The 72,089-nt window shown below is 43.5% G+C and overlaps 2 protein-coding genes across 3 annotated transcripts; one reads left to right on the forward strand and one right to left on the reverse strand.

Moving 5' to 3' along the window:
* Nucleotides 1–9,881: 9,881 nt before the first annotated feature.
* On the forward strand, nt 9,882–13,981 carry LOC543189 (fatty acid desaturase DES3). Its single transcript, XM_044532217.1, has 8 exons — nt 9,882–10,333; nt 10,469–10,558; nt 11,191–11,257; nt 12,380–12,472; nt 12,581–12,766; nt 12,884–12,961; nt 13,225–13,362; nt 13,470–13,981. Exons 1-8 carry the CDS (start codon nt 10,035–10,037, stop codon nt 13,668–13,670), a joined length of 1,152 nt encoding a protein of 383 aa, XP_044388152.1. The 5' UTR covers nt 9,882–10,034; the 3' UTR covers nt 13,671–13,981.
* A 4,420-nt stretch (nt 13,982–18,401) lies between these two features.
* LOC123115999 (jasmonate-induced oxygenase 4) lies at nt 18,402–20,976 on the reverse strand. Of its 2 annotated transcripts, none has more exons than XM_044537024.1 (3): nt 20,256–20,976; nt 19,835–20,090; nt 18,402–18,858 (listed from the first exon to the last, which is right to left on the reverse strand). In XM_044537024.1, the coding sequence occupies exons 1-3, from the start codon at nt 20,750–20,752 to the stop codon at nt 18,589–18,591; spliced, it is 1,023 nt and encodes a 340-aa protein (XP_044392959.1). In that variant the 5' UTR covers nt 20,753–20,976; the 3' UTR covers nt 18,402–18,588. The 2 variants fall into 2 exon arrangements, with proteins under 2 accessions (XP_044392959.1, XP_044392958.1); XM_044537023.1 differs by having other exon boundaries at nt 19,757–20,090.
* Nucleotides 20,977–72,089: the final 51,113 nt, after the last annotated feature.

A 72,089-nucleotide genomic window follows, 5' to 3' on the forward strand; every position in this document is an offset into this window, starting at 1 on the left:
GGCCATATCATATCACTTATATTGATTGCATGTGATGTTTATCCTTTATGCATCTTATCTTGCTTTGATTGACGGTAGCATTTTAAGATGATCTCTCACTAAATTATCAAGAAGTGTTCTCCCTGAGTATGCACCGTTGCGAAAGTTCTTCGTGCTGAGACACCACGTGATGATCGGGTGTGATAGGCTCTACGTTCAAATACAACGGGTGCAAAACAGTTGCACACGCGGAATACTCAGGTTAAACTTGACGAGCCTAGCATATACAGATATGGCCTCGGAACACGGAGACCGAAAGGTCGAACGTGAATCATATAGTAGATATGATCAACATAGTGATGTTCACCATTGAAACTACTCCATCTCACGTGATGATCGGACATGGTTTAGTTGATTTGGATCACGTGATCACTTAGATGACTAGAGAGATGTCTGTCTAAGTGGGAGTTCTTAAGTAATATGATTAATTGAACTTAAATTTATCATGAACTTAGTACCTGATAGTATTTTGCTTGTCTATGTTTGTTGTAGATAGATGGCTCGTGCTGTTGTTCCGTTGAATTTTAATGTGTTCCTTCAGAAAGCTAAGTTGAAAGATGATGGTAGCAATTACACGGACTGGGTCCGTAACTTGAGGATTATCCTCATTGCTGCACAGAAGAATTACGTCCTGGAAGCACCGCTGGGTGCCAGGCCTGCTGCAGATGCAACTGACGACGTTAAGAATGTCTGGCAGAGCAAAGCTGATGACTACTCGATAGTTCAGTGTGCCATGCTTTACGGCTTGGAACCGGGTCTTCAACGACGTTTTGAACGTCATGGAGCATATGAGATGTTCCAGGAGTTGAAGTTAATATTTCAAGCAAATGCCCGGATTGAGAGATATGAAGTCTCCAATAAGTTCTATAGCTGTAAGATGGAGGAGAATAGTTCTGTCAGTGAACACATACTCAAAATGTCTGGGTATAATAATCACTTGATTCAACTGGGAGTTAATCTTCCTGATGATAGTGTCATTGACAGAATTCTTCAATCACTGCCACCAAGCTACAAGAGCTTCGTGATGAACTATAATATGCAAGGGATGGACAAGACTATTCCCGAGCTCTTCGCAATGCTAAAAGCTGCGGAGGTAGAAATCAAGAAGGAGCATCAAGTGTTGATGGTCAATAAGACCACCAGTTTCAAGAAAAAGGGCAAAGGGAAGAAGAAGGGGAACTTCAAGAAGAACAACAAACAAGTTGCTGCTCAAGAGAAGAAACCCAAGTCTGGACCTAAGCCTGAGACTGAGTGCTTCTACTGCAAGCAGACTGGACACTGGAAGCGGAACTGCCCCAAGTATTTGGCGGATAAGAAGGATGGCAAAGTGAACAAAGGTATATGTGATATACATGTTATTGATGTGTACCTTACTAATGCTCGCAGTAGCACCTGGGTATTTGATACTGGTTCTGTTGCTAATATTTGCAACTCGAAACAGGGACTACGGATTAAGCGAAGATTGGCTAAGGACGAGGTGACGATGCGCGTGGGAAATGGTTCCAAAGTCGATGTGATCGCGGTCGGCACGCTACCTCTACATCTACCATCGGGATTAGTTTTAGACCTAAATAATTGTTATTTGGTGCCAGCGTTGAGCATGAACATTATATCTGGATCTTGTTTGATGCGAGACGGTTATTCATTTAAATCAGAGAATAATGGTTGTTCTATTTATATGAGTAATATCTTTTATGGTCATGCACCCTTGAAGAGTGGTCTATTTTTATTGAATCTCGATAGTAGTGATACACATATTCATAATGTTGAAGCCAAAAGATGCAGAGTTGATAATGATAGTGCAACTTATTTGTGGCACTGCCGTTTGGGTCATATTGGTGTAAAGCGCATGAAGAAACTCCATACTGATGGACTTCTGGAATCACTTGATTATGAATCACTTGGTACTTGCGAACCGTGCCTCATGGGCAAGATGACTAAAACGCCGTTCTCCGGAACTATGGAGCGAGCAACTGATTTGTTGGAAATCATACATACTGATGTATGTGGTCCAATGAATATTGAGGCTCGCGGCGGGTATCGTTATTTTCTCACCTTCACAGATGATTTGAGCAGATATGGGTATATCTACTTGATGAAACACAAGTCTGAAACATTTGAAAAGTTCAAAGAATTTCAGAGTGAAGTGGAAAATCATCGTAACAAGAAAATAAAATTTCTACGATCTGATCGTGGAGGAGAATATTTGAGTTACGAGTTTGGTTTACATTTGAAGCAATGCGGAATAGTTTCGCAACTCACGCCACCCGGAACACCACAACGAAATGGTGTGTCCGAACGTCGTAATCGTACTTTACTAGATATGGTGCGATCTATGATGTCTCTTACTGATTTACCGCTATCGTTTTGGGGTTATGCTTTAGAGACGGCCGCATTCACGTTAAATAGGGCACCATCAAAATCCGTTGAGACGACGCCTTATGAACTATGGTTTGGCAAGAAACCAAAGTTGTCGTTTCTTAAAGTTTGGGGCTGCGATGCTTATGTGAAGAAACTTCAACCAGATAAGCTCGAACCCAAATCGGAGAAATGTGTCTTCATAGGAGACCCAAAAGAGACTATTGGGTACACCTTCTATCACAGATCTGAGGGCAAGATTTTCGTTGCTAAATTCGGATCCTTTCTAGAGAAGGAGTTTCTCTCAAAAGAAGTGAGTGGGAGGAAAGTAGAACTTGATGAGGTAACTGTACCTGCTCCCTTATTGGAAAGTAGTTCATCACAAGAACCGGTTCCTGTGACAACTACACCAATCAGTGAGGAAGCTAATGATATTGATCATGAAACTTCAGATCAAGTTACTACCGAACCTCGTAGGTCTACCAGAGTAAGATCCGCACCAGAGTGGTACGGTAATCCTATTCTGGAAGTCATGTTACTTGACCATGGCGAACCTACGAACTATGAGGAAGCGATGATGAGCCCAGATTCCGCAAAATGGCTTGAAGCCATGAAATCTGAGATGGGATCCATGTATGAGAACAAAGTATGGACTTTGGTTGACTTGCCCGATGATCGGCAAGCCATCGAGAATAAATGGATTTTTAAGAAGAAGACTGACGCTGATGGTAATGTAACTGTCTACAAAGCTCGACTTGTTGCGAAAGGTTTTCGACAAGTTCAAGGGGTTGACTACGATGAGACTTTCTCACCCGTAGCGATGCTTAAGTCTGTCCGAATCATGTTAGCAATTGCCGCATTTTATGATTATGAAATTTGGCAAATGGATGTCAAAACTGCATTCCTGAATGGATTTCTGGAAGAAGAGTTGTATATGATGCAACTGGAAGGTTTTGTCGATCCAAAAGGTGCTAACAAAGTGTGCAAGCTCCAGCGATCCATTTATGGACTGGTGCAAGCATCTCGGAGTTGGAATAAACGCTTTGATAGTGTGATCAAAGCATATGGTTTTATACAGACTTTTGGAGAAGCCTGTATTTACAAGAAAGTGAGTGGGAGCTCTGTAGCATTTCTGATATTATATGTAGATGACATATTATTAATTGGAAATGATATAGAATTTCTGGATAGCATAAAGGGATACTTGAATAAAAGTTTTTCAATGAAAGACCTTGGTGAAGCTGCTTACGTATTGGGCATCAAGATCTATAGAGATAGATCAAGACGCTTAATTGGACTTTCACAAAGCACATACCTTGATAAAGTTTTGAAAAAGTTCAAAATGGATCAGGCAAAGAAAGGGTTCTTGCCTGTATTACAAAGTGTGAAGTTGAGTCAGACTCAATGCCCGACCACAGCAGAAGATAGAGAGAAAATGAAAGATGTTCCCTATGCTTCTGCCATAGGCTCTATCATGTATGCAATGCTGTGTACAAGACCTGACGTATGCTTAGCAATAAGCTTGGCAGGGAGGTACCAAAGTAATCCAGTAGTGGATCACTGGACAGCGGTCAAGAATATCCTGAAATACCTGAAAAGGACTAAGGATATGTTTCTCGTTTATGGAGGTGACAAAGAACTAGTCATAAATGGTTACGTCGATGCAAGCTTTGACACTGATCCGGACTATTCTAAATCGCAAACCGGATACGTGTTTACATTGAACGGTGGAGCTGTCAGTTGGTGCAGTTCTAAACAAAGCATCGTGGCGGGATCTACATGTGAAGCGGAGTACATAGCTGCTTCACAAGCAGCAAATGAAGGAGTCTGGATGAAGGAGTTCATTTCTGATCTAGGTGTCATACCTAGTGCATCGGGACCAATGAAGATCTTCTGTGACAATACTGGTGCAATTGCCTTGGCAAAGGAATCCAGATTTCACAAGAGGACCAAGCACATCAAGAGACGCTTCAATTCCATCCGGGACCAAGTCCAGGTGAGAGACATAGAGATTTGCAAGATACATACATATCTGAATGTCGCAAACCCATTGACTAAGCCTCTTCCACGAGCAAAACATGATCAGCACCAAGACTCCATGGGTGTTAGAATCATTACTGTGTAATCTAGATTATTGACTCTAGTGCAAGTGGGAGACTGAAGGAAATATGCCCTAGAGGCAATAATAAAGTTATTATTTATTTCCTCATATCATGATAAATGTTTATTATTCATGCTATAATTGTATTAACCGGAAACATGATACATGTGTGAATACATAGACAAACTTAATGTCACTAGTATGCCTCTACTTGACTAGCTCATTAATCAAAGATGGTTATGTTTCCTAACCATAGACATGTGTTGTCATTTGATTAACGGGATCACATCATTAGGAGAATGATGTGATTGACTTGACCCATTCCGTTAGCTTAGCACTTGATCGTTTAGTATGTTGCTATTGCTTTCTTCATGACTTATACAAGTTCCTATAACTATGAGATTATGCAACTCCCGTTTACCGGAGGAACACTTTGTGTGCTACCAAACGTCACAACGTAACTGGGTGATTATAAAGGAGCTCTACAGGTGTCTCCAAAGGTACATGTTGAGTTGGCATATTTTGAGATTAGGTTTTGTCACTCCGATTGTCGGAGAGGTATCTCTGGGCCCTCTCGGTAATGCACATCACTATAAGCCTTGCAAGCAATGTAGCTAATGAGTTAGTTACGGAATGATGCATTACGTAACGAGTAAAGAGACTTGCCGGTAACGAGATTGAACTAGGTATTGGATACCGACGATCGAATCTCGGGCAAGTAACATACCGATGACAAAGGGAACAACGTATGTTGTTATGCGGTTTGACCGATAAAGATCTTCATAGAATATGTAGGAGCCAATATGAGCATCCAGGTTCCGCTATTGGTTATTGACCGGAAACAGTTCTAGGTCATGTCTACATAGTTCTCGAACCCGTAGGGTCCGCACACTTAAGGTTTCGATGACAGTTATATTATGAGTTTATGAGTTTTGATGTACCGAAGTTTGTTCGGAGTCCCGAAGAGATTACGGACATGACGAGGAGTCTCGAAATGGTCGAGACATGAAGATTGATATATTGGAAGCCTATATTTGGATATCGGAATTGTTCCGGGTGAAATCGGGATTTTACCGGAGTTCCGGGAGGTTACCGGAACCCCCCGGGGGCTTAATGGGCCTACATGGGCCCTAGTGGAGAGGAAGAGAGGAGGCAAGGGGTGGGCCATTCCCCCTCCCCCTAGTCCAAATAGGACAAGGAGAGGGGGGCGACGCCCCCCCTTTCCTTCCTCTCTCCCTCCTCCTTCCCCCTTCTCCTTCTCCAACTAGGAAAGAAGGGAGTCCTACTCCCGGTGGGAGTAGGACTCCCCCTTGGCGCGCCCTCCTTGGCCGGCCGCCCCCTCCCCCTTGGCTCCTTTATATACGGGGGCAGGAGGGCACCTCTAGACACAACAATTGATCTCTTGATCTCTTAGCCGTGTGCGGTGCGCCCCTCCACCATAGTCCTCGATAATATTGTAGTGGTGCTTAGGCGAAGCCCTGCGACGGTAGAACATCAATATCGTCACCACGCTGTCGTGCTGACGGAACTCTTCCCCGGCACCCTGCTGGATCGGAGTCCGGGGATCGTCATCGAGCTTAACGTGTGCTAGAACTCGGAGGTGACGTAGTTTCGGTGCTTGATCGGTCGGGCCGTGAAGACGTATGACTACATCAAACGCGTTGTTCTAACGCTTCCGCTTTCGGTCTATGAGGGTACGTGGACAACACTCTCCCCTCTCGTTGCTATGCATCACCATGATCTTGCGTGTGCGTAGGATTTTTTTTGAAATTACTACGTTCCCAAACAGATGGGATGCGGGAGGAAGGCGTTGGATTTTGCGGCGATGGAATTGGTGAAGGAATGCCAGGCCAGGAGGATCTATGATCTGAGGCCTCTCATCGTCCTTTCCTTTCCCTCTCAAAGTCACAAAGGAGAACGGGAGCAGGGGAGAAGATCAGCAGCTATGGAAAGAGAATGGGAGAGGGGAAGGGGATTGATATCTATGCGTGGGTTTCCATCTCTCGATTATTTTCCTTATGAGTGCACACGAGAGAAGAGAGAAGGGGAGGATTTTTTTACCGTTGTGTGGGGATCGAAGCGAGGGGAATTCTTTAATCGATTGAGTCTATGGGAGCGAACGAACGACGTACAGACTACTCCTTTAAGGGTAGTAACAGAGATAATATTCCATTACAAATTAATTAGGTACATACATGATTTAATAATGAGATTTCTTTCTTATGATTTACACATTAATTCTCTTTAAAATGGTTATTTGTTTTACTAATTAATGTGATTGAGCGATTTAAGGTTACGTTAATTAATTTAGATTTGATCTTTAGATATTAACCGTGATTGATTCTTTCACGTAAAGACATTACTAAATAAATTGCCCCAGCATGGAAAGTTCTGATCCGTTCAGATTTTTCCGTTGTCTAAGAGAGTGACGCGAAGATAAACCGGTGGGATGGTAGGAAGGGAGACGAAAAAAACAGACGAAATGGGGAGACGAAAAAAACCGTGCTACCCTACCAAGTGAGACATTAGGAGTAGAGATGCATGCTACATTTTTCTGTACTAAAAACTACACTTTTAGGGCAACTCCAATGCGTGACTTCAAATGGTCCGGCCGCGTCCGTTTGGTGGTAAACAGACAGAAGACGCGACCCAATGCGCGGGAGCAAACGGACCAATGCCCGTTTTTGGTCCGCTATCGACCCATTCCCAGGACAAATTACGACCGCCCTTGCATCGAAACGGACAACGCACGTATGGGCGGGACGCCTGCCCTTGTCCTCCCCTAGCCCGTCCGTCGGGGACACACGAGACCACTTTCTCTCCATTTCACCCAAAACCCTCCCGCGCCCCCTCCCCTCCCTCCTCCATGGCCGGTGCCCCGACGAATCCCGGCGACCCGGCCATGGCAGCGCGCCCCATGTCAAATAAGAAGGCTACCAAGAAGCCACGGTCGAAGCTCACATCGGCGGAGCTCGCCAAGCTCGACGCCGAATTGACCAAGAGGAGGAACTGGCGAACAAAGATGGCGGGAAAAAAGGCCGCTACCGACTATGCCACTGAGGAGGCCGCGCTGCATGCCACACAGCACCAGGCCGACGCCGATGACACAGAGTCCATCATTGCCAAGGCGCACACCCTCCTCATGTTAGGGGTTGTGCCGACCCCCGCCGACCATTCTCTCAGCCGCTGCCATGGTCGCGGCTAGCACATGCTCGTCGGCCATTCGTCCTTCGCAGTACCGGTCCCCGAGCTCATCCGTCTCACCGGAGATGCCCGGGTATTGTGCGACGCCACTGCATGGCCATGGGCATACACGATTCTCCACGTCACTGGACGGTAGCGTGGTCACTCCGGCCACGCCCGCGGCCGTCATCAACCTCAATGTGACACCGGGGTACAATGGCGTTGGTCAGCCGTCCGAGGGATGAAAAGGAAGCAGCCCTGGTCGATCCCTTCGACCAACATGGGCGGCGCCCGCAAGCTATTCGATGAAATGCCAATGCCGACGCCGATGGTCGATGACCCTGACTACACCGCGTTCATAACGTCATCTTCAAGGGCCATGGTGAGGCCTTCCACATCGACATCCCAGGCCAAGCTTTCGATCCCGACGCGACAAGCCAGGACTGCCGCGGCAGTATGGTGAATTGGTGACACCCAATTCATCGGCCATGATGAAGATGAGAACGACCATGGCAACTCATGGCATGAAGATGATGACATGTATTGTGAATATAAGGAAGAAGAGGTCGACATTGCGGAGGAGCCCTTGTTTATCGATGAGCTCACCCAAAGGGCCGACGCACAAAAGAAGAGGCAAAGCATTCACACGGGATCATACACCCAAGAGGAGGACACTTTGATTTGCGAGAGTTGGATGGAGATAGGCCAAGATCCGATGAAAGGTGTCGGGCAAAAATGATCCATCTTTTGGATGACAGTTCACAAAACCTTTCATGAGCGAAGGAAGTTTGCCCCCTACCAATTTGCAAGCACCCGCGACATCAACTCAATCAAAAGAGATGGGGGTTCATTCAACAAGAGTGCAACAAGTATTGTGCCGCGGTTGAGTGTCGAAACCCGTCTCGTGAGTGGCCTAGGCGTTGGTGACTTGGTATGAACCTCTCGTTTTTCCATCTTGTGTCATTTCATCTTGGCATGCCATTTATGTTTCATGCATCTTGTGTCCTTCCATGTTACAATTGCGGTCACACCTTTGATTGTGTATGCATTTCAATCTTTGGAAGCCTTCAAGGCCCGGCACAAGAACAAGCCATTTACTCTCACGCATTGTTGGTCGCTCATCAAAGATTGCCCCAAGTTCAAAGACCAATATGCCGCTCGTAGGAAGAAAGGAGGAAAGGCGGCCGTGGCCGAGGAGGGAGACTTGATCAAGAGGCCGAGGGCAAGACCAGCTCAAAGGCCGACAAGAGGCGTGATGCGTCTTCCATGGCCTTGCAGGAAACTTTGGAATGCATGATGAGCCAAAAGGAAGTGAGAGAGGAGAGAAGGAGCAAGGGGAAGGATGAGCAAATGAAGATATACCTAGAACTCCAAACGAAGAAGCTTGAGATGGAGGAGGCCGCCAAGAGGAAGCTTGACATTGAGGAGGCCGCTCATCTGAAGAAGCTCGAGACCAAGGCCACCAATGCCGATCCCAAAGCAAAAGAGGTGGCACTCGCGATCATGAGCGTCGACAAGAACAACATGTCACCGGAGAGGAAGCTTGGTTCGCGAAGATGTTCGCCTGAGACGGCCTGAACTAGGTGAGACCTCGCTCGTGGACTATGGCCGTTCATTTTGAAGGCTGGCTGGTGTGCCGGCCGCTGGCTTTGTTGTCGGCGTGAAACTGGAGGGTGACCATTCTGTAGGCTGTTGGCTTTGCCGGCCGTCATGAACTGGTGTGAACTATGGCCGCAGCCATTTAGCTACATCTTTTGTTGCTTTTAAAAATTTGCATGCACGTGGATTAGATGCGACCGCGAATTGGGCGCACGCCCGATGCATCCACAAATTCGGCCACCCGCCGCCCTATTGTCACCCTCAAACGGACAAAATCTAAACGTCGCGGACGTGCGTTGGAGTTGCCCTTAAAACAGATTTAGGTGTAGAAAAATTTCAACTCACTTTATAGGCGAATCTTTAATTCATTCTCTCCGTGTATTATGGAGAAAGAAAAAGAGGAGGGCCCACTGGGCATGGTATGGACGGCAAGCAGGGTCGCACGATGGACGTGCACCGGCCAAACTCAATTGGTTTACAGGACTACTACTACGGTACACTACTAGGGCATACCAGCAAAAATTTAGCAGGAGCTCTTGCCCGTAGTTGCAAACCGGCAGGTAATTATAATCTCGGTTTATAAATAGCGGCCCACCCGCACCCCTCCTCCATTGAGACGAGACGAGAGGAGGAGAGGTGTATCTCTGCCCGGCCACCCAAGCCAAGCCCCTCCCGAATCTCTCTCTCCTCCCCTACCATTGCCTTGCCCCCCGCTCCCCCTCCCCCACGCACACGCACAGATCCATCCGCGGCCATGGCCCCCGCAATGAGGCCGGAGCAGGAGGCGAGCTGCAAGGCCACCGAGGACCACCGCTCCGAGTTCGACGCCGCCAAGCCGCCGCCCTTCCGCATCGGCGACGTCCGCGCCGCCGTGCCGGCCCACTGCTGGCGCAAGAGCCCCCTGCGCTCCCTCTCCTACGTCGCCCGCGACGTCGCCGTCGTGGCGGCGCTGGCCGCCGCCGCGTGGCGGGCCGACAGCTGGGCCCTCTGGCCGCTCTACTGGGCCGTCCAGGGCACCATGTTCTGGGCGCTCTTCGTCCTCGGACACGACTGGTGCGTTGTTGTTTCCTCTTTCTCGCTCCCGGCCTGCCCAGATCGATGCGTGCGGCGTGCCACATTTGGTGCTACCTAGTAGCACTGCTATCATACGCCTGTCTATCTGATACATCTACCTATCTACGCTTGCAGTGGTCACGGGAGCTTCTCGGACAGCGGCACGCTCAACAGCGTCGTCGGCCACCTGCTGCACACATTTATTCTCGTCCCGTACAATGGCTGGTAACAATTTTGTACATACATTTTACTAAGTAAACCAGGAGGGAGGTACTACTTGCAGGGCAAGATTATTACTCGTTCCGTCGCAAATGTGTAGTAGTACTATCGGTTTTCTAGTCTAGAAAAGCAATTTGCAATCCTTTGTTTTGTTGACAAATCTCCGAGAGGGAGAGAACCCGCGCCTGAATATGTTACTCGAAAGAAGTTGGAAAGGGCAACACAAACTTTGCTGTTGCGAAGTAGCAATTTCCCTTTTACTTACATGTACAAAGCACTATTGCCTGTGAGGCATGTCTGTTCCACCGCTGTTGACCCATGCAAGCGGCCGCAGAGAATTTCTCTTGGGAAAAACCCATCTTTCTTTAAAGGAAGGAAACACAAAAAAGTTTGATTGAATCACTGCCGACAACGGTTTGTTTACTAGGAGCTAGCGGTGCTGCACAGTCTTCAAGGTCCTTCCAACACCACACACCAATGCTGGAGTACTAGTAGTTCCATTATCATGCATGCATCTGAGTTTCTTTAGCAACAAATAATTAGTTTAGGAGGAGTAATTTATATGGAGTGGTACCAATCTGGCATTAATCAACCTTTTCTGAAGCCGATCTGAATCTGATTTTGCTATGTGTGTGCAGGAGGATCAGCCACAGAACGCACCATCAGAACCATGGCCACATCGAAAAGGACGAGTCATGGCACCCGGTTAGTACCACTACTGCACTCTACTACATGCACATATTTTTTTCCAGCATGTCTCCATCACTGCAATTCCCAAAGGACTTTGCGCACATAAAGAAAAAAAAGGAAGAAACTCAGAGCAGCTCGATGGATGGGCAGATATTTTTCTTGAGAACCCTCTACCTTGTATTTTATACTGACACTCGTTAGTAGTAAAAGTTTAGAGAGTTTGGCATAATAATAATTGAGCAAAAGTTGAACAAATATCGCATCTGGCTGCTGCATGAATCATGGAGGTGATAGCTAGCAGTGGTACTAGAAAGAGAGCAACGATGCACCTGCCTGCTTTTTCAGCCGCTGCAGAGGCACCACATGTTGACATGTTGTGCAGCAGCAGCATCAAAAGAGTCCACATAATTTAAGATCCAACAAACAAGTGATGTGGTCCGTCCGTAGATAATAATGCCAAACACAACTAGCAGCGGCAGCTAGTAGATCTATTCATGTCTGTCACGTGATCAGATCTGCTGCTAAGCTAAGATCTTTTTAGAGAGAGAAAGAAGAGTACACATAAAAAAAGATTATGCCTAGTTGATCAGCAGAGATCAACAAAGATGCGCATCGAATCTTAACTCGGCCGAGCCACCTAACATTCTAATAACATCATTTCCTGGTGCATATATTCCTTTTTATGGCATCTTCATCTTGCTTGTCATTGTAGGCCGGCCTTTGCCCTTTTTTCAGAATAAAAGCATGTGTGTGTTTGTGGCAACCAAAATTCTAATTTGATAGATACTTGCAACCAAAATTTTCTAATTGATTTAAATTGTCTCACAGTCACAGATCTGCTGCTATTAAATTAATCATCACAGATCAAAGATGCACATCGAATCTTAGCCTTTTGGCTAGTGCATCTCAAAATGCCCGGTCCGTTTTTCTTATTGTCGTTCTTGCCCTTTTTGGAATCAAACCACATTTGAGCATCTGCACTATCTGACAAAACAGTCACCCTCGAGGCCAAGTGTGGACTGGAACCACAATTCTAATTGCATAATTTGAATGAAATCCTTAACTGAATATTCATTCGTGTAATTTATGTTCCATCTGCTTAGTTACTCCTAGCTGATGTGCGACTGATTTGCGCAGATCACTGAGAAGGTGTACCAGAAATTGGAACCACGGACAAAGACACTGCGCTTCTCAGTACCGTTCCCACTGCTGGCTTTCCCTGTTTACCTCGTAAGAATCTCTTCTTGTTATTCTGCTGGTCGCTTGTATAGGTCTGCATCTGTATGCATCCTGAACTTAAACCTAAACTGAATCTCCCTTGATTACTGGATGTTCCAGTGGTACAGAAGCCCGGGCAAGGAGGGCTCACACTTCAATCCGAGCAGCGATCTGTTTACTCCCAAGGAGAGGCGTGATGTGATCATCTCCACCACCTGCTGGTTCACGATGATTGCGCTGCTCATCGGCATGGCGTGTGTCTTTGGCCTGGTACCGGTGCTCAAGCTGTACGGGGTTCCATATATTGTAAGCAACCATACAGAATCTACAACTCTTAACTGTTTAGTTGGTCGGACTTGCTTCTAAGCAACTCACACTGAACAACTAACTCAAGTAGCAATGTCTCGATGTAATTTGAAACAGGTGAATGTCATGTGGCTTGATTTGGTGACGTATCTTCACCACCATGGTCACCAGGACCTCCCATGGTACCGCGGCGAGGTACTTGCCTGCTGTATTAATTCATTGCAAAGTATATCATGGTCGATGACACTGCAGGAAAATAGGACTACCAGTTTCTGAACATTAGTGTTTATACCCACTGTTAGTGTTTATACCCACTGGAAGAAAACATTAACTGCGCAATAAACTCACTGGCGACAGTCTGTTTGCCTTATGGATACGTTTTGCACTGCTATGGTATTTACTATTTCATTCAATGTTCATGTCGCCAACAAACCAATGCTCCCCAATGACTTTTGCAGGAATGGAGCTACCTCCGTGGTGGCCTGACGACCGTGGATCGGGACTATGGATGGATCAATAACATCCACCATGACATTGGCACCCATGTCATCCACCACCTCTTCCCCCAAATACCTCACTACCACCTAGTAGAAGCAGTAAGTTCAATACTACTCTGCTGAATATATATATGTACCTCTTCCATATATTGTATTTCTGCATGCTGAAACCGCAACTTTAACCTTGGTTTTATGAACAAATCCAGACCAAGGCAGCAAGGCCAGTACTGGGCAGATACTACCGGGAGCCAGAGAAGTCAGGCCCGCTTCCAATGCACCTCATCACCGTCCTCCTCAAGAGCTTGAGAGTCGATCACTTTGTCAGCGACGTGGGAGATGTCGTCTTCTACCAAACCGACCCCAGCTTGAGCGGCGACAAGTGGACCGGAACCGACAAGCAGAAGTGATGAGAGACTGGAAACTGAAGTTACTACTGTTCAAGGAAGAATGCATGATAGAGATAGAGACATCGATAGCCTGCTGAGAATAAGCAGAGGGTGCTTCCAGCTGAAACCAAAGCATGGAAGCTCCGCAGCCAACAAACAGGATGCGTTGATTGGTTCATCATGAGACGAGATTCAGATCATTTATTAGATCTAGCATTCTCCCATTGCGGTTGTAACTAGCAGATGTTGTTTCAACTTTATTACAAATTTTGAATGGAATGCGGAACAGTGTAACAGATTGATTAATTATTATCCAAATCGATATTCTGGAATCTGTGACCCCTTTTTCTGAACTTTGTGTTTCTCACTGCTGCAGTTATGCAGATCTGTCTAAAGTTTCTCCTGATCTTATCATTGGTGATTTATTGTTTTTGTTTTGAGAAACAGAGGTTATATCGGACAACACAGTTGCAGTAGTTGCAGTCTTGCTGAATACAAGGCGATAAGGCCAAGTATAATGCAATTTTTTACCTTGGTAAGTGTCACACGTGTGGCATTAACGGCAAGTTTAGTCAAGTGGTGATGACAATTTTAGTTGTAAGCATGGCAATTTTTTCTTGGATAGCATGTTTCAGCTTTTCTTTTGGGGTTGTTTTCTTTTTGGATGACAACTTTAGTTGTAAAAAGCATAAAGGCCGATTTGAGAATTTTTTCTTAGAAAAATAAATCAGTTTTTACTACAGCAAAGAAATAAGCATTGATGCTTAAGATTTTCTTTTTACTAAGCACATCTCTTTCTTGGCCGGACGCTACTGTCAGACCATGTACAATGTAGAGAATCTTGGGGATGTTTTTTTTTAGGGATGGATCTTGGAGATGTGCTTATAGTAAAATATACTCGGGATACTACCAGGATCCGGAGATGAGCGGGGATGACAACTTTAGTTGTAAGCACGACAACTTCTTTTTGGATGGCAAAGTTTCAGCTTTTCTTTTGGATTTGTTTTTTTGGATGGCAACTTTAGTTGTAAAAAAGGTCATGGTCGAAGTGCTTCATGCTACATGTGTAACACTTATTATTTAAGAATTTTTTTGCTTGGAAAAATAAACCAATTTTTACTCGAGCAAAGAAATATGCATTAATGCTAAAGAAAAAAAGCAGTTTTTTTAAACACATTTCTTTCTTAGCCAGACGCTGGTGTAAGGCCATGTACAATGTAGATGATTTTGAAGATGTTTTTTTTTATGGATCGATCTTGAAGATGTGCTTATAGTAAAATAAACCTAGGATAGTAATGGGCCGATCCAGATCTGGCTTTGGATCCGGCCCCTATGACCCCATAGACAATTTGAGAGGCCACGAGTCAACCCATATAAAGACTAGTCAGTGATCTCGTTGGTCCGATGGGTATTTCGGATCGACTCAAATTCTTATTTTACATTACCTTGTGGAGAAGTGAGATGTTAAAATTATGCACGGCTTAACAGAATTCGACTAGTGTAAAAGTTAAGATTTCTAATACGTGGTTAATAAAAAAATCAACCCGTCTGCTTGTGATTTTGTAAGTGCTGAGACAAACTTGTTGTTTATATACGCAATCAGGGAAATTATACCACACACTACGTCGCAAAATTCATTTACTTTAATTGATTTACCGTAGAACATTTTGTTCTACGGTGTTGGGTCAAAAAAAAAAGTCGCAAAATTGGGTCCCACGACAATGCCGACGCGACGGATATTGCAACTGCTGTGAGATATAAGACTAAGGTGGGCTGACCCGGCTAGCCCAAACATGTCACCTAGTGCCGGCTCTGTGCACCCAAATCTCGTTTGAGACTGACCCACATGACCAGCAATCCCTATTTGACAGCCGTTAGCGGCAAACAGATGTGCTTTCGCTGATGCCAGCCATCTGCCACGTCCACATGAACCAGCCCACAACTTCAATGTTGTTTTGTTTGCTGAGGGGTCTAGGAACGTTCTGGAAGGTTCCTGTCTGGTTTTGGGAACCTTCTAGAAGGTTATTGAACTGGTTTTCTTTTTTGTTTTTATTTAATGTTTTTTGGTTTTATTTTCTATTTTTTTATTTTTCTATTTTTCTTCACTTTTTGTTTTTTAGTCACACTTTTTTGCTTTTTTTCTTTTCTCTAATTTTACCTATGATTCTGTCTTCCGGTTTTTTTGCTGTTTTTTTTCTCTTTTTCTGTATTAAAGAAATGTTCATCATATATTAAAAAATGTTAACTGTGTATTAATGGAATGTTCAGCGTATCTTAAAAAAATGTTCAATGTGTTTTGAAAATTGTTCAGCCGATATCACAAAAATCTTCAACCTGTATTTAATTTTTTTCGGTGTATATAAAAAAATGCTCAATGTGTATTAATTTTTTTTAGCGCATATTACAAAAATACTCAATTTGTGTTAAAATTTGTTCAGCGTATATATTTGTTTTCCTGTTTTTCAATTTTTGTTCACTTTTTAAAATTTTGTTCCCGCTTTAAAGGTTCTATTTGCATTTTGATTTTTTTTTCACATTTTCAAACATTATCAGCATTTTTTAAGAAAATTTGTTCACTGTTTTTCCAAGAAAGATTGAAAAATTTGAAAAGAAAAACAGATCTGCCACTGTAGCTAGTGAGTAATGCTATACTTACGTAAGAAAGCTACGTCCGTTTATGTAATAGCCACTGTGAAAGATTAGGATTGGTTGTTAGAGGAGGCTGGGGCCCACCCCCCTGAAAATTCGCAGGGGTGGGGGGTGGGGTGGGGTGTGTACTTAAGCTTTAGCGCTGCGTTTAGTAGGAGTTGCCAGCTCGAGTGGCTATCAACCATTCTCTGTAAACTGACGTTCTGAGCTTAACTCCACGCGCCTCCTTTTTTTCGTTAAGATTTACGTCGCCGGCTGCGAATGGGCCGTTTTTTTTTCTTTTCTATGATTCTTTCTTCCGGTTTTTTTGCTGTTTACTTTTTTTTCTCTTTATGTGTATTAAAGAAATGTTCATCATATATTAAAAAATGTTAACTGTATATTAATAGAATGTTCAGCGTATCTTAAAAAATGTTCAATGTGTTTTGGAAATTGTTCAGCCGATATCACAAAAATCTTCAACCTGTATTTAATTTTTTTTGGTGTATATAAAAAATGCTCAATGTGTATTAAAATTGTTTAGTGCATATTACAAAAATACTCAATTTGTGTTAAAAAATTGTTCTGCGTATATATTTGTTTTCATGTTTTTCAAGATTTGTTCACTTTTTAAAAAATTGTTCCCGCTTTAAAGGTTCTATTTGCATTTTGATTTTTTTTCCACATTTTCAAACATTATTCGCATTTTTTAAGAAAATTTGTTCACTGTTTTTCCAAGAAAGGTTGAAAATTTTGAAAAGAAAAACAGATCTGCCACTGTAGCTAGTGAGTAATGCTATACTTACGTAAGAAAGCTACGTCCGTTTACGTAATAGCCATTGTGAAGGATTAGGATTGGTTGTTAGAGCATGCTGGGGCCCACCCCCCTAAAAATCCGCTGGGGGGGGGGATGTTTACTTAAGCTTTAGCGCTGCGTTTAGTAGGAATTGCCAGCTCGAGTGGCTATCAACCATTCCTTTTTTTTCTTTTCTATGATTCTTTCTTCCGGTTTTTTTGCTGTTTACTTTTTTTTTCTCTTTTTATGTATTAAAGAAATGTTCATCATATATTAAAAAAATGCTAACTGTATATTAATAGAATGTTCAGTGTATCTTGAAAAATGTTCAATGTGTTTTGGAAATTGTTCAGCCGATATCACAAAAATCTTCAACATGTATTAATTCTTTTGTGTATATAAAAAAATGCTCAATGTGTATTAGAATTGTTTAGCGCATATTACAAAAATACTCAATTTGTGTTAAAAATTGTTCAGTGTATATATTTGTTTTCATGTTTCTCAATTTTTGTTCACTTTTTAAAAAATTGTTCCCGCTTTAAAGGTTCTATTTGCATTTTGAATTTTTTTGACATTTTCGAACATTATTCGCATTTTTTAAGAAAATTTGTTCACTGTTTTCCGAAGAAAGGTTGAAATTTTTGAAAAGATAAACAGATCTGCCACTGTAGCTAGTACTTAAGCTTTAGCGCTGCGTTTAGCAGGAGTTGCCAGCTCGAGTAGCTATCAACCATTCTCTGTAAACCGACGTTCTGAGCTCGACTCCGCGCGCCTCCCTTTTTTCCGTTAAGATTGTGCCACCTTCAGCGAAAGCTCTCAGTCTCCATCCAAACACGATTTGGTGCGTTAGTATCTCCGCAAAGAGTGGCTCCATCTCTACAGGCCAAAGCTTTCAGCCACAAAGGGATCTGGTACCTCTTCGATCCACCAAAAATAAAATTGCATCCACCATCACAGATAAAGAAGGTTATTTTGGTCAAAAGCAGCACCAACGTTACGGAGCAAATGTTCGCTGCGGTGAGATGCTCCAGAGCCACAGTACCACGCATGGCATCTGTGGGCATCCGGTTTTCAGAAAAAAAAGCATGGCAGTTTTTTTATTTTAGTGCAATTTTCGTCAATAACTGCCATCTTTTGGATCTGGATCCTGTGGCTCTGGAGCATCTCACCCGGCCCAGAGAATGTCAGCCTGTTAACATGACCGAAATTTTAAGATCCCAGAGGAAACCAGAGGAGCGGCCAACGAGTTTTGCCTGATCGCCTTTGATTCAACGATGACGTCACTCGCGGTCTCACCAGATCCAGTGATCATTGCACACACATGACTGAGCATTTGTATAAAATGGAAGGCACACTGATTAAGATACAATAGCAAGGATTCAAATTGTACAAACAAATTACATGCATGATGCCCATACTGTATCTCTCAACCACTGGCAACCTATAACAGATTCAAATGCTGTCCATGCTGATACATTTACGATTTATCCATGCTGACTGAGAAGTGATGGTGGATCAAGCTGCAGGCCCTGGCTGCATGGCGCTGCTGATGGACTGCACCTGCGTCTTGCCGCTGGGGCCCTTGGTGCGCATGTACTTGCGGTAGTCGCTGAAGGTGAGGGCCTCCTGGTACAGCGCCGGCGAGCCCGGGCCGACGAGCTCCCTCGCCGGAGCGATGGGGAGGTCGCCTCGAGGGTTGCAGAAGAAGGAGATGGTGAAGCGCTCCTTGTCGGAGTTGGCCAGCGCACGGTGCTCCACGCTCCTGTAACACCCGTTGCTCAGGATCTGGAAAATCACACCAAGATATTTTAGAAGCTTCAGAATCAAGCAAAGCAGTTTTCGTAGGAGGCTCTGCTGGCTCTTTCATTCAACTTCTCTCTGCATGCATGCATGCACCCATGTCATCATCTTTTTCACGTATCTGGACTGCATGGCATGCTACTGTGTGTGTAACTGTCATCTTCTGGTGCGTGTATATGCAGATCATGCATGTCAACAAACTACTGAACTTAGTGCAGCTGGCAGGGCAAGACAGCATACTAGTATATTGATCAGTGAAGCAGTTCAGTAGTTCAGATATGTTTATGTCGAAACTTCAGAAAGTGTACAGGCTAGCTGGATCTACCTAGAGGGTTTTAAACGTGTTGCCTTTCCTTTTTTTTTTTAGCTCCCCCCGTCTATCATCGCCCCAGCAAGATCAAAGGATGCCATAAATTGCTTTGACGATGAGAGTTAGGCGCATAACAACATGTAAAAGCTGCTACCCATAATTCACTATGATGCTTAAATAGGCACGCATCCAATGTATGTATGCTGGTCAACTTGAATTAAAATTCAAATCTTTTGATTCATTGTACTAAATCAACGACAATTAATATGGATCGGAGGGATTATCATAATTCATAAAAAAAAGGATCTTATCAACTACATGCATAGGGGTTCGCTCCATACTATCCGAATTCTGTATTGTATTTAATCTCTTGCAAAGAAGCCAAGAATATGTGGTACTCTTGACTTCCTTATAGATGCAAACAAATTGACATTAATTTCATACGCTAGCTTCATCAGCACAAATATATAGTGATTGGGTGTAATGAGAACGTTACTACTTTAGACAAGACAATCGAAGATACATATCACATCAGATTGACAGAAAAAAAGGTAAGTAGGCCACAGCGATCACCTGAATCTGATCACCAACGTTTACGAGGAAGGAACCTGGGACTGGTTGCACGGTGACCCATGCGTCTCCCTTGCGTACCTGTGTCCCCTCGACGTTATCATCAGTGAGGAGCAAGGTGATGCCACCGGGGTCAGAGTGAGATGAGAGACCAAGAGTGAGCTCAGGCTGTGGGCATCTTGGATAGTAGTTCACACGCATGGTAGCCGAGATGCCATCACTGCCACCAAAAGCATTATGGAGGTAGTCCTCCTCCAACCCTAAGCTACTGGACATAGCCTTGAGCAAGACTTGACAGAGACTTATTAGTTGGCATGCATACTTCTCAGTGGCTTCCCTGCATAAATACCAAAACAATATCAAATATGGACAAATAAAATAGGAAACTGTGTAACCAAACATATCAGGAAACTCTAAACTGCAAGAACTTATAAAGAATGAGGATAAATTAAAAAAATAAAATGAAGCTGGGTTTTCTCGAGAAAAGAAAAATATCATGTACCTCAGGTCAGTAGGAATCTTTGGCCACTTGTCAAGGTTTCTGATATCACTTGGGAAGAGATTAAGGAAGTAATAGTCACTCCAATCCAAGATTGCCCCTTTCTCAACTCCAAGGCGGCTTCCATAGCCCTCATATGTTACCGGTAAGTTGGCATGTACCTTCTTCTCTTCCATGGGGAGGTCAAAGAACTCCCTCCATGCACTTCTCATCCTCCTCACAGCCTCCGTGTCCACATCATGGTTCACTAACTGGAAGAAACCCCAGTTCTTGCATGCAGAGGCTATTGCTTTTAGCATTTCTTGGTGATGTTCAGGGGCATTAGAGAAGCTAGCAAGATCGATAACTGGGATGCTGAGATTAGGATCATTTGTGACATCACTAGGACGCTCAGATGGAGGCTTGATGTACTGTTGTGGCAAGGAGCTCATACCAGAGTTGGAAAGAGTTTGCACTGGTACAATGGGTTCTGGCCAGTCAAGCAGATTGCTACTTGCCATGGTGGGAGTGATAGGTCTTGGTTTGGTTATGAGAAGAGGGTGTGCGTGTTTATATAGAGAAAGGATATGTGATGTATGAGATTAAATCGCAATGCATTTAGTGCAATTCATGGTGGGATTGGAAGGATATATATGTACAGATTGGACAAGATTATGCTCATTAAGAGATATGCCTCATTTATCGTCTGAATATTGATAAAATCTTTTGGATATATACATATAATTAAAATCTTGGATACAGTTTCGTATGCCATTAATGGAAGGAAGATACAATCTTTGGACACAATTCATATGCCATTAATGGAAGATACAATCTTTTGGATACAGTTTCATATGCCATCAATGGAAGATACAATCTTATGGAGTGAGCTAATTAATAATAACATTCACTTGCTTCTTGTTCGTGCAAGTAATCAACATATGATACATAAGCACACATATAATATATTTCCTTTCGAAACGCTAATGTAAAAGTGGAGAGAATACGATATTATTTCAGTAATTTAACTAGGAGTATGATATATCAATACATAAACTTCAAAAGGTATTAGAGTGCATTTTGTTTTGTTCAGTTGAACTGTAAATTTTTTGCTCGTAGACATGATTTAATAGATATTATACTGTTAACTTATAAAGTTTCTGAACACAGGTATGAGTTAATCGACGTCATTGTTACCCTTTTTAATGAGAGCCGGCCACACAAAATTTACTAAGGCAATAGTAATTGTATTTGCAATTCTAAGTGAACTTCATTTTCGTGATTGACCCTTGAAGAAACAAACTAGAAAAAAGGATGCAGTATTTCTTTGTTTTGATATCACTATAGACATGTGATCAATTGACCATTTCAGATAATGCTTGCACATAGTCAAAACCAAAGAACAACACATATCAATTGATAGGGACAGAATTGGTTGCAGATAGTAGGAGAGAAATTGCATTTTGAAATTAAACTTGCTGAGCTTTAGAGGTTTTAGTTATCCCAGTGGAGCAGTATATATTGCTGACTAGGAGGAATAATTTTTCTAAACTAGAAATGCATGATCTATTTGATGGCATGCATGTTAACATATTTTTGCAGATCATGTATGCACTCTGACTTCTGAGCATATTTTGATGCATGTTCTATTTCATAGTGAAGTAATAACAGCAGACAGTTGATTTACTTGTATGTTCTAGTAAATTAAGGTTATAGTATTTATTTAGAACAAGGAGATGTACCCCAGAAAACCCGGCAAAACATGGGCAGCTACTTGGTTCCCCCAGGTCCATGGGAGGATTGGATAAGGCAATTAAGAAAACAATACACACGTGCTGAAATGAAAGTCAAAAAAATCGGCAAATGACATGGTTATGCATAACATCATGTCATCAATATCAAATTAGGTGTACACACACTACAATTGATGTATATTTAATTATTTATACATATGAATATATGATAAAGATTGCCCGACATGTACACTCATAGTTACAATTAGCTAGGCAGTTTTGGTTGGCACTATGCATGAATATCTCATTGCTGATGTAAACAAAGCATCCAAGAGCAATCTCACCGTTTCACATGCAGTACGTAGGCACATCTATCAATCGATCAATGAGGTGCTGTCAGGAAGGAACTAGTTTGCCAGCAGGAAAGGAATTACGGCTGGACTATTACCTAGTCAAGAAGCACGACAAATTAATGTGTACGTGTGTCAGCTAATACCAGCAAATCAATCAAACACATGTTGCATTGAACATTTGAAACGAGATACCTAGAGCCGACAGCGACGGGCCACACATCCAACAAGCAGTTCTGTGAAGCAAACACTTATCTGCAAGAAAGTGATGCTACATCATGCAGCTTGGCTAACAATAGGTTGGCATTGCTAATATTATTACGATTGCTATCAGTACAATTTCGTAACACTTTGTGAGGCTTATGCATACTTATGAGAGAAAATAAGAGTAATCATAGATTATGGGTACAAAGAGTCCAGTAAGACATTAGTAGCTAGCTCCCCTAGTTGCATGGCAGAATAGATGGTGCAAATTAAGAAAACAGAATGCACATGTGCTGAAATGAAAGTCAAGCAAATCGTCCAATGATATGGTTCCGGTAGCATCGACATCAAAGATGTACACCAGTTCAGCAAAGCGACAGCAAAGCAAAGGATAAAACAGATCTGGAGCAGTATCAAAATTGCCAAACATGCCTAGTCAGAATATACGAAGAACCGTGTGCCATTATTCTTGATCTAAAACAAAGATATGGGGCCTACCTCATCGACCACCACACCGGTGAGGTTGCGGGCGATGGTGAATCAAGGAGATCAGTGGCTGGCCAGGGCGACAGCAAAGCTAGGATGAGAGCGACCTTGGTTAAACAGTCAATTCCCACATGTTAATATGGAGTAGAATAATACTGTGTGCGGCACGTCAGCCAGACCAGCAAATCAATGCAGCACATGTTGTAATTTTAGTCAAGTCGTCGCACGCATTAGCAACAGCAACCGCAGGCTTTGGCTCCTTCTAGTAACATTTGAGCTGGCACGGAGCAGCAAGCAAGCACGGAGCATTCAGAAGCAAACACTGACTGACCAACGCACTATGTGTGATTCAGAAAGAAGGAACACGGAACACATGTGGACTGCCGCGGCCGTCGATCCACCTTCGCCGCCGGCCGGCCGCCCGCCCACATGTGGTCATCTCCGCGTGGCCTCCGTCTCCTCACCCAAGTACCCAGCACGGAAGCGCCGCCCGGACCTCTTGGCCTCCGCGGCCATTGCCGCCGAGCTCTGTGTCCGTATCGTATAATCAGCCCCATCACGCATGCCCAAATCAAAACCCCGGTAAAAGAACGATCAAGGGAACGTACATTCTTGCGCGTACCATCTTTGATTAGGTAGTTGAAGAGAGGTGGTGCCGGCCTTGAGCCCGCGCCGGTTCCCCTGCCGCCGCCATGGATGCCCACAGGCGGCGGCGCTGGAGGAGCTGTGATTTTGGGGCACCCTTATTTCTCGCTTTAAGCGAGCACAGGGGGATGCCTCGCGTCGAGGGGAGCCCAGATGGGCCGGCCCAGTCGCGCGGGAGGCAACGGCTTGTTTTTTTTTGGCTCTTTTTTCTGTTCTCGTTTTTGCTTTTTTCGTACTTTTCTCTATACTTTACAATATTTTACATATATATATATATATATATATATATATATATATATATATGCAAAAAACACTCTTCAAAAACACATTTAAAAATGTTGAATAGTATTAAAAATGTTAAAAAAATATTTAAAAAATGTTGAACAAGTATTCGAAACTTTTGAATAAGTATTTGACAAATGTTGAATAAGTATTGCAGATTGTTGAATGAGTATTTGAAAAATATTGAACGATTATTAGAAAATTTTGAATAAGTATTAAAAATGTTGAAAATGTATTTGAAATTTTTTGAACATGTATTTGAAAAATATTGAATTCGTATTAAAATGTTGACCAAGTATTTAGAAAATGTTGAATAGGCATTCGGACAATGTTGAACGTGTATACAAAATTGTTGATCACTTGTTAAAAAAATGTTTTTGACATATACGAAAATATAAGTGAAAACGAAAACAAACATAAGAAAAAAAGGAAAAAATGGAGAAGAAATGTTGGATGCGTATTTGAAAAATGTTGTTGACATATACAAAAAAATGTAGAATAATAACCAAAAGAGCAAAGAAACCCGAAAATAGAAACAAAATAAACACTGGAAAAATAAACAAAGAAACAAAATGCAAAAAAGAATGAAAAATCGGAGAAGAAAAAAGAAAAGAGAATTAAAATAACAGAAAGAAAAAGGAGAATAAAGAAAGCCAAAGAAAATAGAAGGAAAATTAAAAAAAACTGGAAAAACTGAGAAAGAAAATGAAAAAAGGCTCAACTCACATAAAGCAGGTCGTGTCCCTTGTACACTAATCCGCTTTAGAAGAAGCGGCTATTCTATTGGACTGCTTGGCTGTAAAGCCTATAAGTAAGAACTCTGGGAAAGAAATCCGAACTCCAAGGCGAGCGCACAACGAGGAATTTTCCATACTAGATCGACTCAACATTACCGAGTCTACTCTGAGACTCTCTTCTCTTCATGGTTGGTTGTAAAAAGAGAGTCACTTTAGTCCCCAACCCCTTGTACTAACCACTAGTGGAACGTGGTCGTAGTGGCTAGCAGCGCGCTTGTTATCGCTTGCCAGGGATCAATCCTCTTGTCTTTTACTTTAGTGCATGCGAACGGCGAATGGGCCGGCCCAGTTACTTCAAACCTTCATCAAGACTTCTCTGGCAACTCGCTCAAGGGGATAAATAGTCGTTGCGGTGAATTTGAGCGACATGCCAAATCTTGCTGGGCTGCAATGTAGTCCAAGTTCACACCGTATCCCAAGTTGAAGATAGTCCCCTCGAAAAAAAATTCTAAGATCCGCCCGCTGGCGAATCCTATTTGGCGTTGCATGCGCTCGTTAATGTGTATTCTGCAAACAGGCACCTGCAGCCACGTTTATTGGGCTCGGCCCATTAGTACTTTTTTTTTCTGTTTTCAAAGAAGTAAAAAATGCGCGGGTAGAGGGGATCTAACCCGCGACCCCTTCGCAGCAAGGGTTACATACTAACGATCACGCCACCATACAGCTTGTGCAAGTCTATTTCCCTTCTTTCTTTTATTTACTTCTTCAGTTTGTTTTGTTTTTTTATCCTTTTCTGTTTGCTTTAATGCATGATTTTTTCTCAAATTTCATAAACCTTTTTTCTAAATTGATGAAATTTTTAAATTAGATTATTTTTAAGAAATTTGAGAACATTTTTACAAATTTGATGAACTTTTTTCAATTTTGATGAACTTTTTAAAAAATGTTGAACTTTTATTCAAATTTGATGAACAGTTTTTTCAAATTTGATTATTTTTTTGTTGAAAATCAATGAAGTTTTTACAAAATCAATGAACTTTTTTTGAAATCAATGAACTTCTTTCAAATTTGATGATTTTTTTTCTAATCGATCAAATTTTTTGTTTCAAATTTGATGAACCTTTTTCATTAAAAAATCAACTTTTCGAAAAAATGAATAGTTCAAAAATGCGTAATAAATACCACGACTCTTATGGTTCTTAAAGTGTCCGCGTTTGCCATAAATCACTACTCCCTCTCTCAGTTTTCAGGGCGTGCGCGTACCCCTAGGTCGTTAGTTTGACCAACCTAATACAAATCATATATTACAAAAAATATACCAATATAAACTTCAGATGCTCTATTTTCGAACGATATAATTTTTGTGTTATATAGTTTATATTAGGGTGATCAAATTGGCAACCTAGGTATACACGTAGGACTTGTAAATGGAAACGGAGGTAGTAGTCTTCTGGTGGTGTAGTTATTAGCTGAGTAATCCTGCAATACAGAGGCGCGGGTTCGAGTCGTCGTTCTTACGCATTTATTGCGTTTTTGTCACGAGACGTTTACTGCTCTTCTTTCGTCCGTGGGCCGGTGCAGTAGCATTGCCAGTAGGCGCCGGCTCGCTCCCAGGCACTGAACGCACCAAATAGGAGCTCCCCGCCCGCTCGGGAACATCGCCTGAAGCGTGCGCGACCAGGCCGGCCCATAACTGTAGTAGTGAGTTCATTTTTTTCTCTCCGTGTATTTTTTTCTTTAAACTTTTTCAATGTTAGGGTCGGATTTTTCCTTTGTCGTTTTTTTGTATGCTTTTACTGTTTGGGTTGGGTTTTCTTGTTTTTTTTTCTATACATGGTTTTTCATTTCTTCACCACTTTTATTCCTTTTTTTCTTCATTACATTGTTTTTTCACCGATTTTCTTAGGGTTTTCTTTTTCTTCTTCTTTATATATTCGTTTTCTTCGTTTCTTTCTAGGTTTCTTAGTTCTCTTTGCCTTTATTTTTTTCTTGCCTGTTTTCATTGGTTTTTTCTGTTCTTTCTTATATCTTAATTTTTGGTTTTCTTTTGTTTCTTCCTTGTTTTTCATCGATTTTATTTGTTTCTTTCTTAGTTTTCACAATTTTTCAAACGCATGCCATATTTTTTTCTTCCTAAATACGAGTTTTGAACACTTTTTTGAATACATGGTCAAATACACACTGGATTTTAATGGAGTTAATATTTTATCAAACACAATGTATATTTTTCGTATACATCAACAAGATTTTTATATACATGTTTAACATTTTAAAAACAAAATTATCTTCTTGAAATATATTTTATTTCATGTCTAATTTTACTCAGTGTATGTTGCACATTTTTTATACATTAGTAACATTTTTGTACACGTTTAAAATTTTTAAATACCTGATCGATATTTTTTCATACACAATGTATATTATTTGTATACGTTTTTCATGTATACAAGAAAAATTTTTCAACATAGATTTAACTTTTTCAAATGCTTGATTTTTTAATACATGATAGACATTTTTTCATACATGGTGTATATTATTTGTATAAATTTTTCCTATACGTGAGAAACATTTTTCCCATACAGATTAACTTTTGTCTAATGCTTGATTGACTTTCTCAAATACTTAATTAGCACTTTTCAAATTCTTGATTAAAATTTTCTAAAATACATGACCAACTTTTTCATACACATTGTATATATTTTTGGTACACGTGGGAAATATGTTTATACACATTTAATATTTTATTAGCATTTTTTAAATTTTATGTAAAGTGACATATAGGCTCACACTTTCTTATTCAGCGCCTTATATGCGTGAGAACTATATCTCACTTATATAAATATTTTCCCTGGTCCCACCTGATACCTTTTTTTAGACAACCACGCTAAGCTTTATTCATATCATAACGTTTACAGGTAGAAAAAGAAGTTCCCTAGGTTGGCTTAACCAAACATTGCGATTGTTAGGACCGAGCTTATATCGACCAGAGGGGGGGAGGGGAAATGGGAGATTCAAAAAATTCTTTTGAATGTTTTCAATTGAACCCAATCACAACAGCGGAATAAGTTTAGTAGATCTGAAACTAATCAAGCACCTTACTAAGGAGCAAATCTTTGAAGGAAAGAAGTGATAATTATTCGAGCATAGTATATCATAGGCTTGAAAATAGTGATGGTAATGCAGTAGGCTATCAAATGAAGTAGCATGGGAAGACGTTCAATAGCAGTGTAATGAAAGGAATACCAACAAGGAAAACAAGAGTGACACCGAATGATAAAAGAACTAAACAGATAGTAACGATCAGAGCACGGACAAACAATAATAGATCAGATAATACTATCGTCGCAGAGCACGAAAGATAACCGCTGAATGAAATACAGAAGGATGAAGTGAACCAGCGGTGCTCGATGGCGACAGAAGGATTTGGTAGACCAGTTCGCCCTTTTGCCAAAGGGCTACGTCTGGTTGGAGGGACTTGTGATTGAACACATGAGCAAACCTCTCTCCGTTCTATTCTCCTTCAACTAGGAGCTGATCAGAGTCCAGTCAATTTTACTCATGGTAGATACTTGTCGGCGATCTCCAAACCCTCGGCAGACTTCTTCGCAAACCATAACGTCTCTTGGTTGCTGAAGACTTTGCTTGGTGAAGACAATTACTCTTGCTAGTCAAGCTGACACCTATCCGTCTAGAGAGTGTGCAACTTTCAAGAGTAATAGGTACAAGAACCCTAGCTCATGTTGGGAAACGTAGCATGCAATTTCAAAAAAAATTCCTACGCTCAGGCAAGATCTATTTAGGAGATGCATATCAACGCGAGGGGGAGAGTGTGTCCACGTACCCTCGTAGAACAAAAATGGAAGCGTTTGCTTAACGCGGTTGATGTAGTCGAACGTCTTCTCGTTCCGACTGATCGAGTACCGAACATACGACACCTCCGAGTTCTGCACACGTTCAGTGTGATGACGTCCCTCGAGCTCTTGATCCAGCAGAGGGTCGAAGGAGTAGATGAGTTCCGTCAGCATGACGGCGTGGTGACGGTGATGGTGATGTGATCCGCGCAGGGCTTCGCCTAAGCACCGCGAGAATATGACCGGAGGCGTAAACTGTGGAGGGGGCCTGCACACGGATTGGAGTAATTGGTGTGTCCTCTAGCCCCCCGTATATAAAGGAGGGAGGGAGAGGAGGTCGGCCTAGGCGCGCCCCAAGTGGGAAGGAGTCCCACTTGGACTCCTAGTTGGATTCGCCTCCCTTCCTTTTACCGGAGGGGGAAAGGGGGAAGGAGTGGGAGAGGGAGAAGGAAAGGGGGGCGCCGCCCCTCCCCTAGTCTAATTCGGACTCCTCCCATGGGGGAGGCGCCACACCCACATGGGCTGGTTTACCTCCCTCCTATGGCCCATATCTTTCCCTGGGGGGGTTCCGGTAACCCCTCCGGTACTCCGGTATGTACCCGATGCACTCCAGAACCCTTCCGGTGTCCGAATACTACCTTCCAATATATCAATATTTACCTCTCAACCATTTCGAGACTCCTCGTCATGTCCGTGATCTCATCCGGGACTCCGAACAACCTTCTCTCACCAAAACACATAACTCATATAATACATATCATCATCGAACGTTAAGCGTGCGGACCCTACGAGTTCGAGAACTATGTAGACATGACCGAGACACCTCTCCGGTCAATAACCAATAGCGGAACCTGGATGCAGATATTGGTTCCCACATATTATACGAATCGAACCGCAATGTCAACATACGTTATTCCCTTTGTCATCGGTATGTTACTTGCCCGAGATTCGATCGTCGGTATCTCCATACCTAGTTGAATCTCGTTATCGACAAGTCTCTTTACTCGTTCCGTAATGAATCATCCCGCAACTAACTCATTAGTCACATTGCTCACAAGGCTTCATATGATGTGCATTACCGAGAGGGCCCAGAGATACCTCTCCGATACTCGGAGTGACAAATCCTAATCTCGATCTATGCCAACTCAACAAACACCTTCGGAGATACCTGTAGAGCATCTTTATAATCACCCAGTTACGTTGTGACGTTTGATAGCACACAAGGCATTCCTCTGGTGTCCTGGAGTTGCATAATCTCATAGTCGGAGGAATATATATTTGACATGAAGAAAGCAGTAGCAATAAAACTGAACGATCATTATGCTAAGCTAACGGATGGGTCTTGTCCATCACATCATTCTTCTAATGATGTGATCCCGTTCATCAAATGACAACACATGTCCATGGCTAGGAAACTTAACCATCTTTGATCAACGAGCTAGTCAAGTAGAGGCATACTAGGGACACAATGTTTTGTCTATGTATTCACACATGTATCAAGTTTTTGGTTAATACAATTCTAGCATGAATAATAAACATTTATCATGAATAAGGAAATATAAAATAACAACTTTATTATTGCCTCTAGGGCATATTTCCTTCAGCTCAGAACTACTATGATGCTCAACCCACTATCCAAGTTTCAACTCTTCGTTTTTCTCTTGGTGGATTTTAAACCCAAATCTCTCGGAGGGGAGATCCTCAATCAATCTTCTTAAAAATCTTAAGCGGAGCAGCCAACGGACAACGTTGAAGCGGGGTGGCTATTTATAGTCGCAGGTTTCCCTGATGGGAAATGACCAAATTGGACATGCAGATCAGCCAATGGCCGAACGACACGATTCTAACGGCCGAAAATTTGAGCGCAACGATAACATTCCTTGTGAAGCAAGAAATGCTAACTCCCTAGTCTAAAAGATATCTCCTGCAGCACCGAAGAACAATGTCTTCTAATGGTAGATAATCACTCGAAGCATAAAGAGATTTCTCTCAGTCTTTCATAGGTTTCGGCTATGCATCACAAAGGACCTAGGCTTTGAGAACCTATAACCCTCTTAATAGTACGGAGATCCTATGAATCAAAAGAGAGAAATAAGAACAGCAAAATAAATGCTACATCTTTACTTCGTCTATAACTTCTCGACTGCAGTCAATTCTTTGGACAACACCGAACATGTATTGCTTCACATTAGCAATAATTTTAAGGGGTCAACTCCCAACTCAGTCTTCTCGCAAACACATCTTCAAAAAATGTAGCTTATCCTTCTTTGCAACGCAGATATTCTTCGGTGAAGTTCCTCGAACTTGATACTGGATATAGCATTCTCTTCGGGCTTGCATGGACTATTTCTCTCTGTGTGCACTAGCAAACAAAATAGTCCATGCATGTTTCTAGCAACAATCTCCAAAATAGAAGGGGGCAAGACTTTGCACCAACAATCTCCCCCTTTTTGGAGGATTGTTGACAAAACAGAACACATCAAAAGGTAGATGAAAGGTAATGGAATGTATTGCGAAGGAGAATTAAATAGCGAGAGATAATCACAAAGATGAAACACGTTCCCCCCGAAGGTATGCATCTTACTAAAGATTTTGACTAAAGTCATGCATATGTATGTAAGTAGAAAGAAGGCGATGTGAATCTTCGCTTGTGGGGCATTGATAGTATATATCATTCGTTGACTTCGTCAATGCACTCGATAACGTCTGAGATGTTTCATGCGAAACGAAAAGAAGATTTGTTAAAGAGTATGCATATTTTGAAATGATTTGTCGTAGAAGTAAGCCATGAAGATTTTCTCAAAGCACATTTTGAATCCACACGAGATAAATGACTACCCTACAAAGTTAGACAGACATATAATTTCAGAGCAACGTGTGTATGAGAATATTGCTTGAGATAGATATGCTTTTGAGTGTATTGTCCTGCATGTTAGAGATCGAAGAAAAATCATGACAGGAAATACGTATCAACGAGACAAATTCATTTCGCTTTAGAGAAGCGAGGATTTTAATCCTCTCCTAACTGCCATAGCTTCCTCTACAAGTAATATAATTGATCATAATTATTGCATGAGGATAAAAATCTGATTGCACTTGCAAACAAAGATACGAGGGAAAATATGGCATTGTAGGGGGATTATTAACGTTACATGATGGCAAGATTTTCCAACACCACATGCAGTGCTGTAAGGTTTCATGACCACTTAAGCAAAAAAACTGCAGAAAACCAAACTATTCGAAGAGAAGCAAATGGTGAAAGCAAATCCCCTGCAAATGACATGCACATCTATATTCTCGATGTTCATCTCCCCCTTTTTGTCAACAAGTGGCAAAAAGGAATGAGAGCACACGAGGAACTACTCGTCTGAAGAACCCTTAGAACTCAAACTATTCGGTGAATCAGAATGAGCAATGGTGGAGGCTGAGGCTGGAGCAGGGCTACCATCTTTGGCTTCGGGATCAGCTTCAGGATCTTCAGAGTGAGGAACATCTGAATTGTAAATTAGGGTGCATGAAGTGTCTTCAATCTCATCATCGGGCTCGACAAACAACATATCAGTGGAATCAGACCTCCGAGGCAGAACTGGAGTTTGTCTTCTGATGCGAGGAACATCAAACATCACCAAATAATCATAATTCTTCTCAATGCCCTTGGCAGTGAGCTGCTTGCGAGTATAATGCTTATGCAGAAGAATCCAGGAGCGCTTTTTCTGCAGAAGAGCTTGGCGAGCATAGTTGTGAAGCAAATTAATCTCAGCCATCATCTCAACTTTCACTTTGTGGACGATCTTGATATGGCTCTCAAGTGTGTGCTGAGTGCGAAGACAAACTTCATATAGTGAGGGATTTTCCTCTCAAGGAATTTCAATAGTGGCCTTCTTAACCTTTGGAGCACGAGCTGAAATAGAGGCAGTGGCATCACTTGGTGTTTTTCCTTTGCCTATATCCTTGACAATCCGAAGTGTGTCACGGATTGGTGGAGTGAAAACTTTCGGCACATGAGGGCAAAATAATTTATTCCCGGTAAGTTGCTCAATGGCATGCATAATCCATGGTGCATACAGTTTCAAAGCTTGAGTGCCATTAGCTGCATATGCCAAGTACCGAATAAATAGATCAGGAAGATCAAACCAAATGCCAAGTGAAATTGCACGAAGTGCATTTGCTATGATGCCGCCAATGGTTTTGGGTCGGTTAGTAGGGGTGACTGAGTTGCATGGAATGTAGAACAAGACTTTGGTCTCATATGCAAGATTCATTGGATTACCTTCAGTACAAGCATCTCTAACAAGCTCGGGGTCCATAAGCAGATGAATTTTAGCTTCAGATACTTCCCATCAAATGCAGTCGGTGTTCTCGAGACTCATCAAATTCAAAGCAAGGAAGATTCAACAAAGCCAATAATTGATCTGCGGAGCACATGATCTTTTCTTCTTCCGTCATCCATTCAAGAACCCATGTACTGATGTCTGCAAGGTCTCCTGAGATATACAAGGTTGCATGGAATTCAAGAACAACTTCTCGATTCCAACCATGATTGAAGCACAGTAATCCTTTCAAGAAAGCTTGCTCAATTTTCTCAATGGTTCGGTGAAATCAGGGCAATCTCTCGAGTTCGGCAAAGTCCAGCACCTTATGCTTGAGTATGTGATTCTTGCTATACAGAATTCGCGCATAGTAGACTGCATGTTCCTTGGTCCAGAATCTTGGCGACAAAGTTGTTTGCTCTCCTTCATATGGACTGGTGCCAAAGAATGCAAGTTTTGAATGATGAAATTGCTCATTAAATGCTGGACCATTCGGGCCATCTTCGACAGGAAACATTGGGAATGTTTCCAAAGGATTTCTCAGATAAACTTCTTTGGCATGGGGTTATGTCCAAACATCATCAGGTGCAGGCATGTCTTCTTCGATAGGCTTAAGAGGAGTGTGTGGCTTCCTCGATTTTCCATGGGTCGATGGTTTTGAGGAACTTGAAGAACCATCTTTTTTGCTCGCTGGAACTCCTTCAGCAGCTTTCTACCTTTTGGACACTAGGGTCTTTTCTTTCTTCTGATCGTATGGAGGCACAATGACCTCATGCTCAGAGACTTGTGAGACAATTGGTGGTGCAATCACTTCTTGAGCCATCTACTCGTCATGTTTCTTTTCTTCCCCTTCCATCTAAGAAGCAATGGAATGAGGAGCAGGATCAACATCCATCTTGGTGGGAGAACCAGATGATGTGACCGGGTGTGTTCTCCTTTTGGAAGCATTTGGCTCCCCTCAATCTTGTCATTCTCCTCCTTATTGGGACCGGAGGGCTCAGCCTATGCGGGAGGCACATGGCCGGGTATGCCGGGCGCCCGTTTGGTGTCGCGGAACCCTGCACACATCGTTCGGGGCCGTATGTGGAAACCTCGGCCGGTCTCCCTGCGGATGGAACCTGAATAGGCGATAAACCTAGACTAGAGACTTGAGTGTTTAGGTAGGCCGTGGCCGACACCCTCGTTGGGCTTCCGCTTGAAGGTTGCCGAGTACATGTCGTGTAAACGGCGGTAAGTGGTGAGAGCGTGTGTGAAGAAGTACACCCCTGCAGGGTTAACATCATCTATTCGAATAGCCGCGTCCGTGGTAAAGGATCTCTGGGTTGCCTATACAGTGCATAGACAAGTGAAAGTGGATACTCTAAAATGCGCAAGATAAGCGTGAGTGCTATGGATGGCCTTCTCGTAGGGAGACGGGAACGGATCCATAGTGGTGTACTGATATGGTGAATATGTGGACTCGTGTGCGCCACCTCAAAAGAGTTACTTGCAGTCGTAATTCAGGATAGCCACCGAGTCAAAGCTGGCTTGCTGCAGTTAAACCCCACCAACCCTTTGTTGATAATGATGCATATGTAGTTAGTTCTGATGTAAGTCTTGTTGGGTACATTTGTACTCACGTTTGCTTAATTTATGTTTTTGCAGAGAGATTTCAGTCTCGCTAGTAGTTCCGCTTGGACTTCGACGTTTAGCTTGCTACCTCAGCTACGATCTTGTGCCCTTGGCAGGATCTGGTAGATAGTCAGGCTTCTTAGCCCTTTTCATTTGTAGATGTCTGTACCCATACATGTTAAGCTTCCTCATGTGTTTGACTTGTATATATGCTCTGAATGTTGGGTCTTGGGACCCATGTTTGTAAAATCTCGCTCCTCGGAGCCTATTGAATAAATACTTTATGTCATAGAGTTATGTTGTGATGCCATGTTGTATTTGCACATATCGAGCATATTCTGTGTATGATTTGGAATGCTTGGTATGTGTGGGATCCGACAACCTAGTTGTTTATTCTTGGTAGCCTCTCTTACCGTGAAATGTCTCCTAGTGCTTCCACTGAGCCATGGTAGCTTGTTAATGCTCCGGAACACTTAGGCTGGCCGGCATGTGTCCTTCTTCATTCCTGTGTCTGTCCCTTTCGGGGAAATGTCACACATTGTTCCTTTAAGTCCCTGTAGCTTGCTATGACTTGGGTTCATTCGTTGATGATTGACACATTCGTTGCTGGGTCACGTATGCCTGTCCCTGTAAGTTAGCGCCACCTTGGGTTTATGACTAGAGCGGCACTATCATATACGTGAGCCAAAAGGCGCAAATGGTCCCGTGCATGAGGAATACCGTGCGTGAGGCCACAAAGCGATATGATGTGTTACATGCTAGATCGGTGTGACTTAGAATCAGGGTCCTGATAGCTTTTTGGAGGCGATGAATCTACCTTCTCAATTCCAATTTCTTCATCAGTCTCATCATCTGGGGCTTGCTACTTGGGCGACGCATTTTCCTTGTTAGACTTTGATGTTGCTTGAACTACGTTGGTATTTCCCCAAAGAGGAAGGGATGATGCAACACAACTACGGTAGGTATTTCCCTCAGTTATGAAACCAAGTCCGAACCAGTAGGAGAACCAAGCAACACTATGTAAACAGTACCTATACACAAAGAACAAATATTTGCAACCCGACGTGTAAAGGGGTTGTCAATCCTTCTCGGGTAACAGTGCCAGAAATTGTCAAGTTGACGGGATAAAATTTGTGGTAGATTGATAGATGCAAATAACGGCAAATAAAATTTAGCGATGTATTTTTGCATTATTTATAATATAGATCTGAAAATAAAAGATGCAAATAAAGAAAAAGGCAAATAGCAATATAGATCTACAAATATATGATGGGAAAATAGACCCGGGGGCCGTAGATTTCACTAGTGGCTTCTCTCAAGAAAATAGCACATGGTAGGTAAGCAAATTACTATTGGGCAATTGATAGAACATCGAATAATTATGACGATATCCAGGCAATGATCATTATATAGGCATCACGTCCAAGATTACTAGACCGACTCCTGCCTGCATCTACTACTATTACTCCACACATCGACCGCTATCCAGCATGCATCTAGTGTATTAAGTTCACAGAGAAACGAAGTAATGCAATAAGAACGATGACATGATGTAGACGTGATCTATTCATGTAGGAATAGCCCCATCCTGTTATCCTTAATAGCAACGATACATGCGTGTCTTGCTGCCCCTTCTGTCACTGGGAAAGAACACCACACGACCGAACCCATCACAAAGCACCTCTTCCCATGGCAAGAAAAATCGATCTAGTCGGCCTAAATAAACCAAAGATTCGAAGAAGAAATACGAGGCTATAAGTAATCATGCATGTAAGAGATCAAAGAAGACTCAGATTACTTTCATGGATATAGATCTGATCATAAACTCAAAGTTCATCGGATCCCAACAAACACACCGCAAAAAGAGTTACATCAAATAGATCTCCAAGAGACCATTGTATTGAGAATCAAAAAGAGAGAAGAAGCCATCTAGCTACTACCTACGGACCCATATGTCTTTGATGAACTATTCATGCATCATCGAAGACGCACCAATGAGGATGATGAACCCCTCCATGATGGTGTCTAGATTGGATCTCGTGGTTTTGGAACTTGCAGCGACTGGAATTGTTTTTCGTCGACTCCCCTTGGGTTTCTGGAATATTGGGGTATTTATAGAGCAAAGAGGTGGTGCGGGAGGCCACCGAGGTGGGAACAACCCATCTGGGTGCGCTTGGGCCTCCAGGCGCGCCTTGGTGGGTTGTGCCCCCCTCGGGGCTCCCCTCTGGTTCTTTGGCCCATGTGGTGTCTTCTGGTCCAAAAAAAATCTCCAAAAAGTTTTGTTGCGTTTGGACTTCGTTTGGTACTAATATTTTGCAAAGTAAAAAACAAGCAAAAAATAGCAACTGGCATCGGGCACTATGTCAATAGGTTAGTCCCAAAAATGATATAAAGTTGCTATAAAATGATTGTAAAACATCCAAGAATGGTAATATAACAACATGGAACAATAAAAAGTTATTGATACGTTGGAGACGTATCAACATACCCAAGCTTAATTCCTACTCGTCCTCGAGTAGGTAAATGATAAAAACAGAATTTTGATGTGGAATGCTGCCTAACATGTTCATCATATATTCTTTTCTTTTGTAGCATGGACATTTGGACTTTTATATGGTTCAAAGTAATAGTCTACTTTTGACATGAATATTTCAATACTCAAGCATATCAACAAGCAACCATGTCTTTCAAAATATCAACACTAAAGCAAGTTATCCATAGACCATCATGCTCAATCATTGATCCATTCATGAAACACACTCGCATATTAGCTACATCCAATGGTCAAGTATGATCATAGTGCCCCTTAGTTGGTGCTTTATAAGAGAAGATGGAGACTCAAATAAAAATAAAAATTGCATAAAGTAAATAGATTGGCACTTTGCAGAGGGAAGTAGTGATTTGTAGAGGTGCCATAACTCAAAGCTTAAATTGATAGATATTTTTTGAGAGGCATACTTTTTCGTCAACAAAAACGACCATTCTTTCACAATCCATGGCTAGCCGTATCCACGGGTGCCTTCCATACCAACACTTTCCAAGGAATTTATTATTTGACAACATAAAGTAAATTTCTTTTTCATTTCGGGACCGGGCATCCCTATTACCGTCGTACTCTCGTGCAATGACAAGTGAATAAACACTCATCTTGAGAATAACACATCTAGCATGAAAAATTGCGGTACGAGCACACAAAAAGGAAATTTATTTTGAAAATTAGAGATGGCACATACAAATTTGCTTAGAACAGCATGGAAGTACCGCATCTAGGTAGGTATGGTGGACTCGTATGGCAAAACTAGGTTTAAGGATTTTGGATGCACAAGTAGTATTTCTACTTAGTACAAGTGGATGCTAGTAAAAAGATTGAGAAGCAACCAACCAAGAAACAAAAAATCACATAAGCGAGCATTAAGCATAACTAACACCGAACAATGCACCACAAGTAGGATGTAATTTCATTGCATATCTATTGACTTTCGTTCTTGCATAGGGAATCACAAACCTTAACACCAATATTCTTACTAAAGGATAATTACTCACCAATATGACTCACATATCACTATCATCATATGCCAAAACTATTACAAAGAATCAAGTTTAATTTGTCCAATGATCTTTATGAAAGTTTTTATTAGGGCCATTTGCATTTCTATCCCTAACTCGAACCACCTAATCATATATACCCCTAATTCGAAAGCCTGCTCAAATTTGCCCCTCCGCCGTTAGGTGCCCTTACAGAAATGCCCTTCTGCACCGTTACCGTCCGGTCAAACAACTTTGACCGTCCTGAAAAAATAGCAAAAAAAATTTAAAAAGTCTAAAATTTTGTGAGTTTGAAGATACTCATGTGCGCAAGGTGTGTGCAAATTTTTGTGCTATTTGGACATTCGAGGAGCTCGTGGCGAGGAAAAACATTTAACATGCACACTTGTGAACAGTAAATTTGAAATAAAATAGCAAGAAAATTCAAAAAAATATGAAAAATTTTGGCATCAAAGAGGCTTGGGTGCACAAGGTGCTCGCAAGTTTTTGTGATCAAATGACATGCGAGGAGCTCTAGCAAGAAAAAACAAAATAGTCATTTTTTCCCAAGTTTTTTCTCAAGCCAAATTTTGTTTTTTTTCTCCACAAGCCCCTCCAATGTCCAAACACAACAAAAATTTGCACGCAGCTTGTAGACTATAGGCTCTTTGATGCCAAAAAAATTCATTTTTTTTTAATTTTCTTGCTATTTTTTGAATTTATTATTCACAGGCTTACATATTTATTGTTTTTCCTTTGACACGAGCTCCTGGAATGCCCAAACAGCACGAAAATTTGCACGCACCTTACGAACCTGAGTATCTTTGATCTCACAAATTTTCAGATTTTTTAGAACTTTTTGGCTATTTTTTTCAGGACGGTCAATGCCCTTTGACCAGCTTTGACCTGCTTTGACCGGACGGTAACGGCACAGAAGGGCATTTCTGTAAGTGCGCCTAACGGCGGAGGGGCAAATTTGAGCAGGCTTTGAAATTAGGGGTAAATCTGAGAGTGGGCGCAAATTAGGGGCATAGAGGTAAATGTCCCTTTTTATTATATCCCTCTTGAATATCTATCAATTTGGGACTAGTTTCATATATTGCAATTGCTTTGACAAGCTCAAACATATCTAAGTGAAGAACATGAGCATAAAAAATTTCGTCTCTCAAAATAATATAAGTGAAGCATGAGAGAATTTCTTCAAAATTACTAACTCTCAAATAAATCTAAGTGAAGCATGAGAGCATTTCTTTAGGAATATTAAAGCACACCATGCTCTAAAATATATAAGTGAAGCACTAGAGCAATTCCATAGCTTAATTTTTTAAGTGAAGCATAAAGAGCAATTCTAATAAATCATAACATAATTTTGGATCTCTCAAATATGTGTGTCCAGCAAGGATACTTGTGACAAACTAAAAATCAAAACAAGCAACGACTCAAATAATACAAGAGCTCCAAGCAAAACTCATGATATGTGACGAATAAAAATATAGCTCCAAGTAAAATACCGATGGTCGTTAGAAGAAAGAGGGGATGCCACTCAGGGCATCCCCAAGATTAGTTGCTTGTTTCTCCTTGAATATTATCTTGGGGTGCCATGGGGCATCCCCAAGCTTAGGCTCTTGCTACTCCTTATTCCTTCATCCATCGTGATCTCACCCAAAACTTGAAAAATTCAATCACACAAAACTTAACAAAACCTTTGTGAGATCCATTAGTATAAGAAGGCAAATTGATAGGTCTCCAACATATCTATAATTTTTGATTGTTCCATGCTATTATATTATCTGTTTTGGATGTTTTATATGCATTAATATACTATTTTATATCATTTTTTGGGACTAACCTATTAACCTAGTGCCCAGTGCCAGTTGCCACTTTTTTCCTTGTTTTTGGCTTTTTCAGAAAGGAGTATCAAACGGAGTCCAAACAGAATAAAACTTTCGTGATGATTTTCTTGGACCAGAAGACACCCATGTAGCTTGGAGAGAGGGCCAGAGCAGTCCCGAGGAGCCCACAAGCCCTCAGGGCGCGCCCCCTGGCTTATGGCCCCCTCGAAAGTCCCCCAACCCTAATCTTTGCTCTATAAATTTCAAAATATTCCCAAACCATCAGAAGCGTCCAGCAAAATACTTTTCTACCGCCGCAAGCATCTGACCTCGTGAGATCCCATCTTGGGGCCTTTTCCGGCGATCTGTCGGAGGGGGATTCAATCACGGAGGGCCTCTACATCAACCTTGCCGCCCTACCGATGATGCGTGAGTAGTTTACCACAGACCGATGGGTCCATATCTAGTAGCTAGATGGCTTCTTCTCTCTCTTTAATCTTCAATACAATGTTCTCCTCAATGTTCTTGGAGTTCTATTAGATCTAATACTTTTTTGCGGTGTGTTTGTTGAGATCCGATGAATTGTGGATTTATGATCAGGTTATCTATGAATATTATTTGAGTCTCCTTTGAATTCTTATATGCATGATTTTATATCTTTGTATTTCTCTTCAAACTATCAATTTTGTTTGGCCAACTAGATTGGTTTTTCTTGCAATGGGAGAGGTGCTTATTTTTGGGTTCAATCTTGCGGTGTCCTCACCCAGTGACATAATAGGGGTAGCAAGGCACGTATTGTATTGTATCAAGGATAAAAAGATGGAGTTTACATCATATTGCTTGAGTTTATCCCTCTACATCATGTCATCTTACTTAAGGCGTTACTTTGTTCTTATGAACTTAATACTCTAGATGCATGTTGGATAGCGGTTGATGTGTGGAGTAATAGTAGTAGATCCAGGCAGGAGTTGGTCTACTTATCACGAACGTGATGCCTATATTCATGATCATTGCCTTTTATATCGTCATAACTTTGTGCTTTTCTATCAATTGCTCAACAGTAATTCGTTTACCCACATTATGCTTTCTTCAGGAGAGAAGCCTCTAGTGAAACCTATGCCCCTGGGTCTATTTTCCATTACATATTTTCAGATCTATAAACCAAAACCCCGAAAATACTCGCTGAGTTTTATTTACTTTTACTTTGTTTTACGTTTTAGTAGTCTTTTATATCCATCTCTATCAGATCTCATCCTTGCAAGTGACTGTGAAGGGATTGACAACCCCTTTATCACGTTGGGTGCAAGTGTTTGATTGTTTGTGCAGGTGCATAGATTGGAGACTTGCTTGTATCTCCAACTGGATTGATACCTTGATTCTCAAACCGAGGGGAATACTTATCTCTACTTTGCTGCATCACCCTTTCCTCTTCAAGGGAAAAACCAATGCAAGCTCAAGAAGTAGCAGGAAGAATTTCTGGCGCCGTTGCCGGCGAGGTTCTACATCAAGCCTACAAAGTACCCATCATAAACTCTCATCTCTTGCATTAAATTATTTGCCATTTTCCTCTTGTTTTCCTCTCCCCCACTTCTAAAACATTTTTAGAAAAACAAAAAAAACATTTGCCTTTTATTCGCCCTTATTCCATTCGTCTTTTCATTTGCTTGTGTGCTAGATTGCTTGGTTTGTCACGGTGACTCAAGAGAACACCAAGTTGTGTGAATTTTCCAACACTAATAATAATGATTTTATTAGTACTCCAGTTGCTCCCGCCACTAGTGCGGGACCTTATGAAATTAATGCCGCTTTGTTGAATCATGTTATGAAAGAATAATTTTCTGGCCTTCCTAGCGAAGATGTTGCATCCCAACTAAATACTTTGGTTGAGTTGTGTGATATGAAAAAGAAAAAAGATGTGGATAATGATATATTAAATTGAATCTATTTTCGTTCTCACTACGAGATCGTGCTAAAACTTGGTTTTCAACTTTGCCTAAAAATTAGTATTGATTCATGGAATAAGTGTAAAGATGCTTTTATTTCCAAGTATTTCCTCCCGCTAAGATCATCTCCCTTAGGAGCGATATAATGAATTTTAAGCAACTTGATCATGAACATGTTGCACAATCTTGGGAGAGGATGAAATTGATGATAAGAAATTGTCCTACTCATGGTTTAAGTTTGTAGATGATCATACAAAAAATTTATGCGGGATTGAATTTTGCATCTACTCCCTCCATTCCTAAATATGTGTATTTATAGATATTTCAACAAGTGACTACATACGGAGCAAAATGAGTGAATCTACACCCTAAAATATGTCTATATACATCCGTATGTGGTAGTCCATTTGAAATCTCTAAAAGACAAATATTTAGGAACAGATGGAGTAGAAATCTTTTGGATTCCGCCGAGGGTGGTACTTTTATGGAAATTAATCTAGGAGAAGCTACTAAACTCCTAGATAATATTATGGCAAATTACTCTCAATGGCATTACCGAAAGATCTTCCACTAGTAAAAAAGTGCATGCGATTGAAGAAAATAATATTTGAGTGGAAAGATGGATGAACTAATGAAATTGATTGCTAATAAGAGTGTTCCTATTAATCCTAGTGACATGCCTTTGTCCACTTTGATTGAGAATAATAATGAATCTATGGATGTGAATTTTGTTGGTAGGAACAATTTTGGCAACAACGCTTATAGAGGTAATTTTAATCCTAGGACGTTTCCTAGTAATTCCTCTAATAATTATGGTAATTCCTACAACAATTCTTATGGAAATTATAGTAATATACCCTCTGATCTTGAGAATAATATTAAATATTTTATAAATTCTCAAAAGAATTTCAATGCTATGGTAGAAGAAAAATTTCTTAAGATTGATGATTTGGCTAAGAACGTTGATAAAATTTCTCTTGAGATTGATTCTTTGAAGATGAGATGTATGCCACCCAAGCATGATATTAGTGAATCTCTAAAAGCTATTAAAATATCTATGGATGAATGTAAAGAAAGAACCGCTAGGATGCGTGCTAAGCAAGATTGGTTTGTAAAAGTGTGTTCTTCTATTTCTTGTGATAATAATGATGAAGACTTAAAGTGATTGGTGTGACTCCTATTGAATCTTTGTTTGCTAATATAAATCTTGATAAATATGGGATTGGAGATGTGTCAACTTTAGCTAGAAGGCGTCCCAATGATTTGGAGTTTAAAGATCTTAATGAAAAATTGATAAAAGTGGGATTGGAGAGGTTAAAACTTTAAGTTGCGATGAACCCACTATTTTGGATTTCAAGGAATTTAATTATGATAATTGTTCTTTTATAGATTTTATTTCCTTGTTGCAATCCATGTTGAATTCGCCTCATGCTTATAATCAAAATAAAGCTTTTACTAAACATATTGTTGATGCTATGATGAAATCGTTTGAAGAAAAACTTGAGTTGGAAGTTTCAATCCCTAGAAAGCTTTATGATGAGTGGGAACCTACTATTAAGATTAAAATTAAAGATTATGAGTGCTTTTCTTTGTGTGATTTGGGTGCTAGCATTTCCACTATTCTGAAAACTTTATGTGATGTGCTAGGTTTACATAAATTTGATGATTGTTCTTTGAATTTGCATCTAGCGGATTCCACTATTAAGAAACCCATGGGAAGGACTAATTATGTTCTTATTATTGCAAATAAGAATTATGTGCCCGTGGATTTTATTGTGCTTGATTAGATTGCGATCCTACATGTCCTATTATTCTTGGTAGACCTTTCCTTAAAACGATTGGTGCAATTATTGATATGAAAGAAGGAAACATTAGATTTCAATTTCCGTTAAGGAAGGGCATGGAGAACTTTACAAGAAAGAAAATTAAGTTGCCATATGAATCTATTATGAGGTCCACACATGGATTAAATACCAAAGATGACAATACCTAGATCGTTGCAATATGCCTAGCTAGGGGCGTTAACAATAGCGCTTGTTGGGAGGCAACCCAATTTTATTTTTGTTTTTACTTTTCTGCTCCTGTTTTCGAATAAATATATCATCTAGCCTCTGGTTAGATGTTTTTTCATGTTTTAAATTAGTCTTTGTGCCAAGTCAGACCTTTGGGATGATTTGGAAGAAAATTGATTTGATTTTGCTGAAAAACAGAAACTTTTCCGTCCAGTAGCAGAATTTTGATAGTTCACAGGCACGTGATCTGGTTCTGAAATTTTTACACAAGATTTATATACAAATTGACTAAGTTGTCCTAATTTGTCAGAATATCTGGAGTTACATAAGTGTACGAAGTTTCCGGATTACTACATACTGTTCTGTTTTAGACATATTCTATTTTTATTGTGTTCTTTGCTTATTTTGATGAATCCATGGATAGTATTTGGGGGTATGAACCATGGAGAAGTTGGAATACAGTAGATATAACACCATATTAAATTTAGAATGAGTTCACAATAGTACCTAAAGTGGTGATTTGCTTTTCTTATACTAACGAAGCTTATGAGTTTTCTGTTGAATTTTGTGTTGTGAAGTTTTCAAGTTTTGGGTAAAGATTTGATGGACAGTGGAATAATGAGTGGCAAGAGCCTAATCTTGGGGATGCATAAGGCACGCCAAGGTAATATTTAAGGACAACCAAGCATCTAAGCTTGGGTATGCCCCAGATGGCATCCCCTCTTTCATCTCCAATCCATCGGTAAATTTACTTGAGGCTGTATTTTTATTCACCACATGATATGTGTTTTGCTTGGAGTGTCTTGTATGATATGAGTATTTGCTTTTTAGTTTTCCACAATCATCCTTTCTATACACACCTTTTTAGAGTGGCACGCATTAATCATTAATTTATTAGAATACTCTATGTGCTTCACTTATATCTTTTGAGCTAGGAAGTTTTGCTCTAGTGCTTCACTTATATCTTTTGAGCTAGGCATCTTGCTCTAGTGCTTCACTTATATCTTTTTAGAGCACGGCAGTGGCTTTATTTTATAGAAATTTATGAACTCTCATGCTTCACTTATATTTTTTTGAGAGTCTTAAACGGCATGGTAATTTTCTTAGGTTATGACTTTAGTCCTAATATGATGGGCATCCAAGAGGGATATAATAAAAACTTTCATATAAGGTGCATTGAATAATATGAGAAGTTTGATTCCTTGCATTTATTTTGAGATATAAATATGGTAATATTAGAGTCATGCTAGTGAGTAATTGTGGATTGGTAGAAATATTTGTTTCAAAGTTTGTGATTCTCGTAGCATGAACTTAAGGTGAACCGTTATGTGATGAAGTCAGAGCATGATTTATTTTTTGATTGCCATCCTTTCTGTGGAGGTCGGGATCATGCGATGGTTAACTCCTACCAACCCTTCCCCTAGGAGCATGCATATTAGCACTTTGTTTCGACCAATATACTTTTGCAATAAGTATCTGAGTTCTTTATGACTAATATTGAGTCCATGGATTATACACACTCTCACCCTTCGACCATTGCTAGCCTCTCTAGTAACGCGCAACTTTTGCCGGTGCATTAAACCCACCATATGTCCTTCCTCAAAACAGCCATCATACCTACCTATTATGGCATTTCCATAGCCATTCCGAGATATATTGCCATGCAACTTCCACCGTTCCATTTATTATGCACACACCATCATTGTCATATTGTTCTCATATGCATCTGGCATTCATATAGAGTCATATTTTGTTCTAGCATTGAGTTGTAATCCTTGAGTTGTAAGTAAATAAAAGTGTGATGACCAACATTATTAGAGCATTGTCCCATGTGAGGAAAGGATGATGGAAGCTATGATTACCTCACACGTTGGGATGAGTCTCCTGACTTCAAAGAAAATAAAAGAGGCCAAAGAAGCCCAAATACAAAAAGAGAGGCCAAAGAAGCCCAAACAAAAAGAAAAAAGAGAAAAAAGGTGAGAGAAAAAGAGAGAAGGGACAATGTTACTATCCTTTTTCCACACTTGTGCTTCAAAGTAGCACCATGATCTTCATGATAGAGAGTCTCCTATTTTGTCACTTTCATATACTAGTGGGAATTTTTCATTATATAACTTGGCTTGTATATTTCAATGATGGGTGATAATCCACAAGTTGGGGATCGTTTGTAGCCTTATTTGATAAATAAGAGTGTCGAACCCAACGAGGAGCTAAAGGCAGAACAAATATTCCCTCAAGTTCTATCGACCACCGATACAAGTCTATGCACACTTGACGTTCGCTTTACCTAGAACAAGTATGAAACTAGAAGTACTTTGTAGGTGTGACAGGATAGGTTTGCAAGATAATAGAGAACAGGAAAATAAAAGTTAGGTACTGTTTAAATAGAAGTGCAAAAAGTAAATAAAGCGAGTGTAGAATTTGTAGAATTGTCCCTAGGAAATCGATACCAAGTACCGGTAATCATTATTGTAATTTTATATGAGGGAGAGGCATGAGCTAACATACTTTCTCTACTTTGATCATATGCACTTATGATTGGAACTCTAGCAAGCATCCGCAACTACTAAAGATCATTAAGGTCATAAACCCAACCACAACATTAAGTATCAAGTCCTCTTTACTCCCATACGCCATAACCCACTTATCCACGTTTAGGCTGCTGTCACCCCCGCAACATTGACAATAAGCAAACCATGAACATATTGCAACACCCTACAGCGGGGGCCCCTCACGTTTGCGCGAGAACGGAGGGCACCGTAGGACATCGCCAAAATAAAATATAAAATCATACCACCAAGATCACAATTAACCCACAGGACAACAAAAATCTACTCAAGTATCATAGGATGGCAACACATCATTGGATAATAATATGAAGCATAAGGCACCATGTTCAAGTAGAGGGTACAGTGGGTTGCGGGAGAGTGGACCGCTGAATATAGATGGGGGAAGGTGATGGTGTTATGGTAGCAAGATTGTTGATGTAGATCGCCGTCCCGATCGTTGCCCCGACGGCACTCCGGCGCCACCTGAAGCGAGGGGGGAGAGAGCCCCCCTCCTTCTTCTTCTTCTTCTTCCTTGGCCTGCCCCCTAGATAGGTGGAGAGTCCCCCCTCTGGTCCATAGTCTCCATGGTGGAGGAGGGGCGGGAGCCCCTCCGAGATTGGATCTCACTCTCTGTTCTCTTCTGTTTCGCGCTCTCCAGATCTGGCCGAAAACCATTTCTTATATTCCCGGAGATCCGTAACTCCGATTGCACCGATCTTTTTACACGATTTTTTTCTTGATATAAGCTTCCTTCCGCCCGAAGTAGAGATCTAACCGAAGTTGGAGGAGGGCAGCACCCACCACCACGAGCCAGGGGCCTGGGGCACGCCCTGGTGTATCGTGGTCCATGTGGGCCTCCGCTTGCGGTGATTCCAACTCCCCAAAATCACAAATATTCCAAATAATTCTCCGTGGAGTCGCATCACGTTTGGACTTTGTTTGATATGGATTTATGTGATACAAAAACAGGCAACAAACAAGAACTGGCATTGGGCACTAGGCACTGGATAAGTAAGTTAGTCCAAATAAATCATATAAAAAGTTGCCAAAAGTATGTAAAAGTTGAATAATATTGGCATGAAACAATCAAAAATTATAGATACGACGGAGACGTATCAGCATCCCCAAGCTTAATTCCTGCTCGTCGTCGAGTAGGTAAATGATAAAAAAGATAATTTTTGATGTGGAATGCTACCTAACATAAACTTGATCATATGTCTAGTCATGACATGAATATTAAGACATAAGTGATTCAAAGCAACAGTCTATAATTTGACATAAAGACATCAATACTCAAGCATCCCAACAAACAATCATGTCTTTCAAAATATCAACACTAAAGAAAGTTATCCCTACAAAATCATAGTCTTGTCATCCTCTGTCTTCTTAACACAAAGTATAAATCATGTACAACCCCGATGACAAGCTGAGCAATTGGTTCATACTTTTTAATGCGCTTCAGCTTTTTCAACCCTCACGCAATACATGAGCGCAAGCCATGGATATAGCACTACGGGTGGAAAAGAGTATGATGATAGGGGTAAATATAAAGAAGGCAAAAAAGTAAGAAAGTCTCACATCAATGTGGATAAGCAACGGGCTATGGAGATGCCCATCAATTGATGTCAACGTGAGGAGTAGGGATTGCCATGCAACGAATGCACTAAGAGCTATAAGTGTATGAAAGCTCCATATGAAAACTAAGTGGGTATGCAACTAATCCTGTAATGAAAAATTCCCACTAGTATATGAAAGTGACAACATATGAGACTCTCCATGTGAAACACATGGTGCTACTTTAAAGCACAAGTGTGGTAAAGGATACTAACAACGCCCCCTCTCTCTTTGTTTATTTTTTTATTTTTCTTTTTTTCTCTTTTTTTCCTTTTTTTCTCATTGTCCGGAGTCTCATCCCGACTTGTGGGGGAATCATAGTATCCATCATCCTTTCCTCACTGGGGCACTGCTCTAAAAATGATGATCATCACACTTCTATTTACTTATAACTCAAAAGGAATACAAATTACAACTCGATACCTATAACAAAATATGACTCTATATGAATGCCTCTGGCATGTACCAGGATGTGCAATGATCGATCTAGCGTAACATGTATGAAAAATGATGAACGATGGTTGAGCCACAACTACTATGCCAACTATATGATCATGCAAAGCAATATGACAATGAATGCTCAAGTCATCAAACGGAAGCGGTGGAAGTTGCATGGCAATATATCTCGGAATGTCCATGAAAAAGCCATAGTAGGTAGGTATGGTGGCTGTTTTGAGGAAGATATAATAAGGCTTATGTGTGATAGAGTGTATCATATCACGGGGTTTGGATGCACCTGCGAAGTTTGCACCAACTCTCGAGGTGAGAAAGGGCAATGCACGGTACCGTAGAGGCTAGCAAATTGCGGAAAGGTAAGAGTGCGTATAATCCATGGACTCACATTAGTCATAAAGAACTCATATACTTATTGCAAAAGTTTATTAGCCCTCGAAGCAAAGGACTACTACGCATGCCCATAGGGGGATAGATTGGTAGTAAAAGACCATCGCTCGTCCCTGACCACCACTCATAAGGAAGACAATCAAGGATAAACTGCGCTCCAACTTTCATAGCATAACGAGGGACTATACGTGCATGCTTCGGGAATCACAAACCTTAAAACCAATATTCTTACTTAACCACAACCATTTACTAGTACTTCCCACATATTTATCATCTCTATATCGCAAAACTATTGCAAGGAATCAAACATATCATATTCAGTGATCCATAAGTTTTATGTAGGATTTTATGACTAACCATGCAATTGACCAATTCCCGTTGACTCTCTAAATAGATATAAGTGAAGCATGAGAGTTCAATTCTTTCTACAAAAGACCATGCTCTAACAAATATAAGTGAAGCAAAAGAGCATTCTATGAACATCGGTTTTCTATGTGAAGAGAAACAAGCAATCCACACTTCAAATGATATAAGTGAAGCACATGAAGCATTCTATAAAGCCATACTCAAAAGATATAAGTGAAGTGCAATGAGCATTCTATAAATCAACCATGTACTATCTCATACCAGCATGGTTCATAAAAGCAAAGTGACAACTAAATGCAAAAGACGCTCCAAGATTTGCACATATCATATGAACGAAATGAATCCGAAAACATACCGATACTTGTTGAAGAAAGATGGGATGGATTACGGGGAATCCCCAAGCTTAGACGCTTGAGTCTCCTTGAATATTTACTTCGGGTGCCTTGGGCATCCCCAAGCTTGAGCTCTTTCCTCTCCTCCTTCTCCTCATATCGAGACCCCCTCGATCTTCAAACACTTCATCCACACAAAACTTAAACGAACTTTTAGTGGTGGGGTTAGTGAAAATGGCAATGAAATCCCATCATGTACTGCTGCAACATTATTGTATAATTATAAACTAACATTACCCATAGTATGCTATCACAATTCTATGGCCCCAAGTCAAGGAGGCTTCAACAAGAATTCAAACATACGCAAATAACGAAGCTATAATAGCAATCTGTGAAAACAGGACAGTCTATAAAGATTTGAACATCCACCATATTTCTGTAACTCTACAAATTCTGAGAAAATTAGGAAAAAGAAACATTTTGTATAGAAAGGGTCTCATGTACGTGTGATACATCTCCAACGTATCTATAATTTTTTATTGTTCCCTGCTATTATATTATCTATTTTGGATGTTTTATATGCATTAATATGCTATTTTATATTAATTTTGGGACTAACTTATTAACCTAGAGCCTAGTGCCAATTTCTGTTTTTTCCTAGTTTTTGAGTTTCGCAGAAAAGGAATATCAAATAGAGTCCAAACAGAATAAAACTTTCGCGATGATTTTTCCTGGACCAGAAGACACACGTGGGACTTGGAGTCCAAGTCAGAGAAGCCCCGAGGAGACGACAAGCCAGGGGGTGCGCCCCTAGGGCTTGTGTCCCCCTCGAAGACCCCCTGACCTCCTACCTTGGCCTATAAATTCAGAAATATTCCAGAAACCCTAAAAGCGTCCACCAAAATACTTTTCCGCCGCCGCAGGTCTCTGACCTCGTGAGATCCCATCTAGAGACCTTTTTTGGTATGCCAGAGGGGGATTTGATCATGTAGGGCTTCTACATCAACCCTATTGCCCTTCCGATGAAGCGTGAGTAGTTTACCTCAGACCTACAGGTCCATAGCTAGTAGCTAGATGGCTTCTTCTCTCTCTTTGATTTTCAATACAATGTTCTCCTCGATGTTCTTGAAGTTCTATCGAATGTAATCTTCTTTTGCGGTGTGTTTGTCGAGATCCAATGAATTGTGGATGCATGATCAGATTATCTATGGATATTATTTGAATCTTGTCTGAATTCTTATATGCATGATTTGATATCTTTGTATTTCTCTTTGAATTATCGGTTTGGTTTGGCCAACTAGATTAGTATTTCTTGCAATGGGAGAGGTGCTTAGATTTGGATTCAATCTTGCGGTGTCCTCACCCAGTGACAAAGTAGAGGTAGCGAGGCACGTATTGTATTGTTGCAATCAAGGGTAAAAAGATGGGGTTTATATCATATTGTTTGAGTTTATCCTAGTACATCATGTCATTTTGCTTAAAGCGTTGCTCTGTTCTTATGAACTTAATACTCTAGATGCAGGCAGGAGTCGGTCGACGTGTGGAGTAATAGTAGTAGATGCAGAATTGTTTCGGTCTACATGACACGGACGTGATGCCTATATTGATAATCATTGGCTTAGTGTAGCGACCATGATCCCAATGGACCGAAGTATCTGTGCTTAAGTGTCATCCCTGGATCGGTAATGCCGACACACACAATACTCGAGGAATTATAACAGAGTTCAATCACACACTATTACATCGAGTCCTCATAAAAAGTATGATTACACAAAAATAATATGGCTGAAGGCCATCTAAACTAGATAAATGCGGAAGCTTCGAAGGTAAATGAGTCCATCAACTCCAACGGCATAGATGAGTGCAAGACAACGACCTATCGCACCTTATTCATCGTCTGAGTAGTCTACAACATGAGACGTTGCAACCGTGTAGGTCAGCACATTGAATATGCTGGCAGAGTTACACTGTAAAGCAATGAATGCAAGAACTATATCTACATGGAATATTTGGCTGGTGGAGTCTCTAAGTTTATGATTTTGCATAAAGCTAGTTTTTCCCTACAACAAAGGAATAAATTTATTTAAACTACTCCCAAGTTGTTCCAATATTTGAGAAGGTTCCTCCAACTCAAATCTCGATTAACAAGTATCATCATTAAACCCAATTCAATTAATTAAAGAGTGATGAGATCAACAATAATATCCAATTCTAGATACTCAAGATGTCCATAACCGGTGACACGACTAACCATGATTAGTTTATACACTCTACAGAGGTTGCGCACTTTTCCCCACAAGACTCGACTGCATCCATGATCGGAAGATCGAGACATAGTCTTTCTGAAGCATTAACTCTCTACTCCCGGTACACCTACTTTCCCACTACATCTGCTAGTCCACCTCTTCGGGAGCTCATACAACTTACTCAACTACGCCAGAGCCCATAATGGCTTGTGGCTGCACACGAAAGTTTCTAGGCATGAAATATCATATGATCCCTTTGAGCCTGGGTGGTGAACTGAGGAAAAAATCACATGGGTACTCCGGGATTTCCCTTAATGGACAACACTGGATTCTCCAGGTGCCCCAACCAATCCACCCAGATGTGTATTAAAGTTGCCACCTTAATGTTATCCAAGATTAATAACTCTCATAACTTCCATGTGAATCACGATCCAATCCCCATCTACGAGCATGGCTAAGCAATAATAAAGCATAACGTATATTCCCAGGGTGATCAAAAGGTATTAGGTTCCTACCTCAAATACTACAACCAAACCACATGTTCCCAATCCTACTCATGCAAATATTTGAGGGGCAATACTAATGCATAGTAAAAACTGGGTATAGAAGGGTATGATCAAAGTGTAACTTGCCTTGCTGACGATCTGCAAACTCTAGAGATTCATAGTAACAAGCTTCACACTCCGAGTAATTTAGCATAGACAAACAGTAGCATACATAAGCAATCACTCAAAAAAAAAAGAAATCGAGAAAAGATCCAAATCAAACACGAAACAAACAAACGTCTAATCTAAATAGAAAACAAAACCTAACAACATTATTATCATGTGGATTAGATCTTAGGGTCTTTTACATCTGTGTCCCTAACTCGAACCCACTACTCATATTTGCCCCTAATTTCGAAACCTGCTCAAATTTGCCCCTCCACCGTTAGGTGCACTTATAGAAATGCCCTTCCACGTCGTTACCGTCCAGTCAAAGGGCTTTGACCATTTTTGGAACGTTATTTGGACATCATTGCCCCTCTTTGGATGAGCCACTTACATGTGGGGCCCGTTCTTAAGAAAAGGATAACTCTCTCTCACCCCTCTATCTCACTTATAGGTGGGCCCAACAAAAAAATTAAATACTCTCTCTCTCTCTCTCTCAACCCCTTTCTCTATCACTTACATCTAGGACCCACCTTAGAAACTAGTAAATAAAAAACAAAACATAAAATCTCTTTTCCTCTCTGTCTCTCTCTCTCACCCCTCCGGCAGCGGTGCACGCAGCCAACGATGGCTCGCCGGGGTGAGGTGCCCCGCAGCATCGGCCCCCTCCTACCTCTCTTCCCTCTCCCCACCCCTCTCTCTTCCTACCTAATTCGTCTGGGCAAGGTCTGTCCCGAGCTAAAGGAATCGAGCTCATCATCTGTCTCGGCCGCCACCGCCGTCAATGATTGCCGCCGGCATAGCCCACCATATGAGCTACAACCTCGCCACTTGATTCCCCTAGACATGCCTCTCATTTACCCCAAGGGGTCCATCTCCCTCTCTTCCTCTGAACTGAGAACGAGGACGGCGTCCAGGGCGCACCTGTCGCGGTCGACATTGCCGTTTGTGCGGCCGAAGAGCTCCCTGAGGCCCAAGACCATGCCTGGGAAATTCTTCTCGGTCGAATTCGTCGCTCCAGAGAATTAATCGAGCCCGAATGACCTCAATTTTCGCCGTCGCGTTCATCCTTATCGGCTTCGGTGGAGCTTCGCCATGACCTGATCTCCTCCGACATAGCACCCAGCCCATCATCCTGTTGGAAAGCCCTAGAGGCAATAATAAAATGGTTATTATTATATTTCTTTATTCATGATAATTGTCTATTGTTCATGCTATAATCGTATTATCCGGAAATCGTAATACGTGTGTGAATACATAGACCACAACAAGTCCCTAGTAAGCCTCTAGTTGACTAGCTCGTTGATCAACAGATAGTGATGGTTTCCTGACTATGGACATTGGATGTCATTGATAACGGGATCACATCATTAGGAGAATGATGTGATGGACAAGACCCAATCCTAAGCATAGCACAAAGATCGTGTAGTTCATTTCGCTAGAGCTTTTCCAAATGTCAAGTATCATTTCCTTAGACCATGAGATTGTGCAACTCCCGGATACCGTAGGAGTGCTTTGGGTGTGCCAAATGTCACAACGTAACTGGGTGGCTATAAAGGTGCACTACGGGTATCTCTGAAAGTGTCTGTTGGGTTGGCACGAATCGAGACTAGGATTTGTCACTCCGTATGACGGAGAGGTATCTCTGGGCCCACTCGGTAATGCATCATCATAATGAGCTCAATGTGACCAAGTGTCTGGTCATGGGATCATGCATTACGGTACGAGTAAAGTGACTTGCCGGTAACGAGACTGAACGAGGTATTGGGATACCGACGATCGAGTCTCGGGCAAGTAACGTACCAATTGACAAAGGGAATTGTATACGGGATTGATTGAATCCTCGACATCATGGTTCATCCGATGAGATCATCAAGGAGCATGTGGGAGCCAACATGGGTATCCAGATCCCGCTGTTGGTTATTGACCGGAGAGGCGTCTCGGTCATGTCTGCATGTCTCCCGAACCCGTAGGGTCTACACACTTAAGGTTCGGTGACGCTAGGGTTGTAGAGATATGAATGTGCAGTAACCTGAAAGTTGTTCGGAGTCCCAGATGAGATCCTGGACATCACGAGGAGTTCCAGAATGGTCCGGAGGTGAAGAATTATATATAGGAAGTGTAGTTTCGGCCATCGGGAAAGTTTCGGGGGTCACCGGTATTGTACCGAGACCACCGGAAGGGTCCCGAGGGTCCACCGGGTGGGGCCACCTATCCCGGAGGGCCCCGTGGGCTGAAGTGGGGAGGGGACCAGCCCCTGCTGGGCTGGGTCGCCCCCCTTTGGGCCCCCTGCGCCTAGGGTTGGAAACCCTAGGGTGGGGGGAGCCTCCACTTGCATTGGGGGGCAAGCCTCCCCCCTGGCCGCCGCCCCCCTTGGAGATCCCATCTCCAGGGCCGGCGCCCCCCCTTGGGGACCCTATATAAAGAGGGGGGGAGGGAGGGTAGCCGCACCCTTGTACTTGGCGCCTCCCTTCCCCCTTGCTACACCTCTCCCTCCCGCAGACGCTTGGCGAAACCTTGCCGGGATCCCTGCTGCATCCACCACCACGCCGTCGTGCTGCTGGATCTTCATCAACCTCTCCTTCCCCCTTGCTGGATCAAGAAGGAGGACACGTCACGCTGACTGTACGTGTGTTGAACGCGGAGGTGCCGTCCGTTCGGCGCTAGGATCTCCGGTGATTTGGATCACGACGAGTACGACTTCCTCAACCCCGTTCTCTTGAACGCTTCCGCTCGCGATCTACAAGGGTATGTAGATGCACTCCCACTTTAGTTGGAGAGGATTCGATGAAAAGGGTCCTTATGAAGGGTAAATAGAAGTTGGCAAATCACGTTGTGGCTTTAACGTAGGTAAGAAAACGTTCTTGCTAGATCACCTGTAGAAGCCACGTAAAAACTTGCAACAACAATTAGAGGACGTCTAACTTGTTTTTGCAGCAAGTGTTTTGTGATGTGATATGGCCAAAGGATGCGATGAATGATATATGTGATGTATGAGATGATCATGTTCTTGTAATAGGAATCACGACTTGCATGTCGATGAGTATGACAACCGGCAGGAGCCATAGGAGTTGTCTTTATTTTTTGTATGACCTGCGTGTCATTGAAGAACGCCATGTAAATTACTCTACCTGATTACTAAATGCGTTAGCCATAGAAGTAGAAGTAGTCGTTGGCGTGAAAACTTCATGAAGACACGATGATGGAGATCATGATGATGGAGATCATGGTGTCATGCCGGTGACAAAGATGATCTTGGCGCCCCGAAGATGGAGATCAAAGGAGCAATATGATATTGGCCATATCATGTCACTATTTGATTGCATGTGATGTTTATCATGTTTTTCATCTTGTTTACTTAGAACGACGGTAGTAAATAAGATGATCCCTCATAATAATTTCAAGAAAAGTGTTCCCCCTAACTATGCACCGTTGCGAAGGTTCGTTGTTTCGAAGCACCACGTGATGATCGGGTGTGATAGATCCTAACGTTCGAATACAACGGGTGTAAGCCAGATTTACACACGCAATACACTTAGGTTGACTTGACGAGCCTAGCATGTACAAACATGGCCTCGGAACACAGAAGACCGAAAGGTCGAACATGAGTCGTATAGAAGATACGATCAACATGAAGATGTTCACCGATGATGACTAGTCCGTCTCACGTGACGATCGGACACGGCCTAGTTGACTCGGATCATGGATCACTTAGATGACTAGAGGGATGTCTATCTGACTGGGAGTTCATTATTTGATTAGATGAACTTAATTATCATGAACCTAGTCTAAAATCTTTGCAATATGTCTTGTAGATCAAATGGCCCACGCTAATGTTGCCCTCAACTTCAATGCGTTCCTAGAGAAAACCAAACTGAAAGACGATGGCAGCAACTATACGGACTGGGTTCGGAACTTGAGGATCATCCTCATAGCTGCCAAGAAAGCATATGTCCTAGATGCACCGCTAGGTGAAGCACCCGTTTTCCCAGCAACTCAAGACGTTATGAATGCCTGGCGGTCGCGTAGTGATGATTACTCCCTCGTTCAGTGTGGCATGCTTTACAGCTTAGAACCGGGGCTCCAAAAGTGTTTTGAGCAGCACAGAGCATATGAGATGTTCCAAGAGCTGAAAATGGTTTTCCAAGCTCACGCCCGGGTCGAGAGATATGAAGTCTCCGACAAGTTCTACAGTTGTAAGATGGAGGAGAATGGTTCTGTCAGCGAGCACATACTCAAAATGTCTGGGTTGCACAACCGCTTATCTCAACTGGGAGTTAATCTCCCGGATGACGCGGTGGTCAACAGAATCCTCTAGTCGCTCCCACCAAGCTACAAGAGCTTTGTGATGAACTTCAATATGCAGGGGATGGAAAAAACCATTCCTGAGGTATATTCAATGCTGAAATCAGCGGAGGTGGAGATCAAAAAGGAACATCAAGTGTTGATGGTGAATAAAACCACTAAGTTCAAGAAGGGCAAGGGTAAGAAGAACTTCAAGAAGGACGGCAAGGAAGTTGCCGCGCCTGGTAAGCCAGTTGCCAGGAAGAAGTCAAGCAATGGACCCAAGCCTGAGACTGAGTGCTTTTATTGCAAGGGAAGCGGACACTGGAAGCGGAACTGCCCCAAGTACTTAGCAGACAAGAAGGCCGGCAAAACCAAAGGTATATGTGATATACATGTAATTGATGTGTACCTTACCGGTGCTCGTAGTAGCTCCTGGGTATTTGATACCGGTACGGTTGCTCATATTTGTAACTCAAAGCAGGAGCTGCGGAATAAGTGGAGACTGGCGAAGGACGAGGTGACGATGCGCGTCGGGAATGGTTCCAAGGTCGATGTGATCGCCGTCGGCACGCTACCTCTACATTTACCTACGGGATTAGTTTTGAACCTCAATAATTGTTATTTAGTACCAGCTTTGAGCATGAACATTGTATCAGGATCTCCTTTAATTCGAGATGGCTACTCATTTAAATCCAAGAATAATGGTTGTTCTATTTATATGAGTGATATGTTTTATGGTCATGCCCTGCTGGTGAATGGTTTATTCTTAATGAATCTCGAGCGTAATGTTACACATATTCATAGGGTGAATACTAAAAGATGTACAGTTGATAACGATAGTCCCACATACTTGTGGCACTGCCACCTTGGTCACATTGGTGTCAAGCGCATGAAGAATCTCCATGCTTATGGACTTTTAGAGTCTCTAGATTATGAATCGTTTGACACATGCAAGCCATGCCTCATGGTCAAGATGACCAAGACCCCGTTCTCCGGAACAATGGAGTGAGCAACCAACTTATTGGAAATCATACATACTGATGTGTGCGGTCCAATGAGCGTTGAGGCTCGCGGAGGATATCGTTATGTTCTCACTCTCACAGATGACTTGAGTAGATATGGGTATGTCTACTTGATGAAACACAAGTTTGAGACCTTTGAAAAGTTCAAGGAATTTCAGAATGAGGTAGAGAATCAACGTGACCGAAAGATAAAGTTCTTACGATCAGATCGTGGGGGTGAATATTTAAGTCACGAATTTGGTACGCACTTAAGGAAATGTGGAATCGTTTCACAACTCACGCCGCCTGGAACAGCTCAGCGAAATGGTGTGTCCGAACATCGTAATCGCACTCTATTGGATATGGTGCGATCTATGATGTCACTTACCGATTTACCACTATCATTTTGGGGATACGCTCTAGAGATAGCTACATTCACTTTAAATAGGGCACCGTCTAAATCCGTTGAGACGACACCGTATGAATTATGGTTTCGGAAGAAACCTAAGCTGTTGTTTCTAAAAGTTTGGGGATGCGATGCTTATGTCAAGAAACTTCAACCTGAGAAGCTCGAACCCAAGTCGGAAAAATGCGTCTTCATAGGATACCCTAAGGAAACCATTGGGTATACTTTCTACTTAAGATCCGAGGGCAAGATCTTTGTTGCCAAGAACGGGTCCTTTCTGGAGAAAGAGTTCCTCTCGAAAGAATTAAGTGGGAGGAAAGTGGAAATTGATGAAGTACTATCTCTTGAACCGGTAAGTAGCGTAGCTCAGGAAGATGTTCCTGTGGTGCCTGCACCGACAAGAGAGGAGGTTAATGATGATGATCAAGATACTTCGGATCAAGCTCTTACTGAACTTCGAAGGTCCACAAGGACACGTTCTGCACTAGAGTGGTACGGCAACCCTGTCTTAGAAATCATGTTGTTAGACAACGGTGAACCTTCGAACTATGAAGAAGCGATGGTGGGCCCAGATTCCAACAAATGGCTTGAAGCCATGCAATCCGAGATAGGATCCATGTATGAAAACAAAGTGTGGACTTTGACAGACTTTCCCGATGATCAGCGAGCAATAGAAAACAAATGGATCTTTAAGAAGAAGACGGATGCGGATGGTAATGTTACCATATATAAAGCTCGACTTGTCGCTAAGGGTTATCGACAAGTTCAAGGGATTGACTACGATGAGACATTCTCTCCCGTAGCGAAGCTGAAGTCTGTCCGAATCATGTTAGCAATTGCCGCATATTATGATTATGAGATATGGCAAATGGACGTCAAAACGGCATTCCTTAACGGTCACTGAGGGAGTCCTGGACTAGGGGGTGTCCGGACAGCCGGACTATCATCGTCCGCCGGACTCCAAGACTACAAAGATACAAGATTGAAGACTCCGTCCCATGTCCGGATGGGACTTTCCTTGGCGTGGAAGGCAAGCTTGGCGATACGGATATGTAGATCTCCTACCATTGTAACCGACTCTGTGTAACCCTAGATTCCTCCGGTGTCTATATAAACCGGAGGGCTTTAGTCCGTAGGACATAACATACATTACAACAATCATACCATAGGCTAGCTTCTAGGGTTTAGCCTCCCTGATCTCGTGGTAGATCCACTCTTGTACTACCCATATCATCAATATTAATCAAGCAGGACGTAGGGTTTTACCTCCATCGAGAGGGCCCGAACCTGGGTAAAACATCGTGTCCCTCGTCTCCTGTTACCATCCGCCTAGACGCACAGTTCGGGACCCCCTACCCGAGATCCGCCGGTTTTGACACCGACATTGGTGCTTTCATTGAGAGTTCCTCTGTGTCGTCACCGATTGGGCGGATGCCTCCACCCGTCTTCAAAGACGGTGTTTTCGCCGAAGGGGCCTTGGCCGCCAGCCAAACTATCCGGCTAGGTGGTTTTCTTGTGACCGCCTGTCCGGCCGCCGCTTCGACAATGACTTCTCAAGTCGTCAGAAGCAATTTTCGCGTCAGCTCGAAAGCTGCTGAACAGTTGGATCCAATAGAGCTCTCGTGTGTTAACGAGCTCTTGGATCGCATTGCCACCCTGGGAGTCGCTACAGACTACAACCAGATTGGGCTTAAAACCGATCTGAGAGAGATTAACTCTCCCCAGGCCACCCACCACGTCGCAGTGGTAGAGGAGCAATACGGCAACTCTTCGCCTGTATTGAAAACTATTCATGTCCGGATTCCCGAACCCTCCATGCCGGATTTCCGCGGAGGGACGGACTTCGATCGAGCATTGAACTTAAAATCATGCATCGCCCCGGACTCGCTGGATCGTGTCCAGCAAACCAAGCTTCCAAATTCGGAAACTCCTCGGCCTTTGAGCCCCAAGATGGGCAGGAACCCGGACTTTAGTCCACCCACCCGCCCAGACATATGCGATCTATCTCTAATACGGCAAGAGCCCGCTGAAACAGTACACCATTACTGGGCTAGATTCCTCCTGGTTATGGATAGGATAAAGGACTGCCGAGAGGAAAACGCAATCTCAATTTTCTGCAATAATTGCATGGACAAGGGAATATTGAACGCCATCGATCGTCGCAAAATTACAAGTTTCGCCGATCTGGCGTCCATAGTACGAAAGTACTGTGCGATGGAGAGTTTCCGGAAAACCGAAAACCAATTTTGGGATAATCCGGCCCCAACCCCAGTCCGCAACAAAAGGGTACCTCACGCTCGGGCCCCAGATGCAAAAAAGAAAAAGCAAAAACCCAATAAGGGGCACGGAACCGTACTGGAGGGATGGCTCAATGGACCCTGTAAGCTTCATACTACAGAGGGAGCCGTCCCAGCACATAGCCTTCGAGCATGTTGGATATTACGGCAGGTGGCCAAAAGTGGCGAGGAGCTTCTAGCCCCGGAAAACCACTCCAACAATACCAGTACGGTATCAACAGTCTTCGAGACCTTCGCATCAAACAATATGCGAAAGCGAACAATCCGCGGACTCGCCGAAGTCTACCAAGTAGCAACAGCAAATCCATGGAGCGACACAGCTATTACCTTCAACGCCAGCAACGAGCCTAAATTCCGAACGGCCAGAGCGCCAGCTGCACTGGTACTTAGTCCCATAGTGGACGACTTTCGACTGACAAAAGTCCTCATGGATGGCGGCAGCGGATTAAACCTCATTTACGAGGAAACTCTGCGAAAAATGGAAATCCATTGGAGCCGTATTGAGCGAAGCAACACAACCTTCAGAGGAATAATCCCTAGCAGGGAAGCACGCTGCACCGGAAAAATCACACTCAATGTGGTGTTCGGCTCGCCGGACAATTACAGATCCGAAGAAGTCACGTTCCAAGTGGCCCCGTTCAGCAGCGGATATCACGCCATATTAGGACGAGAGGCATTCACAATTTTTCAAGCAGTACCTCATTACGGGTACATGAAGCTCAAAATGCCTGGGCCCAGCGGAATAATCACTCTCGTTAGTGATCCGGACATAGCACTCCGCGCCGAAAACAAGATAGCCGCACTAGCCCTCGAGGCACTATCCGAAGCCTTAGCGGCAGAAGAACTCACCGCGCTGCGCTCCACGGTGAACAGGGACGATGTGATACTCGATAAAAGATCCAAGTCCACCTCCTTCAAACCAGCAGATGAAATAACAAAATTCCAGGTCCATCCAACGGACCCAACAAAGACGGCCTCCATTGGGGCACAGTTGAACCCCGAAGTAGACGCCGCACTGCGCGAATTCCTTCAGGAAAATTGGGACATTTTCGCCTGGCATCCTTCAGATATGCCCGGAATCCCACGCAGATTGGCAAAACACAGCCTCAATATCCTAAAAGGATTCAAGCCAGTCAAACAGGCTCTTCGACGATTTTCCGAACCCAAAAGACAGGCAATGGGAGAGGAGCTAGCCAAACTATTGGAAGCCGGATTCATTAGAGATATCAAACATCCGGATTGGCTAGCAAATCTGGTAATGGTACCAAAGAAGGACAAATCCTGGCGCCTTTGTGTTGATTTTAAAGACCTCAATAAGGCTTGCCCAAAGGATCCCTTCCCTCTCCCCCGCATCGACCAAATTATCGATGCTACCGCAGGGCACGATTCATTGTGTTTCCTCGACGCATACTCTGGCTACCATCAAATCAAGATGGCGGAAGCAGACCAAGCCGCCACGGCATTCATCACCCCTTACGGACCATTTTGCTTCAACACGATGCCCTTGGGACTTAAAAACGCCGGCGCAACATATCAGCGCATGATTCAAACATGTCTGGCTACCCAGATCGGCAAAACAGTCGAGGCATACGTAGACGACGTAGTCGTCAAAACAAAACACGTCGAAACTCTAGTAGACGATTTGAGGCTCACGTTCGACAACCTCGGAGCATACGACATCAAGTTGAACCCGGAAAAATGTGTTTTCGGCGTACCAGCCGGAAAGCTGCTGGGCTTCATCGTGTCCGGTAGAGGAATCGAAGCAAACCCGGCTAAAATCCGAGCTCTGTCACAGTTGGACATTCCAAAAGACCTCAAACAAATACAAAAATTAACAGGATGCGTGGCAGCTCTAAGCCGCTTTATGTCCCGCCTAGGAGAAAAGGCGTTGCCCCTCTATCGCCTCCTCAGGCGCACCGAACACTTCGAGTGGACGGATGCTGCCGCTGCCGGACTCGAAGAAATAAAGGCCATATTGGCAACAAATCCGGTCCTGGCTGCGCCCAATCTGGGCGAACCAATGTTGTTATACATCGCAGCAACGCATCAAGTTGTAAGCGCGGTCCTCGTCGTCGAACGAGAGACAGAAGGGCACAAATTCCCTCTGCAAAAGCCAGTGTATTATGTATCCACTGTGTTAACCCCCTGCAAATCCCGTTACCCGCACTATCAGAAGATAGCATATGCGGTGTTCATGGCGTCCCGGAAGCTCCGGCACTACTTTCAAGAGTGTTCGATAACAGTGGCCTCTGAAGTACCACTCAACGACATTATAAATAACCGCGACGCAACGGGCAGGATTGCAAAATGGGCCATCGAGCTCTTACCATTCGATATAACTTACAAACCTCGACGAGCTATAAAGTCACAAGTTTTGGCTGACTTTGTCGCCGAATGGACCGAAGCCGAACTCCCTAAAGAGTACGGCGCATACTCCAACTGGACTATGCATTTCGACGGCTCTAAAATGTTGGTCGGACTGGGGCTGGCGTCGTGTTGACGTCCCCAACCGGAGACACAGTCCAGTATGTACTTCAAATAATGTACACGGACTCCAACAATGCAGCCGAATACGAGGCCCTGTTACATGGTCTCCGGATGGCAGCCTCCATGGGCATTCAACGCCTAGAGGTGCGCGGGGATTCAAACCTTGCAATATCCCAAATAAATGGAGACTTTGACGCCAAGGATCCGAAAATGGCAGCATATCGCAACGCTGTCCTAAAAATGTCAGCTCGGTTTGAAGGACTCGAATTCCATCACATAGCCCAAGATAATAACCAAGCGGCCGACGTACTGGCATGCATCGGTGCGAAACGTGATACTGTCCCTCCAAATATCTTCCTGGAACGGCTCTTCAAGCCATCCGTACTATGGGAAGAGGAGTCCGGAATTGACAAACCGGAAAAAACCGCGCCAATCGGCGATTCAGCCGATGACATAACACCTTCAGCCCACGTTATAATGGCAGTAATCGCCCCATGGACAGAACCTTTCCTAGCCTACTTGCTTAGGCAGGAACTTCCCGAAGACCAAAACGAGGCCCGCTGCATATTCCGGCGATCGAAAGCCTACAAGGTCCATGAGGGAGAACTTTATAAGAAAAGTACAACCGGAGTCCTTCAAAGGTGTATCTCCGAAGAGGAAGGGCGAAGCCTCCTGGCTGAAATTCATGCCGGACTAGGCGGACACCACGCAGCAGCCCGGGCCCTTGTAGGAAAGGCATTCCATAAAGGATTTTATTAGCCGACGGCCAGGGCAGATGCCCAGGACTTAGTCCGGAAATGCGTTGGCTGTCAGCTCTTTGCTAATCAGAGCCACATGCCACCCACCGCCCTCAAAACTATACCCATTACCTGGCCGTTCGCGGTCTGGGGGCTTGATATGGTTGGACCCCTAAAAGGGGGAGCCCACAAGCAAAGATACCTATTGGTCATGGTGGATAAATTCACCAAATGGATAGAGGCCAAACCGGTCAAAACGGCAGAGTCCGGACCAGTGATAGACTTTATATCCGGGGTAGTACACCGCTACGGAGTCCCCCTCAGCATCATAACCGACAACGGCACGAACTTCACAGCCGACGAGGTTAAGTCATGGTGCAAAAATATGGGCATCAAGCTTGACTACGCTTCAGTCTATCACCCTCAAACCAACGGTCAAGTGGAACAAGCTAATGGTCTAATAATGAGCGGCATTAAACCCAGACTAGTGCGGTCACTTACTAAATCTGACACGCACTGGGTCGAGGAGCTCGACTCCGTACTCTGGGGGCTGCGGACAACGCCTAACCGTACTACCGGATTCACACCATTTTTATGGTATACGGCGCAGAGGCAGTCTTACCTGCGACATTATTCATGACTCACCTCGAGTGCACATGTACGAGGAAAGAGAGGTCGAGCTTGATCGACAGGACAGCTTGGACACATTGGAGGAAGAACGTGACGTTGCGAAGGCTTGTTCCGCATTTTATCAGCAGCAGGCCCGAAGATATCAAAGCAGAGAAGTACGGGCCAAGACTTACAACGTTGGTGAACTAGTTCTACGCCTGCCGGACAAGAAAAAGGACAAGCTCAAGCCCAAATGGGAGGGCCCCTTCATTATCGATCAAGTCCTGACCGGCGGAGCATACCGTCTACGAAACGCGTCGGTTAACCGACTCGAGCCGAACCCATGGAACGCAGCCCGCCTTCGACGATTCTATGCCTAGCGATGGACTAAGAGTTCGTCCCCTTCCCCCGTCCAAACTTTTACACTTCAGCTGTCTTTTGTTTCTCTTTTCATGCCTTTTTATTCAAAAGCCCTTACGGGCCTATCTTCGCATTTTTCGCATACGCATGATGTGCCATCCGCACTCATTATTCTTGGGGGCTTCTTTTACAGAAGCTCAATTATAAGGGTTTTATACCCAGCACATGTGTCAAGCTTCCACATGTACCTTTTACTCGCCATTATATGCATCGATATGACTTAAGTTTTGGCCAAGCTGGGTTGCCTGGCTCCTGTGCTTACACCTACGTTCCCGATTGTTCGGCTAGGAGGTAAAGGGAGCACCTCTGCGATTGTTACTGCCGGGTCAGCCGGATGTGTACCTCAGACTGGGTGAAGCCGAAAGCTAGCGTTCTTAAGGGAATATTCGGTCGGTGACTTAAAAGATGACTTTTTACCTAATTATTTATCCGCCCCCAGATGTTTTTCTGCTTTCTTTGCAGTCCGGACATGCACTTTAGGGCATGCCTCCCAGGGAAAGGAACCCTTAACGGAACTATTCTCCCTGGAAGATGTTTCTTACTAACCATGTAATATAACATAACTAGTCGGGCACTTGTCTGATAAAGCACTAATGACCCCTACGCCTGGTCTCCATGCATACCACGGTTGTTTCTTAACCAAAAAGGTATTCGGACACACTCCAGACTCTAGGGTCCCGAGGTTGAAGCGAAAAGGTCGGCAAAGACAAACGATCTACAATCCGGCTAGAAGGCATTTCAATGTCACTTTAAAGGAAAACATACATTGTCAAATTTGCTGATTGTATTCCTCCTCAATCCCGTCTAACAGGCTGTCTAATTTACAGTCCCGTTGGGAAAATTTAGCAGCCAACTCTACCTGGCTGTATACTAAACTCACAGGGATCTCCTTCCCATCGGGCCCCATCGGTCCAACTTCGGCCATATGGTTGGGATCCGCCTTCTTGTAACGCGTCTTCACCATGGCCCAAGCCTCCCTGGCACCTTGACGGCAAGCCGAAATCTTCCACAAACGGAAGCGCTGTCGTACTCCCTGAAGCTTCTTCGAAAGCTCCCCAAGGCCCTCGGGTAGGGAGAGGGCTGGCCATAAAGCCTGGACGACGCCGCTCATTGCCTGCCGAACTCGTTCGAGTAGTTGCAACAGCTCGGGAAGTTGATCACCCGTTGATATGGGCATCTCCTCGGCAGGGAGACCTGTGAGTATACCTACAAGACATACTATGTCAATTTGCTTCTTCGCCGAACTCTTCTTTTAAAAGGAGTCCGCTCAAGCACTTACTATAAATGCCGCGACGAAGCCGCTGATTCTCCTTAACGGAGCCGGACAGCTCGGCTCGAGCGCCTTTCAGCTCTTCTCCGAGCTTGGCGTTGGCATCCTGGAGCTTGTTCCTTTCTTGCTGCACCCTATTCAGCACACTCTCGCCGGCCTTTAGCTGGCGCAGCAGTGCTTGCCTGTTCGGATCTTGTCCGGCGGCACCTGCAATGTCATTATTAGACTTGCGCGCACGCCGCACAACGCTTATCTTTATTAATAAAAATGTGTTACCAAGAGGGGTCTCTGCGTCTCCTCTTGCGGCAGCAAGTGCGGCCTCAAGTTGGGCCTTGCAATCTTGCAGCTCCCGAGACAGCTGGGCATTCTTCTCGGTAAGAGCCTGCGTTTTCAAATGATCCTTAAATCAGTTAACATAACTACTTTAAGTCTCGAGGGCTACTGGTATATATAACCATTAAAATTCCTTTACCCGTATGTCTTTCACATACTGCTCCGTGGCTCTGGTAAAACCATCTTGAGCGGCACGGAGATGCGCGTCCCCCGTGTTAAAGGCGTTTAATGCCTCAGGGGAGAAGCATGCTTCACGGAATACTGTCCGGCGGCGCCTATGGTTCATGGCGCTCTCCACCTCAGACTTGGTGGCGGACAGTCTGTCGGTATCCTCCGTTGGAGAAGGATCCGGCCCGCGTCTTGCGCTCGCCTCCCACCCCAGGCCGGGCACTAGAGCCTGGTCGGTGTGGGTTGGATCAGCAACTTCCGCGCCCGCAGTCCGGCGAGCGTTTTTTCTCCTATAAAGATCATGAGCACTCAGACGCTTCCTAGGAACGTCGCTCTGAAAATTCAAATACGAGCTATACCTTTGCGGCGACGTTTCTGTCCACACCGCGCTCCTTTTCCGCCTGCTGGTCCGGACTGACCTTTGTAGGTCAGCCGCTGCGGGCTCGGCTTCCCGCCGTGAAGGCGCTTCCTGCAAAATACCATCATTCGCGAAGGTTAGAAATGGGCAAGGAAGAGATAATGGTGTCCATACTTCGGTCACAGTCACCTGGGAAGCCGGACACAGTCCGGGGTAGTCCGCTGTAATGGCAACCAAAGCATTGTCCATGCTGAGCTGGTGAAATACCCCGTCGATCAGCTCCACCTTGATGTCCGGATCCTCTTCGGAGGCCGGATCTAGGGATCTTTCCGGATCCTCGGGTTGCGGAGCAGGACTTGCCATGTCCTCCACAGTCCGGCGTAGATCCTGCGCCGAAGACATAATGTAAGAAGCCTAAACTTCGAAAGCATGGGTTGAGCCCTTAAAGGTGTTCGCTTACCCATCCTCTAGGGTTGTTCATGGAAAACCCATTTAAGGGGTTCGTTCGAAGGAAGTCCTCCTTCTCCCCCTTGTACAGACTGGACAGGATCTTCACCAGGTCCTCGATCGAATCCGGCCCTTTGCGGCCATGACGGGTAGCATCGTCTTCCCCGTTGAAATCCCACATAGGGTGGCCTCTGTATTGCAGTGGCTGTACCCCCCGCATAACGCATATCGCCATGACTCCAATCATGGTCAACCCAGAATGAGCCAGCAATCTTATTCGGCCCATCAAGTAATGGACGCTCTTGTCTTCCTCCAAACAGGGGCTCCGTGGGCGCCAGCTGAGGCGTTTCTTCAGAGGAGCAGCACTAAACTCCAAGAGGCCAATCCGGACTGGGTCCGGCAGCGGGGCGTCTCCTATGTAAAACCACTCCGAAGGCCAGTCTTCGGACGCCTTCTTGGGGGTACCGGATGGGTATCCGATCCCGGCGATGCGCCATATTTCGGCGCCGCCCACTTGATATATGGACCCCTCGTGAGAACGGGGTACGAGGCAGAACAACCTCTTCCACAATGCAAAATGGGGCTCGATGCCCAGGAACAGCTCGCAAAGAGCTACATAGCCGTGATATGCAGGACAGAGGCGGGTGTGAGGTGGTGGAGCTGGAGTCCGTAGAACTCCAGGAGCCCGCGGAGGAATGGATGTATTGGGAATCCGAGTCCCCTTATCAGATAGGGGACGAAGCATACTCGCTCCCCCTTATTGGGGCTTGGGGTAGCCTCCGCTTGTCTCCCACCTTGATAAGTGACCAGCCCGGCTCGAACCGGGACCATGAAGGCTGGAGGGAGATATCCCCCCGCTTGGAGCTTCACCAGCTCATTGTGCGGAACAGAGCACCTCCTCCAATCCCCTGGCGGTGGGCTGGGAGCGCGAGAAGAAGAGCCGCGTCGACGGTCCATGATGGAATGGATTTTTAGGTCAAAGGCGCTCCGATGAAGTATTCGCGGGAGGAAGATGGTGTGGTTTGGATCTGGATTTTTGCCTCTTTTGTAGGTGGACGACTCGCACAACTAGGGGGTGAAACGTAAAAGACACCCTGGCTTTTCGCATTCGTGCGACGCGTGGAAAAAGCTCATTATTTGGCGTAGAAGCCGAGGAACACAGTATTTAAGATAAAGCCGGACACTGTTCGGCAGGTACATGGAATTTGAAGAGAGAACCCGCCTTGCAACGCCGAAGACTATAAACGCGCTGGACTTATCGTCATTGAAGCCTGGTTCGGGGGCTACTGAGGGAGTCCTGGACTAGGGGGTGTCCGGACAGCCGGACTATCATCGTCCGCCGGACTCCAAGACTACGAAGATACAAGATTGAAGACTCCGTCCCGTGTCCGGATGGGACTTTCCTTGGCGTGGAAGGCAAGCTTGGCGATACAGATATGTAGATCTCCTACCATTGTAACCGACTCTGTGTAACCCTAGCTTCCTCCGGTGTCTATATAAACCGGAGGGCTTTAGTCCGTAGGACATAACATACATTACAACAATCATACCATAGGCTAGCTTCTAGGGTTTAGCCTCCCTGATCTCGTGGTAGATCCACTCTTGTACTACCCATATCATCAATATTAATCAAGCAGGACGTAGGGTTTTACCTCCATCGAGAGGGCCCGAACCTGGGTAAAACATCGTGTCCCTCGTCTCCTGTTACCATCCGCCTAGACGCACAGTTCGGGACCCCCTACCCGAGATCCGCCGGTTTTGACACCGACAGTCACCTTAAGGAAGAACTGTATATGATGCAGCCGGAAGGTTTTGTCGACCCTAAGAATGCTAACAAGGTATGCAAGCTCCAGCGCTCCATCTATGGGCTGGTGCAAGCATCTCGGAGTTGGAACATTCGCTTTAATGAGATGATTAAAGCGTTTGGGTTTATGCAGACTTATGGAGAAGCCTGTGTTTACAAGAAAGTGAGTGGGAGCTCTGTAGCATTTCTCATATTATATGTGGATGACATACTTTTGATGGGAAATGATATAGAACTTTTGGACAGCATAAAGGCCTACTTGAATAAGTGTTTTTCAATGAAGGACCTTGGAGAAGCTGCTTACATATTAGGCATCAAAATCTATAGAGATAGATCAAGACGCCTCATAGGTCTTTTACAAAGCACATACCTTGATAAGATATTGAAGAAGTTCAATATGGATCAATCCAAGAAGGGGTTCTTGCCTGTGTTGCAAGGTGTGAAATTGAGCTCAGCTCAATGCCCGACCACGGCAGAAGATATAGAAAAGATGAGTGTCGTCCCCTATGCCTCAACCATAGGGTCTATCATGTATGCCATGACCTGTACCAGACCTTATATAAACCTTGCCGTAAGTTTGGTAGGAAGGTACCAAAGTAATCCCGGCATGGAACACTGGACAGCGGTCAAGAACATCCTTAAGTACCTGAAAAGGACTAAGGACATGTTTCTCGTATATGGAGGTGACGAAGAGCTCATCGTAAAGGGTTACGTCGATGCTAGCTTCGACACAGATCTGGATGACTCGAAGTCACAAACCGGATACGTGTATATTTTGAATGGTGGGGCAATAAGCTGGTGCAGTTGCAAGCAGAGCATCGTGGCAGGATCTACATGTGAAGCGGACAGCCTCGGAGGCAGCACATGATCAATCTGGGTGAAGGAGTTCATCACCGACCTAGGAGTCATACCCAATGCGTCGGGGCCGATTACACTCTTCTGTGACAACACTGGAGCTATTGCACTTGCCAAGGAGCCCAAGTTTCACAAGAAGACCAGGCACATCAAGCGTTGCTTCAACTCCATTCGTGAAAATGTTCAAGATGGAGACATAGATATTTGCAAAGTACATACGAACCTGAATGTAGCAGATCCGTTGACTAAACCTCTCCCTAGAGCAAAACATGATCAACACCAGGACGCAATGGGTGTTCGATACATCACAATGTAACTAGATTATTGACTCTAGTGCAAGTCGGAGACTGTTGGAAATAAGCCCTAGAGGCAATAATAAAATGGTTATTATTATATTTCTTTATTCATGATAATTGTCTATTGTTCATGCTATAATCGTATTATCCGGAAATCGTAATACGTGTGTGAATACATAGACCATAACAAGTCCGTAGTAAGCCTCTAGTTGACTAGCTCGTTGATCAATAGATAGTCATGGTTTCCTGACTGTGGACATTGGATGTCATTGATAACGGGATCATATCATTAGGAGATTGATGTGATGGACAAGACCCAATCCTAAGCATAGCACAAAGATTGTGTAGTTCGTTTCGCTAGAGCTTTTCCAAATGTCAAGTATCATTTCCTTAGACCATGAGATTGTGCAACTCCCGGATACCGTAGGAGTGCTTTGGGTGTGCCAAACGTCACAACGTAACTGGGTGGCTATAAAGGTGCACTATGGGTATCTCCGAAAGTGTCTGTTGGGTTGGCACGAATCGAGACTAGGATTTGTCACTCCGTATGATGGAGAGGTATCTCTGGGCCCACTCGGTAATGCATCATCATAATGAGCTCAATGTGACCAAGTGTCTAGTCACGGGATCATGCATTACAGTACGAGTCAAGTGACTTGCCGGTAACGAGACTGAACAAGGTATTGGGACACCGACGATCGAGTCTTGGGCAAGTAACGTACCAATTGACAAAGGGAATTGTATACAGGATTGATTGAATCCTCGACATCATGGTTCATCCGATGAGATCATCGAGGAGCATGTGGAAGCCAACATGGGTATCCAGATCCCACTGTTGGTTATTGACCGGAGAGGCATCTCGGTCATGTCTGCATGTCTCCCGAACCCATAGGGTCTACACACTTAAGGTTCGGTGACGCTAGGGTTGTAGATATGAATGTGTAGTAACCCGAAAGTTGTTCGGAGTCCCGGATGAGATCCTGCATGTCACGAGGAGTTCCGGAATGGTCCGGAGGTGAAGAATTATATATAGGAAGTGCAGTTTCGGCCATCGGGAAAGTTTCGGCAGTCAGCGGTATTGTACCGGGACCACCGGAAGGGTCCCGGGGGTCCACCGGGTGGGGACACCTATCTCGGAGGGCCCCGTGGGCTGAAGTGGGGAGGGGACCAGCCCCTGGTGGGCTGGTGTGCCCCCCTTTGGGCCCCCCTGCGCCTAGGGTTGGAAACCGTAGGGTGGGGGGGGCGCCTCCACTTGCCTTGGGGGGCAAGCCTCCCCCCTGGCCGCCGCCCCCCTTGGAGATCCCATCTCCAGGGCAGCCGCACCCTTGCACTTGGCGCCTCCCTTCCCCCTTGCTACACCTCTCCCTCCCGCAGACGCTTGGCGAAGCCCTGCCGGGATCCCTGCTGCATCCACCACCACGCCGTTGTGCTGCTGGATCTTCATCAACCTCTCCTCCCCCCTTGCTGGATCAAGAAGGAGGAGACGTCACGCTGACCGTACGTGTGTTGAACACGGAGGTGCCGTCCATTCGACGCTAGGATCTCCGGTGATTTGGATCACGACGAGTACGACTCCCTCAACCCCGTTCTCTTGAACGCTTCCGCTCGCGATCTACAAGGGTATGTAGATGCACTCCTCTCTCTCATTGTTGGATGAACTCCTAGATTGATCTTGGTGAACGTAGGAAAAAAATTTATTTTATGCAACGTTCTCCAACACATCCCTGCATACCTAGGCTTAGCCAATACCTACCGAAGACTCTGGCATTGTCCTCCCCGATCTTCGTGACCCTGAGCGTTCCTACCTCGAATCGGTGCTATGTTGGCCGCCTCCGACGACAGAGACGTCGCTGCAGTGTCTTCATGATGGGCTCGACCACGCGAACATGGTCCAGATGTCATCCTCTACGTCTCCCTCTCCCACTGGTCTCTCTTGTGCTTGATAGGCTGCTCCTTGAGCAC

The sequence above is a fragment of the Triticum aestivum genome, chromosome 5B, assembly GCF_018294505.1.
Source record: "Triticum aestivum cultivar Chinese Spring chromosome 5B, IWGSC CS RefSeq v2.1, whole genome shotgun sequence".
Lineage (NCBI taxonomy): Eukaryota > Viridiplantae > Streptophyta > Magnoliopsida > Poales > Poaceae > Triticum > Triticum aestivum.

What these genes read in the sequence shown, in the direction of transcription:
- LOC543189 (XM_044532217.1), top strand. Translation starts at nt 10,035, where the DNA reads ATGGCCCCCGCAATGAGGCCGGAGCAGGAGGCGAGCTGCAAGGCCACC. An exon ending in TGTACGGGGTTCCATATATT is followed by an intron (nt 12,767 to 12,883) that starts GTAAGCAACCAT and finishes AATTTGAAACAG; the next exon opens with GTGAATGTCATGTGGCTTGA. An exon ending in ACTACCACCTAGTAGAAGCA is followed by an intron (nt 13,363 to 13,469) that starts GTAAGTTCAATA and finishes GAACAAATCCAG; the next exon opens with ACCAAGGCAGCAAGGCCAGT.
- LOC123115999 (XM_044537023.1), bottom strand. Translation starts at nt 20,752, where the DNA reads ATGGCAAGTAGCAATCTGCTTGACTGGCCAGAACCCATTGTACCAGTG. An exon ending in AAGATTCCTACTGACCTGAG is followed by an intron (nt 20,091 to 20,255) that starts GTACATGATATT and finishes GTATTTATGCAG; the next exon opens with GGAAGCCACTGAGAAGTATG. An exon ending in ACGTTGGTGATCAGATTCAG is followed by an intron (nt 18,859 to 19,756) that starts GTGATCGCTGTG and finishes GTGATTTTCCAG; the next exon opens with ATCCTGAGCAACGGGTGTTA.